Source organism: Oratosquilla oratoria, chromosome 5 (assembly GCF_046742065.1).
Source record: "Oratosquilla oratoria isolate Oo_2021 chromosome 5, ASM4674206v1, whole genome shotgun sequence".
Taxonomy (NCBI): Eukaryota; Metazoa; Arthropoda; class Malacostraca; order Stomatopoda; family Squillidae; genus Oratosquilla; species Oratosquilla oratoria.
Genome location: NC_134781.1, coordinates 58,914,915 through 58,987,003, shown reverse-complemented (window position 1 = coordinate 58,987,003; position 72,089 = coordinate 58,914,915). Strand labels below are relative to the sequence as shown.

The window sequence follows — 72,089 nt, the reverse complement described above, 5'->3', positions numbered from 1 at the left end:
ATGATTATATCTCAAATAGGATAAATACTTTTCAAAGTATTCACCAAAGAGTTAGGGAACATATGCAGGAGTATTCACAAGAGATGAAAAAGCAACAACACAAAATAGCACATAAACTAGAATTAAAAATAGGAGATTTAGTCATAGTCAAACTACATTCACCCTATAATAAAATTTCACCAAGGTACTCAGGTCCATATAGGGTAATTGATTTTGCAGGTGGAAATAAATTTAAATTATTCCATTTAGAAAAAAAGGGAAGAATTAATAGGCCATTTAGATGATATGAAGAAGGTAAAATTACAAATTTTTGAAGATGACTGTTGTGATGACCTATGTATCAATTTTAATGAACTAGAAGAGTATGGGGAATATTTTGATGAAATCTTAAATGAGTTGAATATCAATGACGAGTTAAACACCATATGAGGACGGAGCCTTTATTTGTACGACGTTTCGCTTATTACAGCTTTTTCAAGTACAAGTTGAGATACATATGCTTGAGATTAGATAAGGGGAAAGGAGGGAACGGGGAGAGAAAAGAAGAAGGGGGGGAGGAAGAGGAGGAGGAGGAGAAGGGGGGGTGGAACACTGGGAAAGGTTGAGAATGCTGGCCCAAACGTCCGTGGGCGAAATGTTCACAAAGGGTGGATTTAAATATTTAAAATTTTGCTGGCCATGGGTATTGGGGGAATTATGTGGGGCGAGATGTTAAACATGCCCCTATTTTGTTCAATAGTGTTCGTTCCTTGAATGATTGCTGCTTCTAAACACTTCCTGCGGATTTTGTCTGGTTCTCGTATCAGCAGCTCTGCATTCTTCCAGTCCATAAGATGGTTTTCCTTGTTTCTATGTGTCACACATGCATTGGTGGTGACATCATGCCTGACAAACTTTATCACATCCTGAACACGGAATACGATAAACACCGGCTTTGGTGCCCGGTGTCTGGTTGTTGTGTATTTTCGTTTTCATGATGTCTTTTATCGTTCTGCTTGTCTGGCACACTACTTCCAAGTTGGTGGTTCTTAAAAGATGTGTCAGGTTGGTGGCAACGTCGCTGGTTGGCAACACGAGACGTCTTGTTGTGCTGTCCTGCTGCCTACGGCTTTCCCGAATCTTAGCGGCCTGCTGTCTGCAATTATCTAAAAGAAATTCTGGAAATTTTAGTGTTAAGAAGGTCTCTTTAACAAACCTGCACTCTTCTTCTAAGTATTTTGCACTGCATATCCTAAATGCCCTAAGGAAAATGTCTATTACTACTCTCTTGGTCCTTATATCATGTTGGGAGTAGAAATAAATTAAATAATTTTTGTTGGTGGGCTTTCTATACACTTTGAATTCAAGCTGGTTACCGTATTTAAAGATATGTGTGTCCAGAAAAGGAAGAGAATTCTCTTTTTTTCTCTCCCCATTCCCTCCTTTCCCCTTATTTAATCTCAAGCATATGTATCTCAACTTGTACTTGAAAAAGCTGTAATAAGCGAAACGTCGTACAAATAAAGGCTCCGTCCTCATATGGTGTTTAACTCGTCAATCTTGTCGGCAACTGCCACTTTCTTGAATATTAATCTTGATGTATTTTACAGATAGTATTAATTTGACCATCTGTATGTACTTGGGATGGGAGACCTAAACTACTGGAACTTGGTGTCAAGCCGGGACATGAAGACCTTAGACCTGCTGTGGTCAGATTTGGAATCTTGCCAATACTTAAGGACAATACATATAAGTATATACAATATTATTTTGTGAAGCATTAAGAGTGTTTCTTTGAAAGAAAAAAAATTTGTTAACAAAAATAATTCAAATCCAAGAAGAGACACTTTACAGTACTTTTCTAATTCATATTGCATATTGCTAACATCTTTGAAAAGATGATGAAACCATTCTACATTGAAATCTAATGTTCTAAGTCAAAGTAGGGAGTTTTGCAAATTTGTTTGCAAATTATCTTATTCTGCAAGTTATTTTGGGATAGGCTTTATTATTTTGACATGTACGAGTATATTATTCACCATTATTCTGCTTGAATTATCATTATGCATTTGGAGGGTTGCTTACTTCTTTAATATGTATATGTTTGACATCTTTTACTGATACCATTTTACCAGTTTACGCAAGGGTAGATTAGCTTCTTATATATGATGATTTCCAAGTATATACTAGCGAGCCCTGTAAGAGGGTAGTAGATATCATTGGTCGGGACGACCAAGGGTAGCTGCCGAGCCCTGTAAGAGGCCGGTAGATAGAGGTAGACATTTAAGTAGATAGAGGGGTAGGTGAAAAGATATACAAAATTTATTACTTGGATGTTTTGAAACAATGGCCGATAGGAAGTGCAGAGTTGCATATTATAGGAAGTGCAGAGTTGCATATTCTCGCTTACCGCCTAAAGTTTGTAAACACAAGCTAGGGTATCGATAACAGTGATGATGTGACGAAATGTAAACATACAAGCCACGCTCAGCTTGCGACAGATTGCTTGAGTAAACAGTATTGCTTGAGACAGTATAAAAGTCTTTCTGTTTGAAGTAAAGGGTGGAGGAGGAGAAAAATTATTGGTGCTTGGAGGTAAAGTCACGCCCTTAAAAGGTGGCACTTATTTGTAACGTTCAAAGTTATTGGGTGAATTAAATAGTGACGTCAAAGCAGACTTGGCTTGGTGGGATGTACAAGGATCCCAGGTGGGAGTCCCTTGGTGTAGATAGTACAACCAAGTGTATTTACTAAGAAGAAAAAGAAGAAAACTTAATCTCATTTAATTCACCCATCAAGAAACTTTAACTAGTGACGCTTTGAAAGAAACATACTTAAGAGAAGGACAAGGCATGGGGCCTACAGAAGAATAAAAATTACTAAGTGTTTGAGCCAACGGACCTAACATGTATATATACATATAGATATATATATATGTATATATATATATATATATGTACATATATATATACATATATATATATATACATACATATATATACACATATATATACACATATATATACATATATATATATATATATATATATATATATTATATGATATATACATACATCTACAGCATAGAAACACGTACGAGAGACAAGAAGGAGAGTGAGGCAAGGAGCCAAGAGAGAGCAAATACACCTGTCTCTAATCAAGCCTTGTTTAACGAGGGAGGGCGTGGGCACTGGGCTCCGACCATCGGATTTATGATATTATATACACCTCTTCATTCTCGCCTGCGCGCGACATCATTATATTTCTTCTTCCTTCGCCTCGAGCACCTTCATCATTAGCTTCATTCCAGTGCACGACAGTTTCCTCCATTTTGTAAGAAAGTTTGCTTTTGAGTGGCAAGTTTGCTGACTCGAACGCGCGTACGAATTGGCTGGCAGGCCCGGGCAAGGTGAGAATGCTGGCGTCGCGTCCAGGCTATTTCATTCATCTGCACGTGATCCCTTTTCATGATAAAGGGATTATCAGATTACCTGAAGAATTGTCAACCCAGTATGTCACCCTGAAGAATCGTCAACCCAGGATAGCCCACCTCAAGAAATGTCACTCCAACCAATAATATCTGAAGAATCATCACCCCAGTTAGGTTAAGTTAGTTTAGGTTACTTTTGGTTAGGATAGGTTAGGTTAGGATAAGTTAGATTGGGTTAGGTACGATTAGTTAAGATTAGCTTAGGTTAAGACAGGTTAGACTAGGTTAGGTAAGGTTAGGCTGGCTTAGCTTAGGTTAAGACAGGTTAGGTTAGGTTAGACTAGGTTAGGAAAGGCTAGGCTAGGCTAGATTAGATTAGGTTAGGTTAGATTAGAAATCGTCAACCCAGGATAGCCCACCTGAAGAATTATCACTCTGTCGAAGTCTGGGGTGATAATTCTTCAGGTGATCAAGTCTATCTTTATCTACCCATTTGTAACCGTGCTGTACTTCAGATATTCTATTCTGGCTAGCGCTTGGTGATTTACTATAGTCGTTTTACATGGGTCTTCAATATTACCCTTATAGTGTTGATAACATTATGCAATACAAGGTATTGCGCCGCGCCAGTGTCGCTTAGGTATCTGTAGCCGTGGATTGTGCGCTCACCTCGCGTTATGAAACACTGTTCACTCACATGATATATTGTATTTGTTTACGGAAGAATGGAGGTAACTGCCGACATAAAATATCATCGAGACAGAAAAAAGAACATCAAATTCCCAGACTTGTTTTCATTTTCACTATGTTCTCTTTTTTTCCGAAAAATTTACACCAATCCGACAACCATCATATAGATGAGTACATACATATATACACCAAAGGCTTTTTCCCACTTACAAGGGAGGTAGCCAAAAAACAAAGGCATAAAAACCATTCCCACCCATTCCATCCCCAATACACTCCCCTCCCCTCCACCCTCTACCCTCCCTCTTATCTTGGCACCTCCTGAATGACGGGTCATCCCTGTATCTTGTCCACTGCCCTGGGTCAGAAGCAGTGTCGCAAGACATAGCACATCCACAGCAAGGCCGCTTCATTAAAACGGCGACCCCCCTTTTCCGTCCCCTCATGCAGAAAAGGAGAAGACGGGGAGAAATCCCTTCAGGCTGCGTCAAATTTTTCTCACACATATATCTCTGGATTCAGTCTTAATCGACTGGTAATTTATTTGTCATTTTTATATATATAATCACACCATCCATTACGAACCTATCCGTTTGGTGGATGTTGCTTTAGAAACGCGCACGCACACACACACGGCGCGGTGGTTGCGATCGCGGCTGCCACTACGGCGATCCGGGTTCAAATCCCGCCCAGGGCTGAAATAGTTTCAGTATCGCTGCGCTGCGAGTCGTTATTCCAACTCTCGTGGGAGGAAAGTTGTGTGTGTGTGTGCGTATAAGGTCAGCATTACCCATAGATCGGTTATATGAGCTCTGAATTCTCTTACGGGAGGGAAATAGCTGTCGATCACGAGTCCAACACATGATCCAAGACCATGATGAAACCATGGTGAACCACACACACACACACACGCTTCAACGAACGGACGGCTTAGAAGACGTTCTGAAGAAAATTGAAGTTTCATGGATCACAACGCAAAGAGAAGTGCCTATTGTATCTACAGGGTGGGGGAAATTGCTCGTGGGGTAGTAGGAAAGTAGGGAAAGAGGAGAAGGGGAGGGATTGCTGAGGGAAATGGAAGGAAATGAGGAAGGAGAGGACTTGGCCCAGGCAGACAGGCGAAAGGTAAACAAACGGCCCCCCGACCAGCTGAGCGACGATGAAATGTCTAATAAAAATGTAAAGATTAGAAGTATAGATAAGAGCAATACAGTAGAAAGTGATGAGAATATTTTCCAGGGATTTAAAGAGGGTGGGGGGGGACACAACCCCCCCCCCCCGACTGACAAGACTAGAAGAGAAGGTCGATAAGATGATCGAGGACTTGGAGCGTAGGTTCGGTCATGTTAACAACATTATACGGAGAGTTGAAAAATTGGAAGAACTAGAGAAGGCGAACAAAAACTTAACTAAGGAAATTGAAGAATTAAAAAAACAGTTAAAAGAAGTAAAAGAAGAGAATAAAGTCTTAAAGGAGAATAATAAGGAGAACAAGGAGGGTTGGAAAAAAAATCCAAGAAAATAGCAAAGTTGCATTCACTGACATAATCAGACAGCAAATGAATGAACAAACTGAAAACTCAGTTATTAAAGTGATGAGACAGAAGGAGAATATAGTAAGAGACTTAGCAGACAGAAAGAAATATATAATTATATTAGGAATGGAAGAGAAACATAACCCAGATAGAACCACAAGAATCAAAGAGGAAAATGAAAAAGTAAGAAATTTACTAGAATTAGTTCAGGAAGATGAACCAGAAATAATTAAACAAATCGAAGAGAAATTCAGGCTCGGGAAATATAGTACAGACAAGACCAGACCAATTAAGATTAAATTCAGGTCACAAACTACGGCTGAGAATGTCTTATCCAAAACAGGGAAACTAGCAACAAGTGAACAATATAAAAAGGTATGGATAAAAAGGGAAATGAATAAAGAGGAAAGAGAGGAAGAAAAACAGAAAAGACTTGAAGCTAAGGAAAAAAACGAGATAAGAACGGAGTCAGAAAAAGAGAGATTCTATTGGAGAGTAGTGAATATGAAACTAAAGAAAGTCGACATACAAGAGAAAAACAAAAGGGAAACAGAGAACACAATAGAAGTGGCAGAAAACTAAGAGCGTCTTACACATATATAGATGGATTAATAACAGGATTGAGTGAGCTGAATGATTATTTGAAAAAAAAGAACCGGACATAATGGGAATTGTAGAAACAAAATTAAAAGGTCCACTACCACCCAACAGTGTAGGACATGATGCATATAATTATTGGATTAGAAACAGAGTGAAAAAGGAAGGGGGTGGAGTTATGTTCCTGACTAAGAAGGATATAAACGTGAAGTGTGTCACATATGGAAAGAATACAGTAGAGATGATAATGATGGAAGTAGAAGACAGAGATAAGAAGAGCAGAAAGTTTGTGATAAATTATGTGCCCCCAAAAACAGCCTCATGGGAAGAGAGTGAACATAAAAGTATGTTAGAGGACACAAAGATAGCATTAAACAAGATAATGGAAGAGGGAGGAAAAATAGTTATGATGGGCGACTTTAATTGCAAAGAAATCTGCAGGGAAGAAATGACAATAAAGGGTGGAGACGGCTCATGGGGAAACGCTCTACTTGAGATGGTTACTGACCATACAATGACACAATGGATACAGGAGAACACTAGGTATAGAAATGAAGAAGAGCCATCGAGACTAGACCTAATAATTACATCCGAACCTAGAATAGTGGACAAAATTGAATATAAAACACCAATAAGTAAAAGTGACCACATATTGATTGAACTGGAACTTAATGAAGAAAAATATATGAAAAGAAATGAACAATATAGAAAAGGAAGAATGATGTATGAAAAAACAAACTTTGATAAAGTAAGAGAATTCTTTCAACAAGAAAACTGGGAAGAAATATACAAAGAAGAAACAACAGTAGAAGAGAAATGGAATATTTTGACAAAAAATTTACAAGAAATGAGTGGAAAAGTATGTCCCAAGACAAAAACAAGAAAAAGAATATGTAAAATGCTGGTACAACAAAAGTTGTAGGGAGTTAAAAGACAAAAGAGACAAAGCCTGGACCAGATGGAAAAAAGACAGAAGACCTGAAAAATGGAAAATATATACTGGTTATAGAAATGAATATGTACAAACGTGCAGAGAGGAAAAGAGAAAATATGAAAAAGATATCATAGAAAAGTGTAAAGATCAACCAAAACTATTCTACAGATTTGTAAACAATAAACTGAAAAACAAACAAGACTTGGAGAAATTAAGACAAGAGGGAGTTGAATACACTGAGGAAATGGAAATGGCGGAAATTATGAACAAACATTTTAAATCAGTGTTTACAAGGGAGAACATACAACCTGAAGAGAACGAATGGAAAGAGAAAGTCCCCCCTATGGAAGAAATAGAAGTAACAAAGAATGAAATATTGACAGACTTGAGTAATCTTGATGTCAGAAAATCGCATGGACCAGATGAAATAGCAAACTGGATACTGAAAGAATGCAGGAATGAACTGGCAGACAAAATACATAGCATACTAAATAGTTCCTTGAAAGAAGGAAAAGTTCCAGAAGATTGGAAAAAAGCAAATATAGTACCTATATATAAAGGAGGAAATAAAGAAGACCCTAACAACTATAGACCAGTCTCTCTAACAAGTACAATAGCAAAAATTTGTGAAAGAATTATCAAAAGTAGATGGGTAAAATATTTAGAAAAAAACAAAGTGTTAAATCCAAGGCAATTTGGATTCAGGCAAGGACGATCATGCGTCACCAATTTAATATGTTTCTATTCAAGGCTAATAGATATAATACAAGAAAGAGATGGATGGGCGGACTGTGCATTTTTAGACCTAAAGAAAGCTTTTGACAAAGTACCACATAAGAAGTTGCTTAAGAAATTAGAAACTGAAGGAGGAATACAGGGAAAACTACTAAATTGGATGGAAGACTTTTTGCAAGAAAGAAAAATGAGAGTAGTGATAAGAAACCAGCACTCAAAATGGGATGAAGTAATAAGCGGTGTTCCGCAGGGAACAGTTCTGGCCCCAATAATGTTTGCTATATATATTAATGATATGGATGAAGGAATTGAAAGCTATATGAGCTTCTTTGCAGATGATACAAAACTACTGAAAAGAGTGAAAACTGAAGAAGATTGTGAGTCACTACAGAGAAATCTAAATAAAGTACAGGAATGGAGTAGGAAGTGGGAGATGGAGTTCAATACAAAAAAGTGTAGTATAATGGAATTTGGAAAAAGCAAAAACAGAATAACAGGAGCATATAAATTGGGAGAAGAAGGAATAAAAAAAGTAGAAAATGAGGACCTGGGAGTCATTGTTATGAATAATATGTCACCTGAGAAACATATAAATAAGATTTTTGGAGAAACTTATAATTTAATAAGAACAATCAAAGTGGCATTTACATACCTGGATGAAGAAATGGTGAAGAAAATCCTAATCACCCTGATAAGACCAAGATTGGAATATGCAGCAACGATATGGTCACCAAGTACAAAAAAATGTATAAAAAAAAAATTGAAAGAATACAAAGAGCAATTACAAAATTGGCACCAACACTCTCAAAACTATCATATGAAGAGAGACTAGAAAAACTTGAACTACAGACACTAGAGCAAAGAAGAGAGAGAGGAGATTTGATAGCTATTTACAGAATCATGAAAGGCATAGAAATTACTGATAGAGAGAATCTGATAAAATGGGATGACAGAAATACAAGAGGACACGGAAAGAAAATAAAAAAGACAGCTATAGAAGAGATTTGAAAAAGAACAGCTTTCCTCACAGAGTAATAGACAGTTGGAACAAGTTAGATGAGAAAGTGGTGTGTGCAAAAACAATACATAGATTTAAAAATAGTTTAGATAAAATGAGATATGAAGACGGGACCCCACGAGCATAGCTCCCCTTCCCGTAAAATACAACTAGGTAAATACAACTAGGTAAATACACACACTTTTTGTACCAAGAAGCCAAATTGGAGAGATGATAAGAGGGATGGCGTTAAAGTTGCCAGGAGAGACGGGAAAACATATAACAATTTACAAAGGCAATTTGTTAGAACGACTGTGAGGTAGTTATTTGGGGGAAGTACTGTCTTTCCTCGTTATGGGGACAAGGAGAATGGTAGTTTCTCACATAGCGGTGGGGAAGGCGCCTTCCAGCTACACTTGATTGCATAAATTCAATATGAGGAATACTACGGTTAAGTGCTATGTTGCATCAAAGTGAACGTTACTTGGCCTGGTCTTATGGTCTTATGGGACCACAGAGTGAGCCTCTGCTTCTGTGAAAACTCGACTATAACCCAAAACAGCGTTTTCCAACCTTACTGTGGCGCCATCGGAAGCGTGTTGGTCTCGCATTCGCTTAGTTGTGAGTTCGAATCTTGCACTTCTTTCCGATTCCCATTAGTGACTGCTATCTGCCCCAACAGTCTAAGTGCACCTTGGGACAAAGGTGACGGCTTCGACCATAGCCACGTACCTCCTGACGTAAGCTCCTCACCACCCACGTTCTTCCAACCCTTCCAATGATATGGATGTCCCAAGGAGACCGACATAAAAAAATATTTTACGATTTTGATTTAACTATTTTTCTTTCACAAAAGAAGCATATTTTTCCTGGTTACCAATTTAAGCTAAAAGATATTTTCTCAAGTTTACTGACATTTTTTTCTAATAACTGCCTCTTTATCACTATATACCTCTTAAGGAACCTGGCTAGTTTTCAAGGAACCACAGAGAGGAGTTGGTCAGGAGCAGTGGTGGTTCCCATCCTATGGCTTAGGGAACCCCAGAGGTCCACGGGAGTTCACAAGTCAGGCAACCAAAAGTTACTAGCAGTTAGTCGATGCAAGACGATCAAATTTAGTGTTGAAGTCAACCGCAGGAAGTTAAAGAATAGCAAATCATGTGGAAATAAGAATAGAACGTCGGGTCTAGAGAGATGTCAGGCGTAAGGTCAGGTAGTCAAGGGGACTCGAGGGTAGTTTTCCCAAAGAGGAATTTGGGTCTGCGGTTTGTATGCTCAAAGGCGGGGGAGGATGTTAGCGTTCGTGTTTCGATCACTTGTGGGGCCAAGGAGGTCAGTTGGTAATTGACCCGAATGGTAGGGGGGAGAATAAGAGTGTTTCACCGGTGATTTCCCGTTGTTTTTTTTTTCAGTAGTTTGGAGATGGGAGTCCAAGAGGTGATTGATGATATGTAGGTTTGTTAAAAGGACTGGTGTGTTTGGTACATCACTTTGCGGATATGAGTTCATGTTACTTTTTTCCATTTATTCTTTTATTTATCATTTATTTATTTGCTTATATTTTATTTATTCCTTTATCTATGCATTATATTCATTTACTGTAATTTTCAAGAGGATGGAAATCTCTGGTTGGGATGTCATTCAATCTGTATCCCACCAGGAAACGGAGCGTTGGGACATGGATGATGAAGTCTTTGAGATAGAAAGAAGGTCGGTAGTTATACGCGTACAGAAGTTGAAGGTTGCATGGGTTCACTGTGAAATTGGGTATTACAAATACTTAAGGGAATGACCTTTGTTATACAGACTTAAATCCCACAACTAAGAACCCGTTTGATTTGGGTTTACCTTTAGCCATGTTCCCCACATGAAGAGACAAAGTTTCTATTTACTTTAAAGACACAATGGAAAGCAAGGGATGGTCCACTGGTAGCGTTGAGAACTAATCATCTCGGGTAATCCAGGTCAGTGTCTACTTGGTCACGGAAAGACTCGAGACGGGGACTCGAAAGGAGGGGAAAACAAGATTGTGGCCAAGGCGGCTGGTGGCTATAGCCATGGCTTTGTGGTCATTCTAGTGCGGCATTGGAGACTATTACTACTCCACCCGTTGGAAGAGGAAGACAATTACTGGACGCTCATCCCCCGTGTTGCGGTAGAGGGAAGGTTAACAGGGTGGGGGTGGGGCAGGGCGGCATTAGATGTAGATTTCATGGTTCTGAGGGGGACTGCTGCTCCCTTTCTTCACCAGTTCTTTGAATCCTATTGGTTAGAAATGAGGGTGACCCCCTCCCCAATGAGAGCCAGGTGTCTAGTCGGGGAGCTGTGAGGTGAAATCTGTTCAAGACACCTTTCCTAACTCCTTCTTCATGTGAGGTGTGTAGAGTGGATCCTAAAATGGGCTGCTCAGTGGTATGGGTTACTGCCGAACCGCGATGCCATCTTTGGTCCAGCTCAGGGCAGCTTTCCACTCCATATCACCTGTGTGTGTTTTATGACCAGAAGCATGCAGGAATCACAGCCTCCTGCTTTCATCACTAGCGCGTCTGAAAGTGCCAAATCAACAGCAGCTACAAGTAATGAATAATTTTTTGCCAACCCCATCATCATGTATTGGGGCATACGCCGGGGAGCGCGTTGCTTCACTCTCAAGCCGGCGCCAGTCACCACGGTTTCTCCGAGCAAGCTCCCATGCACACACCCGATCACCTTACCCCGACCATCAATTCTGTGGGCGTTTCCTCGTCTCCTCCTTGTGGAGATAACCCTGTGAGTAGGATCAACATCAGGGAAACGTGCCAGCTTACAACTTAACCTGGCTCAAACAACCGCGACTATAAAAGCGAGGTGATAAAAGGAGCCGGACGAAATTCGCCAACACAAAGGATAACCTGTATAACAAATGTAAAAATGAAAATGGTCTACATAAGTTTCCATCGATTTCTTAATGATGTACTCATTTCCATTCAGTACCCTCTGTGATGAATATAAAATGTAGTAATGTCAAAACAAATTGTAGTTGGGACACACATTTTCATTCACTAACATATATAGTTCGGGAGGGGGGTACAGTATTAATGTGTGTATGTGTATATATATCTATCTATATCTCTATATATATATATATATATATATATATATATATATATATATATATATATATTATGGGAAAGGTGGAGGGGGAAACACGGGTCTTTATCTGAATATCGAGTTTATTCCTGACCGGTTTCGCTTACAATAGCTTCTTCAGAGGAGTGTTACTCTGGGTCGAAGTTGGCGGTATATATAGTGAGTCAGGCTCACGTTCCCTCCTTGCGGAGTGGTTGGTGGCTGGTTCCAGTACATGTCAAACAGCATCGGTACAATATATATATAATATAATACAATAATAGTAATATAATAATAATACAACATAACACGATCTATGACACAATACACAATATAATATATAATATAATATACCATATATTACACCATACCAAATCATATCATGGTATATCACATAACAACACAACATAATAATTAGCATCGATACATAATCAATAAAATTATAATAAGAATAAATATACGAGTTTTGAAAAATGGAAATATATATATATGAAAATAAATGTCACCGTGATGTTTTGACACCGTGTTATGTCGGAGTTGTCCTGGGCGTCTTTAGCTGCATACTCCGCCGTGCATTCCGTCCACTCATAATTCTGTAAAGCTATCAAATTTCCTCTCTCTTCTTTGCTCTAGTGTCTGTAGCTCAAGTTTTGCTAGTCTCTCTTCATATGATACTTCTGTGAGTGTTGGTGCCAATTTTGTAATTGCTCTTTGTATTCTTTCAAGTTTTTTTTATACATTTTCTTATACTTGGTAACCACATCGTTGCTGCATATTCCAATCTTGGTTTTATCAGAGTGATTAGTATTTTCTTCACCATTTCTTCATCCAGATATGTAAATGCCACTTTGATTGTTCTTAATAAATTATAAGTTTATCAAAAAATCTTATTTATATGTTTCTCAGGTGACATATTATTCATAATAATGATTCCCAGGTCCTTCTCATTTTCTATTTTTTTTTTTATTCCTTCTTCTCCCAATTTATATTATCCTATTATTCTTTTTTTGCTTTTCTAAAATTCTATTATACTACACTTCTTAGTATTGAACTCCATCTCCCACTTCCTACTCCATTCCCAGACTTTATTGAGATCACTCTGTAGTGACTCACAATCTTCTTCAGTGTTTACTTTTTTCAACAGTTTTGCGTCATCTGCAAAGAAGCTCATACAACTTTCAATTTCTTTATCCATATCATTAATATAAATAGCAAACATTATTGGGGCCAGAACTGTTCCTTGTGGAACACCACTTATTACTTCATCCCAATTTGAGTGTCTCTTATCACTACTCTCATTTTCTTTCTTGCAAAAAGTCTTCCATCCATTTAAGCAGTTTGCCCTGTATTCCTCCTTCAGTTTCTAATTTCTTAAGCAACTTCTTATGTGGTACTTTGTCAAAAGCTCTTTTTAGGTCTAGAAATGCACAATCAGCCCATCCATCTCTTTCTTGTATAATATCTATTAGCCTTGAATAGAAACATTAAATTGGTGACGCATGATCGTCCTTGTCTGAATACAAATTGCCTTGGAAATTTAGCACGTTGTTTTTTCCAAATACTTTACCCATCTACTTTTGACAATTCTTTCACAAAAATTTTCTATTGTACTTGTTAGAGAGACTGGTCTATAGTTGTTAGGGTCTTTTTTATTTCCCCCTTTATATATAGGTACTATATTTGCTTTTTTCCAATCTTCTGGAACTTTTCCTTCTTTCAAGGAACTGTTTATCATGCTATGTATTTTGTTTGCCAGTTCATTCCTGCATTCTTTCAAAGTCCAGTTTGCTATTTCATCTGGTCCATGCGATTTTCTGACATCAAGATTACTCAAGTGTTTCATTATTTCATTCCTTGTTACTTCTATTTCTTTCGTAGGGGGACTTTCTCTCCCCATTCGATCTCTCCAGGTTGTATGTTCTCCCTTGTAAACGCCGATTTAAAATGCTTGTTCATAATTTCCGCCATTTCTATTTCCTCTGTGTATTCAACTCCTCCTTGTCTTAATTTCTCTAAATCTTGTTTGTTTTTCAGTTTGTTGTTTACAAATCTGTAGAATAGTTTTCGTTGATCTTTACATTTTTCAATTACATCTTTTTCATATTTTCTCTTTTTCTCTCTGCACACTTGTACATATTCATTTCTATAACTAGTATATATTTTCCATTTTTTCAGGTCTTTTGTATTCCTTCCATTTGGTCTAGGCTTTATCTCTTTTGTCTTTTAACTCCCCACAAATTTTGTTATACCAGCACTTTATATATTCTTTTTCTTGTTTTTGTCTTGGGACATATTTTTCCACTCCTTTTTTATAATTTTTTGTCAAAATATTCCATTTCTCTTCCACTGTTGTTTCTTCTTTATATATTCTTTCCCAGTTTTCTTTTTGAAAGAATTCTCTTATTTCATAAAAGAAAAAATTCATACATTATTCTTCCTTTTCTATATTGTTCATTTCTTTTCATGAATTTTTCCTCTTTTAGTTCCAGTTCAATCAATATGTGGTCACTTTTACTTATTGGTGTCTTATATTCAATCTTTTCCACTATTTTAGGTTCAGATGTGATTATTAGGTCTAGTCTCGATGGTTCTTCTTCATTTCTATACCTAATGTTCTCTTATATCCATTGTGTCATTGTATGGTCAATAATCATCTCGAGTAGAACATTTCCCCATGAGTCGTCTCCACCCTTTACTGTCACCTCTTCCCAGTAGACTTCTTTGCAATTAAAGTCGCCCATCATAACTATTCTTCCTCCATCTTCCATGATCTTATTTAATGTTATCCTTGTGTCTTCTAACATACTTTTATGTGCACTCTCTTCCCACGAGGCTGTTTTTGGAGGCACATAATTTATCACAAACTTTCTGCTCTTCTTATCTCTGTCTTCCACTTCGATCATAATCATCTCTACTGTATTCTTTCTATATGTGACACTCCTCACATTTATATCCTTCTTAGTCAGGAACATAACTCCATCCCCATGTTTTGTCTCTCTGTTTCTAATCCAATAATTATATGCATCATGTCCTACACTGTTGGGTGGTAGTGGACCTTTTAATTTTGTCTCTTCAATTCCCATTATGCCCGGTTGTTTTTTTTTCAGATAATCATTCAGTTCATTCAATCCTGTTATTAATCCATCTATATATGTGTAAGACACTTTTAGTTTTCTGCTACTTCCATTGTATTTTCTGTTTCCCTTTTGTTTTTCTCTGGTATGGTCCATCTCCTCTCTTTCATATTCACTACTCTCCAATAGAATTTCTCTTTTTCTGTCTCTGTTCTGTTCTCGTTTTTTTCCTTAGCTTCTTGCCTTTTCATTTTTTCCTCTTCTCTTTCCTCTCTACTCATTTCTCTTTTTATCCATACCTTTTTATATTATTCACTGTTTGCTAGTTTCCCTGTTTTTGCTAAGATATTCTCTGCTGTCGTTTGTGACCTGAATTTAACCTTAATTGGTCTGGTGTTATCTGTACTATATTTCCCGAGCCTATACATCTCTTCAATTTGTTTCATGATTTCAGGTTCATCTTCCTGAACTAATTCTAGTAAACTGCTTAATTTTTCTTTTTCCTCTTTGATTCTTGTGGTTCTATTAAGATCATACTTCTCTTCCATTCCTAATATAATTATACATTTCTTTTTATCTGCTAAGTCTCTTACTATTTCTCCTTCTGTCTCATCGCTTTAATAACTGAGTCTTCAGTTTGTTCTTTCATTTGCTGTTTAATTATGTTAGTAAATGCAACTTTACTGTTCTCTTGTATTTTGTCCAACCCTGTGCTTCTTTTGCTATGGACTCTTTATTCTCTTTGTTCTTCTTTAATTCCTCATTCTCATATTTTACTTCTTTTAACTGTCTTTTTAATTCTTCTATTTATTTAGTTACGTTTTTGTTCACCTTCTCTAATTCTTCCAATTTGTCAACTCTCTGCGCAATCTCTGCCATTTTACCGAACCTACTCTCCCAATGTTCGGTCATTTTCTCAAGTTTTTCTTCTAGTCTCGCTAATCGAGGGAGGTTGGTATCCCCCCCCCCTCATTAAATCCCTGGAAATTATTATCCTCACCTTCCATTGTGCTGTTCTTACCTATATTTCTAATCTTTACATTTTTGTTAGTCCCTTCATCGTCACTAAATTGACGTTTGTTTATATGGCGTCTGCCTACCTGGACCAAGTCCTCTCCTTCCTCATTTCCTTCCATTTCCCTCAGTAATCCCTCCCCTTCTCCTTTTCCCTCACCTTCCCACTACACCACGAGCTTTCCCCTTCCCTGTAAATACAATAAGGTGCTTCCTTGATATTGAGATCCACGAAAATTTCACTTTTTCTTCGGAGCTCCAATCTTCGCCGTCCATCCGACGAATGTGTGTGTGTGTGATTTACCTAGTATTTTACGGGAAGGGGAGCTATGCTCGTAGTGTCCCGTCTTCATATCTCGTTTTATCTGGACTGTTTTTAAATTCGTGTATCGTTTTTGCACACACCATATTTTCATCTAACTTGTTCCAAACGTTTATTACCCTGTGGGGAAAGCTGTTCTTTTTCAGGTCTCTTCTATAACTGTCTTTCTTGATTTTCTTTCCGTGTCCTCTTGTATCTCTACTATCCCATTTTAGATGCTAAAGTTGGACTTCAAGCTTCTCGTTGACTAGTGTAACCCTACTTTTACTGTGTAGAGAAATTCTCACCAATCACACAAAAGGAACTACAGCAAGCTCCACCCTTTCCAGAATGAGGAATTCTCATTGGCAGAACTAATGCCAATGCCACTTTCTCAAATACTTTATCCCCAAAACTTTTAACGATTCGCGACCTCTCAAAAATGCATATTTAACCATCTTTGTCTATCTTGTACACACACGCATGCACACGCGCGCACACACACTATAGAATTATGAAGGGAATGGAAATCTCAGATAAGAATGACTTATTGAAATGGGACAATGGAAAAACAAGAGGACACGAAAAGAAACTAAAAAAAAAAGATAATTACAGAAGAGATCTGAAAAAATAGCTTCCCACACACAGTGATAGATACTTGGAACAAATTGGACAAAAACTGTGTGCAAACACTATATACTAAGAAAAAATTTGATGCTGAGAGATACAAAGATGGGTCACTACGAGCATAGCTCCCTTCCCGTATAATACAACTAGGTAAATATTTGAACACACAACCTCGTGGCGCAGTGATTAGAGTTATCGCCTGCCACTACGGCGGTCCGCGTTCGGATCCCGCCCAGGGCTGAAATAATATCAGTATCGCTGCGCTACGGGTTGTTACTCTCCAACGTGTAAGGTCACAGTATTACCCATAGATCGGTCATACGAGCTCTGAGCTCTCATTCGGGAGGTTAATATTTGTCGATCACGAGTCCAACACGTGATCTAAGACCATGGTGAATCACATAGATTATCAAGCACTAGGCATTAGATATTTGTCATCCATAGAAAATGTTAATTGAAGGGCTGACTCAGTGAGAGAAAGAGAGATTATATTTTCATTATTTCTTAATATAGTCGGGATGCATCACATCTCAAAGCACCTCTTGTGGTCGTATCTTCTCTATTAGAGCATGGATAACTTCAGTATTCTGCTCTATCACGGCGAAAAGTGTAGATATCATCATATCAAGCGAATGGTGGGAAGAGTTTCTGCGCGTAAGAAAAATTACCAATGTCTACAAACAACTGTATTCAAACGTTTGTTTGATTATTGCCACAATATACAATCCATAAGAGTTATTTTCTATTTCAAGATCATTTTATACTATCAAATAATTGTTCTCTTATTACTGAATAAGTTGTATATATGTTTTTTCAAATTGTATGAATACTATTAACGTATAATCTTCAGTCTCTTTCCCTCGGATTCCAACCCAAATCCTCCAGCGTTGGACGAAATCCATCCCTAGGTTCGGAATCCAACCCATCCGTTGACTAGTATAACCATACCATTAGATGGGAAACAAGGAACTAGGCACCGTGACGGTACGAATAGCCAGTGCGTTCTACAATCAGCTGTTTAATGTTTACAATAGTGTACCGAACGACCTTTTCAGCGAGTGCTGCTATATCTAGCAGCGTTAGTATTTTATTATTTTATTGTGTTGTTTAGACTTCATACTCGCAACATGTAATGATATGTAACCCCGTTGTAGTGAACTTAAAGATACAGTATTACGTAAGTGAGGCAAATAGCCCATGCCCAGGGAAATAGATGTGACTCGACCGGTGATTAGTGTAATCTTAACATTTGTTATTTTGTTTAAACGATTAAGTGTGTAATGTATGTGTGTTTTGGAGGAAGTGACTGTATGATCAGTTCATATGTTGGTTCATGTATATATTTTGTTACCTCTTGAAGGTGGTTCAGTGTACATTACTTTGCTAATGAAAACACTTCTGAATATTTCCTTATGAATTACAATAGCAAATAGTTGTTTCAGTTAAAATGGTCATGATGATGTATCAGAAATGCATAGGTGTTAGTGGGGACTGCATGATATAATATTGGGATAGTAACAGTTTATGTTAGTCCAAATCGTCATCAGTTAACAAAAGATAGATATTAGTTCCTTGTTGGATTTGGCAGTGAATAAACATTATATAATCACTATACAGCCTGTGTGTAGCAGTACATAACATTCCAGACATGGATGTAGTAAATCTGGGTGTGACCCCAGATTTGACTTGGAGTGACACCAAAATAGAATACATATGACCAAAAGTCCTTCAAGACTGTCAGAGAGAGTGATGTCTGCCATCCACGTTCAAGACCTATCAAAATCCTCATCTCCATTTAGAGTGTGTTTCATCTCCAGTAACCAATACTTCTATCCTATGGGACAGTATTACCACACAGAAGTGGAGTTATGGGGTTTTAGGCCAAGTGAGATATTTAAGGAGGTCCGAGAAGAGGATAGTTGAAGTTGGAAGTGATCAGCATTCTTTTTAGAGAGATTAGGTTTCCATCTACAGGTTAAACACTAAGGGGCTGCCACTTGATCTCTGGACCAGACCCAAGCTATCTTTTTAATTTTACTATTTCTTCCAATTTTTCACATATGGAAAGCTGACAACTAGTAAGTTCCCTCCTCATAGAATCTAGTAACAAAAACAGTCCCACACCAACTTTGAAAATTGAAAGAGAAAGAGGTGATATGATAACTGTATTCAGATTGTTAAAGGGGATAAGTAACATTTACAGAAGAAATCTTTTGATTGGGGATATGAAGGCTTTTAGAATTCATGAGAACACATTAAGAAAGCCTCCATGTCAATGGGATATGAAGAAATAGTTTTCCATATAGAAGCATAAATACTTGGAATAGATATTAGAACAATGCTTGAATTCAAATATGATAATTGGAAATGAAGGTTATAAACCAAGTTGGAACTGTGCATGGATTTGAGGCTAGGTATGATAGATTGAAGAGCAGGAGAGAGGACCCAATGAGCATTGCTCCTTTCCTATATAGTACACTTAGGTAAATACTGGTACAACACAGACAGTAGTCTAGTGTTTCTTCCCAAAGAGCAGTGGGAGCACCTAGAGATCATTGACAGCCACTCAGGTACTGTGGGTTTTCATTTAGTGAAACATATGGTAACCATTATTATTTATTGATCTACAGTCAGTACTAGGTGTTGTCCAGACTGCACTAAAGACTCCTCAGTCCTACTTGACAGCGATATACATATAGGTTCTTCAGATTAGTCCAAAAGCAATGTGGATGAGCTAATTACATTTATAGCCATAGTCACTCCATTACACCCATACATACATAAATATACCAAGGCTTTTTCCCCCTTACAAGGGAGGTAGCCAAAAAGAAAAATGCATAAAATCCTTCCCACCCATTCCATCCCTAAATACACTCCACTCCCCTCCACCCTCCCTCCCATCTTAGCGTCTCCTGGATGACAGGTCATCCCTTACTTTGTCCACTGCCCTGGGTCAGAGGCAGTGTCGCAAGTCACAACACATCCACAGCAAGGCTGCTTCATTAAATCGGCGACCCCCCCTCTCTGTCTCCCCATGCATAAAAGGAGAAGACAGGGAGAAATCCCTTCGGGCTGCATCAAATTTTGCTCACACATACTACCTCACCCTGCATTCCCCCACCCATTCTACCTCATGCATCACAACATCATCCATACACAACCATTCTCCATTCACCCCTGTCTTCTGTCATCTCCCGTCCTTCACCCCATCCATCCATCTCATCCTAGGACGTCCCTTCATGTTCACTCCCTCCACATCTGCCCTCCATACCTCTTTTACCAGTCTTTCTTCACTCATTCTTTCCATATGTCCAAACCATCCTAATACTCTTTCATCAACCCTATCTCCCAACTCCCTGTTCTCCTCCTCACCTCCTCATTTCTCACTCTATCTAGCCTAGTAATCCCCATCATACTTCTCAAACACCTTATCTCAAATACATTCAAACTCCTTCTCTCTTCCTCTCTTATGTTCCATGTTTCTGCTCCATACAGTGCTGTTGGCACAATCACACCTTCATACAATCTCCTCTTAGCATCCATTCCCAAATGTCTATTCCTCAATACACTTTTTAATCCACCAAGGCATTTACTCGCTTCTCTCAATCTACATTCTACCTCCACTGCCACTCCACCAAATATGTCTTTCTATAAATATAACCTTATGAAGACAGAATGAGCCATTTCTGATTCCATTCAGGCCTGAATCATATAGCAAACTTACTTTCATCATACAGACATGTACCATTTACAGGGATGCAACAACAAACAGTGCACATCTCCTTTTTGACCCTTTCATTATGGTGTCTCCTCAAGTAGATGAAATCCTTTGGCAACAACCAGAATAAAATCTGAGAAGTGCATCACCATGCACAAAGGATTGGTTGAGTCTTCACTTCTTAATTATGATTGTGATCTCATTGTCTGGATGAAGTAATACCTCTATTAGCCAGAATACCTCTACAAAGTATATCACCATGCAGAAATGGTCAGACATAATTTCACAACTTCTCAGTGAAAATAATTGTTGCCTTGAATGTCACTTACTGATAACTCAGCTCCAGTAGCTCCAGTGACTGTAGATGGTCTTCAGGCTCTCCCATAGAACTCTGAAAAGAAACTTTGGACTGCTGTCTGTGTTGTATTAGTGCAGAACTGTAGTTGGAGAGAAGCAATTGCTGTTTGTCAGCTCTCTTCAGGTTTAAAGGTCGAAGAAAAACAGTTGAAGTTCGTAGACCTTAGGCCTGATCCAGAGACTGAATGTCAGCCCTAGATGGAGAGGAGGAGATGGGGTGATGGATTTTGAAAATGGGCATCAGAGAGATGATTGGGTTTTGAAAATGGGCATCAGAGAGATAATTGGGTTTTGAAAATGGGCATCAGAGAGATAATTAGGTTTTGAAAATGGGCATCACAGAGATGATTCTGATGTCTATTGAGTAGTTACCCATCATTAACCATACTGCTCTTCACTCAGTCATTCAGTCAATCCATCCATTGCTGTGATTCTCTCGTGCAGAGTACCTGCAGCCTCCAGGAAACTAGCCATAACCACAGGTTCCCCTTCACCCCATAAATCACTCAGTGAAAATATTTTGTCACTGTCTGAAGTGAGTGAATGTGGGAGAGTATATTATTAGGTGCTCTTTGTCTTCTGTGTGTTGATTACATGTAGGGTAATTGGTGCCTTGCCATACTGATTCTGTGTTGTTGTTTTAATGCAGGGTGGTTGATTTCTGGGTGAGTTTGATGAAGCATATGTATGGTTTACATATGGTACTTTACCTCCTAAAATGACATATGGGTACACAAAATGCCTCAAATTGAATATATATGTGTAGTACCTCAATACCCAAAGTACACCATAAACAGTAAGGGCACCCAAACTATATGTTGTAATTTAGACAGTTTAGACCATTTGATATGGTATGTTTTTCTATCTTCTTTGTAAAAATGACAATTTTAGCACAGAATATGGAGCCTTTGAAGAATAGGGGTTCATTTGATTTGGGGTCCCTATTCTTCAAAGGACAAAAATGGGACCCCTTATTGTTCACAAGGTCTTATTTACCCAGTAATAACTAACCTAATCTAAATTTAAGTTAGGTCTGTTTTTTTTTTTTTTTTTTTTTCTCTCTCTCTCTCTCTCTCTCTCTCTCTCTCTCTCTCTCTCTCTCTCTCTCTCTCTCTCTCTCTCTCTCTCCTCTTACATGGGACCATTGCTCTTCAAATGGGGCAAAACTGGAACTGCTATTATTCAAAAGGGGTTACTGGAGCCCCTATTCTTCAAAAGCTCTCAGTATGTATTTACCTAGTTGTATTTTACAGAAAGGGAGCTATGCTTGTAGTTACCTGTCTTTGTATCTTTCAGCATCTAGTTTGTTCTTAAATTCTTGTATAGTTTTTGCACATACTGTGTGGGAAACTTTTTTTTTCTCAGATCTCTTCTATAACTATACTTTTTGAGTTTCTTTTCATGTCCACTTTTTTTTTCTTTTGTCCCACTTTAATAAATCTTCTCTGTCAAGAACTTCCATGCCTTTCATGATTCTGTAAATGGCCAGTAGATCTCTTTTTCTTCTTTGTTCCAGAGTTGGTAGTTCCAGTTTGGACAATTTTTTTTCATATGTCAATTTTGAAAGTGTTGGTGCCATCTTTGTCATTGTTCTTTGGATTGTTCTTTGGATTCTTTCTAATTTCTTTATATTCTTTTTTTTTTTATGTTGGGTGTCCATAGTGTTGCAGCATACTCCAGTCTTGGTCTTATCAGTGTGACTAATATTTTCTTACCATTACCTCATATAAGTAGTTAAAGGCCACCTTTATTGATATTAGTAAATTGTAGGTTTCTCTGACTATTTTGTTAATATGTTTGTCTGGTGTTTTTGTTAATAATTACTCCTAGGTCCTTTTCCAAGCTAACATTTTTACTTCCTTTGTACCAATTTTATATTGCCCTGATATTCTATTTTTACTTTTTCCAAACTCCATTATACTACATTTCTTGATGTTGAAGTTCACTTCCCACTTTTGGCTCCATTCCCAGACTTTGTCCAGGTCTCTCTGTAGTGATTCACAGTCTTTTTCTGTACTTACTTTCTTTAGTAGTTTTGCATCATCTGCAAAGAAGTTCATATAACATTCTACACCTTCATCCATGTCATTTATATATATGGCAAACATTATTGGAGCTAATACAGAACCTTGTGGGACTCCACTTATCATTTCTTCCCAGGTTGAGTTTTTGTCTCTAAGTACCACCCTCATTTTTCTCCCATTCAAGAAATCTTCCATCCATTTCAATAACTTTCCTTGTACACCTATTATTTCAAGTTTTCTTAGTAGCTTTTTGTGTGGTACTTTATCAAATGCCTTTTGTAAATCTAGGAAAGCACAATCAGCCCATCCATCCCTTTCTTGCATTATGTCTATTAGCCTTGAGTAAAAACAAATCAAGTTAGTGGCACATGATCTTCCTTGTCTAAAGCCAAATTGTTTTGGATTCAGTATATTATTTTCTTCCAGATGTTTAATCCATCTACTTTTGATAATTTTTTCACATATTTTAGCTATTGTGCTTGTAAGGGAGACCGGTCTATAGTTTGTTGGGTCTTCCTTATCTCCCCCTTTATATATTGGTACAATATTTGCATTTTTCCAATCTTGTGGTACCTTTCCTTCTTTGAGTGAACAATCTATTATCTTATATATTTCTTCCATTAGTTCATCTATACATTCTTTTAGTATCCAATTTGCAATTCCATCCAGACCATGTGATTTTCTGACATCAAGGTTTATTATTTAGTTCCTTATTTCTTTCTGTGTCACAATTATTTCTTTCATTGGGGAGATCTTTCTGTTCTTCATCCCAGTTTTGTGTATTTTCAATTGTGAATACAAATTTAAAATGTTTGTTCATAATTTCAACCATTTGTACATCTATATATTCTTCATTCCCTTGATGCAGTTTCACTATTCCTTGTTTATTTTTTAATTTACCATTTACATACGTGTAGGATAATTTAGGTTGGTCCTTACATTTGTCTATTATGTCTTTTTGATAGTTCCTTTTTTCTTCTCTGCATATTTTACATATTCATTTCTTAGTTTGATATATATTTGCCACTTACATAGTTTTTTTCCATCTATTCCAAGCTTTGTCTCTTCTATCTTTCACCTCACTGCATTTTTTTTTTTTTTTTTTTTGTACCAGCACTTAATGTGCACCCTTTCCTGTTTCTGCTTTGGTACATATTTATCTATTCCTCCTTTATAAATATCTTTTAATATATTTCATTTCTCTTCCATCTTTGTTTCTTCATTTAAGAAGTTTTCCCAATTTACTTTTTGAATTTTCTGAGTTTCTCAAAAACCATTTTGTTATACATTAGTCTTCCCTTTCTATGTTTCTCATTTCTTTCCAATTTAGTTTCTTCTTTTAGTTATAATTCTATTAGTATGTGGTCACTCTTCCCAATTGGTGTCTTGTATTCCATTTTATCCACAATTTCAGGCTCTGACATAGATATTAAGTCTAATCTCGACATTTTTCACTGTTTCTATATCTGGTATTTTCCTTTACCCATTGAATCATTGTGTATTCAATGGTCATATCCAGAAGTGTATTTCCCCAAAGGTCCTCTCCACCTTTCACTGTCATCTCTTCCCAACATGTTTCTTTAGAGTTAAAGTCACCCATAATTTCTATGTTTCCTCCTTTTAGTAGTTCATTTAATGCATACTTTGTGTCGTCCAACACTTTCGAATGGTCACCCTCTGTCCAAGAGTATGTTTTTGGGGACACATATATTACTACAAATTTTCTACTTTTCATGTCACTCTTTTTAACTTTTATCATAATCAGTTCCACATTATTTTTTCCCTCTGTTATCTATATCACATTTAAGCCTTTCTTAGTCAAAAACATGACTCCACCCTGTTTCTCCTTTCTATTTTTATCCAATGGTTATATAAACCTTGTCCCACAGTATTTGATGGTAGTGGACCTTTTAATTTCGTCTCCACAATTCCCATTATATCTGGTTTCTCTTTTGCTAGATAGTCATTTAATTAGTTTAGTCCTGAAATCATACCATCTATATCGGTATACGTTATTTTTAATTTATTTTTCTTACTCCTTTTTTGTTTATTGTTTCCTTTTATATATATATGTATATATATATATATATATATATATATATGTATATGTATATATACAGTAAGTCCTTGTTATATGGTACATATGTGTTCCTGAAAACCTTACCATAAATTGAAATTACCGTATACCAAACCCATTATAACATGTAATAATAGGATATGGCCTGCTCTTTCCTCTTCAAAATATCTAGCGGATACCGTATCTGTGAATTTTTTCTTACCATAAGTAGGATCGAGGATAGTAATTACCAAATACCGTAACTGTGAATTTACCAGATAAAGAATTACCATATTAGGACTCACTGTATATAAATATATATATATATATATATATATATATATATATATATATATATATATATATATATATACATACATATATATACCATTTGAATGAGAATGAGACATTTTGCTACTCATAAGAACAGTCATGATTAGATAATACTAATCCCTTCACAAACATCAGAGAAAATAAATTTTGATATTTGCAGTAAATGTCCAGAATACTGTTTGATATATGCAACTTCCATTCCATGAACATAGGGACCATGTAGACTTCCATTGTCTAGGAAAGAATTCTACTTGCCTTGGCTATCTAAACATGTTGTTCATAGGATAGTTTATTGGTGGAACTCTGTTATTTAAGTAGAACAAAATTGTCTGCAAAGATAGAAGTGCTGGTAAATAACACACAATAAGTATTATTTAATCATTTCTTTGCTCAGTGACAAAGTACTTTTGACACTTGCTTATTATTTTTGTGAATTTGGAGGCATTTTAATTGATAAGCAGTTTTTGTTGACATGAGATTTAAATTAATATTCATTACAATAAATTTTGACGTGTATTTTGTTTCTAATGGTTTCTATATGAATAGATTTTGCAGATTGGTTAAGATTAGCAGTGATGAAAACACTATCACTAAGAATTGCAAAATATTCCCTGTCAGCCTTAACACAACAGAGCAGAAATGCATGTAGAACAAATATTACTAAAAAATTTAGTACCACATCAAGAAGTTGGTAAGTTTATATACATATTTTTTTGTTGTAACTATAATGGAAATACTGGTAATCTTGCTTTTTCATAAGTCTAGTGGCATACATATAAATTTTGCTACAGTATACATTTCTGTAGTCCATATATATACGCTTAGATAAATCACTAGTTGTTTTTTGCTAATATTGCTAAGTAGTTGTTTCATAATTTTCAGGTCTTGATCATTTTTTGTTTCTCCTAATACATCCAATTGCATTTTATTAAGAACAGTATTTCCTTTTCTCTTGATGATTTCTTTTCCGCCAGAATTTTATATTTCATGAATTCCAGTTTTTTATTATGAGTTATCAATATTCATATTCTAATCAACAATCAACATCCCCTGACATAACAATGTGCTCACCCTCCCTACAAACATAAACAACATAGGAAACCCTGCAAGGTCTTGTATATCACCACTTCCCATTAGAGTACCATAGAACTAAAAGCAAAGATACCACTCACTTACAAGAGAACATTTATAAACTACCAAAGAGCAAACTAGCAGGAGTATTCAGAAGATACAGAGGGAGTTAGAATCCCATGAAATAGACCAGTACCCATCCATATGTAAAACAATGAACAAAATAATAACTATCATCCAGAACACAAGCAAGAAACACATTCCCAAAGGCTACAGTAAAAATTCAACCCCAACTACACACATGAGATGGGCACCTTAAAGAAAAATGTTTACAAAGGAAGAGCATACCAACAGGAGACCTTTTGGTCCATCACTAGATAGGATACTAAGAGTACATAGTCAAACAAAGAAATTAAGAAACAAGCAAACCAAACCATTGGCAGGCATTACAGCATATTGTTTAGGCATTTAGCTAAATAAATTTTAAAATTTCAGACCATACAACATCGCACTGCCTCTAGGAAGTTTATTCCATTCATTGACTACATGGTTGGTAAACTTGTTTCTACCCACATCCAATTAACTCTACTGTGTAGATCAGTGTACAAGTCAATCCAGTGCTTAAATCAGCCCCAAAAATTCTGAGGTGTAATTCAAGTTTAAGACTATATTCCCCAGATAAGACCACCCCTAAAATTGAGGTAGTACCACTTTCCCAGCACTATTGTATGGGAAGAAAACACTGTATCAGAGATATACACTAACTTAATGAATATTTACTGCATATTTACAGGTTTATATGTAAAGATATCAGCAATTATTGTTATGGTAGTTATTGCATCTTCAGTAACATCTGATGGAAGAGACAATCTGTACAACAGTTTTGGAATACCTATGGTTTGGTAGCTCCCCACTGATAGTACTCCTCACAGATTGTGATTTTATTAACCAGAAAGTCATGCTGGTTTGATTATACACATTTTTTTCTTTCTTCTTTCAAAAAATAGTCTTTCATTTTCCAGGTGTGCAATCAGTATGGCTTACAACTCATTTCAGTCAACAAGACCGGAACAGATAAGTGACAAACCACCAATTGTGATAATGCATGGATTGCTTGGTTCAAAGACAAACTGGAAGGGGCTTGGAAAAGCACTAAACGAAAAGACAGGAAGACATGTGAGTCAGCTGTTCATTGTTTTAACAGATTGTACATGTAAGCATAGATTTATTCTGTTGAATGAACTGTACAATGATGTTTGAAAATTAACTCCTTCAGTATAAGCACTGACCATTAGTTGTATAGTCATTTGTTATTACCAAAAGCAAAGTCAGTAAACTGTAAGATAATACAATTTGGGAGGGGTTCCTCCAAATATTTGTAGTAATTTCAGCATCACTAATTCAAAGGGTTGATACTCCTTTCAGTACAATAAGCAAAGTAAAACTGCTTCCATTATGCAGAAAAAACTATGAATTATGCTACTCTTTAGAAGTGTTGAAAGGAATAATATATATATAATATATATATATATATATATATATAATATATATATATATATATATATATATATATATATATATACACATGTTATAAAACTTAAACCCACTTACATTACTTGATTTGATTTTATGCCTACGATGGAACTCTCTTCACCTTTGCATATTCTCCTCCAACATCAGGGACTTGAGCAAGCCTTTCGTCAGTTTGAAAATTCTTTCACCATCAGCAAGAAGAAGAAGAATCAACACCAGTTTCTTGTGAATTGTCTGGAAGAACAAGTGTGCCCTAAATCCTTTGGCTTTAGAAAACACAGCCAACTAGGATATAGTTTCCTGTCTTATGTCAGTGCTTTTCTGAAAGAACGAATTAAGATTGCTTCCTTGGAGTGTGACTCAGCCTTTCACCGTGTGAGATTATCTAACAGGAATCTTAAATTCGTTAGTCCAAATGTTCACATTCACAAACACCTCTCAAAGTTAGCACTTGGAAAAGCCTTTTACATCAGTGTCCAACACAAGGAGAACCTCAACAAAAAACTGACTAGATTGTGCAACAACAGTGTGTGGTCTAAGTTTTCTCTAACAGAAAATATTACTAAATTATCAAGTGTCACACTCACTAAATATGAGCATGAGGTATTTACCTAGGTAAATTTTATGGGAAGGGGAGCTATGCTCATGGTGTCCCGTCTTCATATCTCATTTTATCTGAACTGTTTTTTTAATAAATTCATGTATTGTTTTTCAGTTTGTTGTTTACAAATCTGTAAAATAGTTTTCATTGATCTTTACATTTTTTCTATGACATCGTTTTCATATTTTCTCTTTTCCTCTCTGCACACTTGTACATATTCATTTCTATAACAAGTATATATTTTCCATTTTTCATTTTTTTTATATTTTTCCATTTGGTCCAAGCTTCATCTGTTTTGTCTTTTAACTCGCTACAACTTTTATTGTACCAGCACTTTACATATTCTTTTTCTTGCTTTTGTCTTGGGACATACTTTTCCACTCCTTTTTTTTATAAATTTTTGTCAAAATATTCCATTTCTCTTCCACTGTTGTTTCCTCTATGTATATTCTTTCCCAGTTTTCTTTTTGAAAGAATTCTCTTATTTTATAAAAATTTGTTTTTTCATACATCATTCTTTCTTTTCTATATTGTTCATTTCTTTTCATGTATTTCTCCTCGTTTAGTTCCAGTTCAATCAATATGTGGTCACTTTTACTTATTGGTGTCTTATATTCAATCTTTTCCACTATTTCAGGTTCTGATGTGATTATTAGGTCTAGTCTCGATGGTTCTTCTTCATTTCTATACCTAATGTTCTCTTGAATCCATTGTGTCATTGTATGGCCAATAATCATCTCAAGTAGAACATTTCCCCATGAGTCATCACCCCCTTAACTGTCATCTCTTCCCAGCAGACTTCTTTGCAATTAAAGTCGCCCATCATAACTATTCTTCCTCCATCTTCCATTATCTTATTTAACCACTTCACTCCGTGCCAAAATCTCGCGACCACTTATTCTGTGTGAAGCTAATTTAGTAAGTAGTCTTTCATGGGGGACAATATCAAAAGCTTTTGCAGAATCTAGATATATTAAATCTATATTGTTTCTTTTGTCATAATTCACAATAACTGTGTTGTAGAATTCGAGTAAGTCACGCAAGAACGTTTCCGTCTGAAATCATGCTAGCTATCATTTATCAAACGGATACTTTCTAAATGATGTTCAATAGCATCTCTGATGATAGTTTCCATCATTTTTCCCATGATTTAAGTCAAACTTATAGGCCCGTAGTTATTTGGTTTCTCTTTGTCACCTTTTTTGAATATGGGAGTAACGTTAGCTAGCTTCCATTCTCTTGGGACATCTCTGGATATATATATATATATATATATATATATATATATATATAATATATATATATATACATTATATATATATATATTTAGTATGATTCTTTTTCATTTCTTTCTCTTCATGTGTGATAAGTGTTCTTATGTCATATTTCAGGTGTACACAGTTGATGCAAGAAACCATGGAGACAGCCCACATGCTGATGAGCAGAACTATTTAGCTTTGGGAGATGACCTGTTGCATTTTTTGGAAGAGCACAGCATACCAAAAGCAGTTTTGATTGGTCATAGCATGGGTGGAAGAGCAGTTATGGTAGCTGCTCTGAAACAGGTGGGTGTGTATTGATTTGGTTAGTTTAGATAGGTATGACCCTGTTGTTCAGTGTTTATTAATCTATTTTACTTGTTATTGCAGTATATAGAAAATTATAAGAATTTCGGTACTAGTCTCCTTTTTCCGTAGGATAAGTGTTGTTGTAAGAAGATTTTGTTGTATTTACCTACCTAGTTGTAATATACGGGAGGGGAGCTATGCTCGTGGTGACCCGTCTTTGTATCTCTCCGCATCAAGTTTTATCTTAAAATCTTGTATAGTGTTAGCACATACTGTTTTGTTGTCTAATTTGTTCCATGTATTTATCGCTCTGTGTGGGAAACTGTTCCTTTTCAAGTTTTTTCTATAACTATCCTTTTTCAAGTTTTTTCCGTGTCTTGTTTTACCGTTGTCCCACATTAATAGGTCGTTCCTGTCTAAAACTTCCATTCCTTTCATTATTCTGTAGATAGTTAGCAAATCTCCTCTTTCTCTTCTTTGTTCCAGAGTTGGTAGGTTCAATTTGGATAGTCTTTGCTCATATGTTAGTTCGGCGAGTGTCGGTGCTAGTTTTGTTGTCGCTCTTTGTAATCTTTCTAGTTTCTTAATATTCTTTTTGGTACTGGGTGTCCAAAGTGATGCTGCGTACTCGAGTTTTGGTCTTATTAGTGTAGTAAGTATTTTCCTTATCATTTCTTCGTCCATATAGGTAAATGCCACTTTGATTGCTCTCAATAAGTTGTAGGTTTCTCCGAACATCTTGTTTATATGCTTATCTGGTTTCATGTCCTTTCCAATCATCACTCCAAGATCTTTTTCATAGTTTGTTTTATTTATTTTTTCTTCCCCAATTCTGTAATCTTTTGATATTCTATTTTTACTCTTTCCAAATTCCATTATGCTGCATTTCTTAATATTGAATTTTACTTCCCATTTTTGAGTCCAATTCCATATTGTGTCCAGATCTTGTTGCAATGAGTTGCAGTCCTCTTCCGTTTTTACCTTCTTAAGTAATTTTGCATCATCTGCAAAAAAATTTATATAGCACTCCACGCCTTCATGGATGGATTTAGTTATGTTCAAAGTCACGATTCAGAAGCACTTTTATTTTTTAACTTTAAAGTACTTTGGCCACAACTTTATAAGGCCTGTTGTTATATGTATGTGTATACATAGTGTATTTACCAAATATTATAAAGGATAATAGTTACATATTCCCAGTAGAGAGGGATGACCCTTCATCCATGAATAACTAAGATAAGAGGGAAACAAGGGTTGCAGATGGGTGTGAGTGGGTGCATGTCTTGACTTGGCTACCTCCTTTGTAAAAGGGAAGAAGCCCTTAGTATATAGATAGAACATGAATGGGCTTGGTTTGGGTTCTATGTCTCCAACTAGAATTAGAAGGTGAAGGAGGGCAAGTGCTAGAGTACTGTCCTCATTATGTGGGAAAAACAGAAGTAGAAGTGGAGTGAAATGGGTGAGAGTGGGTACTTCCCATTTCACTTGGCTATCTCCTTTGTACATACATCAAAGGCTTTTTCCCTTTACAAGCGAGGTGGCCAAAAAATAAAGGCATAAAAACCACTCCCACCCATTCCATCCCCAACATATTCCACTTCCCTCCACCCTCTTCCCTCCCCTCCACCCTCTTCCCTTCCTCTTATCCTGGCACCTCCTGGATGACAGGTCATCCCTGCATTTGCCCACTGTCCTGGGTCAGAAGCAATGTCACAAGACATAGCACATCCACAACAAGGCTGTTTCATCAAATCGGCGACCTCCCCCTCTCTGTCCCTTCATGTAGAAAAGGAAAAGACAGGGAGAAACCCCTTCGGGCTGCGTCAAACTTATTTTTCACGCATACTCCCTCACCCCCATCCCCCACCCACTCCTCCTCATGCATCACAGCATCATCCATACACAACCATTCTCCATTTACCCCTGTCTTCTGTCTTCTCCCATCCTTCCTCAACAGTCATTCACCTCTTTCCCAATGCCCCTTTTACCCCATCCAACCATCTCATCCTAGGTCACTCCTTCATGTTCACTCCTTCCACCCCTGCTGTCCACACCTCTTTTACTACTCTTTCTTCACATATTCTTTCCATGTGTCCAAACCATCCCAATAATCTTTCATCAACCCTACCTCCCAACTCCCTTTCCAACCCTGTTCTCCTCCTCACCTCCTCATGTCTCACTCTGTCCAGCCTAGTAATCCCTATCATACTTCTCAGGGACCTCATCTCAATCACACTAGTAAATCTAGAGGAGAAACTAAAAAAAATGAACAAAGCATGGGAGGTTAGGTTTAACCAATTAACATTAGTTACACAAAGAGTTGATAAACTGGAAGAACTAAAGAAGGAGAATCAAAACCTAACTAAAGAAATAGAAGAATTAAAAAGACAGTTAAGAGAAGTAAAGGATGAGAATGAGGAATTAAAGAGGAATAATAAAGAGAATAAAGAGTCCATAGCTAAAGAGGTAAGTGGTTGGAAAAAAGTACAAGAGAACAACAAAATTGAATTTAGAAATATAGTGAAACAACAGATGAAAGAACAAATTAAGGACACATTTATTAAAGTGACAAGAGAGAAGGAGAATATAGTAAGAGACTTAGCGGACAAAAAGAAATGTATAATTATATTAGGGATGGAAGAAAAGCATAATCCAAATAGGACTACAAGAGTAAAAGAGGAGAAGGAAAAGGTTAACAAGATATTAGTAGTTCAAGAGGATGAACAAGAAAGAGGGAAAGAAATTGAAGACATATATAGACTAGGGAAATACAATAGAGATAAGACCAGACCAATTAAGGTTAAATTCAGGTCACAAATTACAGCAAAGAATATCTTAGCAAAAACAGGAAAGAGAGGATGAGAAAACAAAAAAACTAGCTAAGGAAAAAAAATGAGAAAAGATCAGTCAGACAGAGAAATTCTATTGGAGAGTAGTGGATATGAAAGTAAGGAAATGGTTCATAGCAGAGAAAAATGGAAGGGAAACAGAAAACACAATGGAAGTAGCAGAAAATTAGAAGTGTCTTACACAAATATAGATGGCTTAATAACAGGCTTCAACGAAGTGAATGATTACCTGAAGGAAAAAGAACCAGACATAATGGGAATTGTGGAGACAAAATTGAAAGGTCCACTACCACCCAACAGTGTAGGACATAGTGCATATAATTATTGGATTAGAAACAGAGAGGTAAACGAAGGGGGTGGAGTTATGTTCCTGACTAGGAAGGATATAAATGTGAGGAATGTCACATATGGAAAGAATAGAGTAGAGATGATTATGATGGAAGTGGAAGACAAGGATGGGAAGAGCAGGAAGTTTGTGGTAAATTATGTGCCTCCTAAAATGGTTTCATGGAAAGAGAGAGGACATAAAAATATGTTAGAAGACTCAAGGATAACACTAGATAAGATAATGGAAGATGGAGGAAGAATAGTTATATTGTGTGACTTTAATTGTAAAGAAATCTGTGGGAAGAGATGACAGTGAAGGGTGGAGACAACCTATGAGGAAATGTACTACTTGATATGATTATAGAACATACAATGACGCAATGGATACAAGAGAATACTAGGTATAGAAATGAGGAAGAACCATCGAGACTAGACCAAATAATCACATCAGAACCTGAAATAGTGGACAAGATTGAATATAAGACATTAATAATTAAAAGTGACCATATATTGGTTGAATTGGAACTAAATGAGGAAAAATACATGGGAAAAATGAGCAATATAGAAAGGTAGATTGATGTATGGAAAAACAAATTTTGATAAAATAAGAGAATTCTTTCAAAAAGCAGACTGGGAAAGGATACACAAGGAGGAAACAACAATAGAAGAGAAATGGAATATTTTGACAAAAATTTATAAAGGAGTGGAAAAGTATGTTCCAAGACAAAAACAAGAAAAAGGATAAGTAAAGTGTTGGTACAACAAAAGATGTAGGGAGTTAAAAGACAAAAGGGATAAAGCTTGGATAAAATGGAAAAAAGACAAAAGACCTGAAAAATAGAAAATATATACTAGTTATAGAAATGAATATGTACAAGTGTGCATAGAAGAAAAGAGAAAATACGAAAAAATGTCAGAAAAATGTAAAGATCAACCAAAACTATTTTACAGATTTGTAAACAACAAAATGAAAAACAAACAAGAATTAGAGAAACTACAACAAGGAGTTGAATAGACAGAGGAAATAGAAATGGCAGAAATTATGAACAAGCATTTTAAATCAGTGTTTACGAGGGAGAACATACAACTATGAAAGAGATAGAAGTAACAAGGAATGAAATAATGAATCACTTGAATAATCTCAATGTCAGAAAATCGCATGGACCAGATGAAACTGCAAATTGGATTTTGAGAGAATGCAGGAATGAACTAACAGACAAAATACATAGTCTAATAAACAGTTCATTGAAAGAAGGAAAAGTTCCAAAAGATTGGAAAAGAGCAAATATAGTACCAATATATAAAGGGGGAACAAGGAAGACCCTGCTATCTATAGACCGGTGTCTCTTACAAATACAATAGCTAAAATTTGTAAAAGAATTATCAAAATTAGATGGGTAAGGCATTTGGAAAAAAACAATATACTAAATTCAAGGCAATTTTGATTTAGACAAGGACGATCATGCATCTCAAACTTAATGTGTTTCTATTCAGGGCTAATAGATGTAATACAAGAAAGAGATGGATGAGCTGATTGTTCATTTCTAGACCTGAAAAAAGCTTTTGATAAGGTGCCACATAAGAAATTACTAAATAAACTAGAAACTGAAGGAGGAATACAGGGCAAACTGCTGAATTGGATGGAAGACTGCTTGCATGAAAGAAAAATGAGAGTGGTGATAAGAGACAAACACTCTAATTGGGATGAAGTGCTTAGTGGAGTTCCCCAAGGAACAGTTCTGGCCCCAATAATGTTTGCTATATATATTAATGATATGGATAAAGGAATTGAAAGTTACATGGGAATGGAGTAGAAAGTGAGAGATGGAATTCAATATTAAGTGTAGTATAATGGAATTTGGAAGAAGCAAAAAAAGAATAGTGGGACCATATAAATTGGGAGAGGAAGAAATTAAAAAAGTAGAAAACGAGAAGGACTTGGGAGTCATTATTATGAATAATATGTCCCCTGAGAAACATATAAACAAAATTTTTGGAGAAACTTATGATTTGATAAGAACAATCAAAGTGGCATCTACATACTTGGACGAAGAAATGGTGAAGAAAATACTAATCACTTTGATAAGACCAAGATTGGAGTATGCAGCGATGACGTGGTCACCAAGTACAAAAAATGTATAGCAAAACTTGAAAGAATACAAAGAGCAATTGCAAAATTGGCACCAACACTCTCAGAACTATCATATGAGGAGAGACTAGCAAAACTTGAGCTACAGACATTAGAACAAAGAAGAGAGAGAGGAGACTTGATAACTAGAATCATGAAAGGCATAGAAACTATTGATAGCGAGGATCTAATAAAATGGGATAATAGAGATACAAGAGGACACAGAAAGAAAATCAAGAAAGACAGTTATAGAAGAGACCTGAAAAAGAACAGCTTTCCCCACAGGGTAATAGACATTTGGAACAAGTTAGATGAAAATGTGGTGTGTGCAAAAACGATACACGAATTTAAAAACAGTCTAGATAAAATGAGATATGAAGACAGGACACCATGAGCATAGCTCCCCTTCCCGTAAAATACAACTAGGTAAATACATTCAAACTCCTCTCTTCCTCTCTTTATGTTCTATGTTTCTGCCCCATACAGTGCTGTCAGCACAATCCCTCCTTCATACAATGTCCTCTAAGCATCCATTCCCAAATGTCTATTTCTCATAATATATCCCTGACAAAGTCCCACCTTTACCTCAAACCACTTACTCTCTCCATTTCTAATCCTAACACAAGCTCTACTACTCTCGTAAAAACTCTTGACTGCTCCTAAAAGCTTTCCTTCTATCTCATATATCTGCAATACCTTCCACAGAGCCTTCCTGTCTACCCTGTCATAAGCCTTTTCCAAATCAATAAAAGCCCAAAATACATCCTTACCTTTTTTATATAGCTTTCTCACATATCTGTCTTACCACAAAAATTTGATCTACGCAACCCCTATCTGTCCTAAACCTACACTGTTCCTCATCAATTACTCCATCTGTTCCTCTCTTAATCTTCTCAATCAAGACTCTCCCATAAGTCTTCCCAACTACACTTAACAAGCTAATCCCTCTAAAACTACTACACTCATACTTGTCCCCTTTTCCCTTGGAAAGTGGAACTATGCAGGCACTCCTTCAATCCTCTGGCACTCTACACTCTCTTAAACAAACATTAAATAACCTCAGTAGCCAGTCCACCATCACTGTACCTCCTTTTTTCAGACATTCTGCATGGCATCTATCCAACCCAGGTGCCTTACCTGCTTTCATCATCTTAACAACTGCCTTCACTTCATTTTTCCTTATTTCTCCTCCATTTTCCTCACTCATCAATGTCATTTTCTTAGCGCTTCCCACTGCAACTACCTTTCCCTCCCTAACATCGTTTGCATTTAGCAACTCCCCAAAGTATTTCCTTTGTAAGGGAGGAAAAGCCCTGGTATATAGGTAGATAGAAGTGGAGATAGGTTAATAGGAAGTCTATTTTTATACCAAGGGCTTGTTCCCCCTTATAAGGGAAGTAACCAAGTCAAGGCCCACACTCACTCCAATACATTTCACTTCCATTCACCACCCTTATTTCCTTTTCATCTTGGCTCCTCTTGGATGAAAAGTCACTAACTGCCTTAATCCCCCCCCCCCGACCCTGCCACAAGTGCAGTGTCATTTGCAAACAACAACTGGTTCACCTTCCACTTCTCTCCATTATCTTTGTAATGGTTACCTTATACTGATAGGAAGTAAAATAGATAGTAGAATAAGTTTCTTGGCCCAATCTAGAAACCAGCCACCAGCCTCTCAGAATTGCACTTCCTTGTGGAGGTGAGGAGTGTTACAACACTTTGTGACTAGATGGCATGTAGCAGTAGCATGTAAGTAAACATTCCCATAATATCTATGCTGGTAGTTTTATGGCTTTCAGTTTCCTAATATTTTTTATCTTATTTTGCAGCCAACATCAGTGGAAAGGTTAATGGTTTTAGATATTTCTCCATTTGGTACATCAAACAGTATATCTACAGTACCAAGATTTGTAGAAATCATGAAACGAGTGTCAATTCCCCCAGAATTGAGTTTACATGAAGGAAAGAAGTATGTAGATGAATTGTTGCAACCAATAGTTTCCGTGAGTTATTTTTCCAATTTTTGTAAAACTTGAAGAAAAAAACCAGACATTTTTTGTAATGATCACAGATACATATTTGCCAGAATTGGGTTTGATGTCCTTATTTTTTGTGTTTTAATTTTACAAACTTATGATGTAATTTCTTCACAGGAACTTGGAATTCGCCAGTTTTTGTTGATGAATCTCATGAAGGGGGATGCAGGTTTTTATTGGCGAGTCAATTTAGATGCCATAGCAAATAACTTTAATCCACACATGTCAGTATTTCCATTGGCAAACAGTGATCTTCATTATATGTCAAAGACTGCTTTCGTAGGTGGTGCTCTGTCAGATTATATAAGGTATGTTTCCAGTAATTGTAATTTTTTTTGTATTAAAACCCCAATAGATATATATATTTTCTAGATTTAAAATCTATCTTCCCATCCTTCAGTATACACCCATCCCTCAGTTTAGCAGACAAAAAGGGGGTAAACATCAGTCCAATATATATAATAAATTTAACATATTGGAATTTTATATCAGGCTTACCAGTGAGAAAAATGAGAGATAATCCAGTTGTTGTTTGTTGATGACGCTATGCTTCTAGCAGGATTAGAGGAAGGATTAAGGAAGTTAGTGACAGAGTTAGGGAGCGCGTACAAAAGAAGGAAGTTGAAGATAAATGTTGGTAAAAGTTAAGATGATGAGATGTACAAGGGGAGAGGATGGGAGCAAATTGGAAGTGAATATTAAGGGAGACAGACTGGAGGAAGTGGATAGCTTTAAATATTTGGGGGCAAATGTGACAGGAAAGAGAGGCTTGCAGGTGGAGGTAGAATGTAGACTGAGAGAAGCAAGTAAATACCTTGGTTGAAAAGTGTAATGAGATATAGGCATTTGGGAATGAAAGCTAAGAGAAGATTGTATTTACCTAGTTGTATTATACGGAAGGGAGCTATGCTCATAGTGATCAGTCTTTGTATCTCTCAGCATCTAGGTTGTTCTTAAATTCTTGTATGGTTTTTGCACATACTATTTTTTCATCCAATTTGTTCCAGACTATCACTGTGTGGAAAACTATATTTTTTTCAGATCTCTTCTATAACTACCCTTGTTGAGTTTCTTTCTATGTCCTCTTGTTTTTCTTCTGTCCCACTTTAATAAATCTTCTCTATCAAGGACTTCCATACCTTTTATGATTCTGTAAATGGCCAGTAGATCTCCTCTTTCTTCTCTTTGTTCCAGGGTTGTTAGTTCCAGTTTGGACAATCTTTGTTCATAAGTCAATTTTGAAAATGTTGGTGCCATCTTTGTCGTTGCTCTTTGGATTCTTTCTAATTTCTTTATATTCTTATTTGTGTTATGTTTCATAGTGTCGCAGCATGCAAGAGTCCCTCAAATAACGCGGGGGTTAGGTTCCTGAAATTACCGTGTATGACCAAATCCACATATGCTGACATTCTATATTAAATACCCCAGGTAGTTTTGCAGCTAATATCCACTGTACAAGTTCATTTATAACATCATACAAATTAATTAAAAAAAATAATAATGCAAACACAATTGTACAAATATAATATTTATTATGTATCCTATGTAATATACAAAACAATGTGAATATACTGTAGTCTGCACCTGAGAGGCACTGCGAGTTGATCAGCTACACCCCTGCCACCTCTTGGTCCCCTCCTGTCTTCCCTCCCTTGTCCCGTTAGCTGGCTTGTCCTGACGCCTGTTTGTGTCACTAGCCACCACCACCATCACTCGAATTCTATGAAATATACACCCAAACAACTCTTAGAATTCAACACTCATGGGCTACTAAGCATAAATAAAAATAAAAATTACGTATATGACAACATCTTAGAATGTGCCAATATAGTGATGCTCAAAGCTTACCTACACGGTAAAAATTTCAAGAAACACTAAACACGTTAACGCTGTAAAATTCCGATAATGCAGTGCGAGTGGTGGAAGCAAAGCCCCTCAACAGGCTAAGGCGGTAAAATGTCACGATAGCACGGCGCGGGTGGTGGAAGTAACAAGCTAAAGCTTGTTGGCTACCCCCCTACTCTCCCTCTCCTCCCCTCCCTCCCTCCTGCGTCAGTACCCGGAGGTTGACACATGACCGCAGGCAGCCACCCACGGCTATCCCCTTGCCCCACACCCTTGTTTGAGCAGTTCCCAGTACATAATGACCGCGTTATCTGAGGATCGACTGTATATGGTAAAATAGAAAGCAATCACCACAAATGTGTGCGATGTTGCCGTGTGTGTGAGTATGCATGCCCAACTCGGCGTGAATTTTAAAACGGTTCTCTACATTTGAGATGGTTTTGAAATAAAATCCGTGTGTGATTGAATCCATGTTATTTGAATCCGTGTTAATTAAGGGATTTCTGTACTCCAATCTTGGTCTTATCAGTGTGACTTATATTTTCTTTACCACTTCTTCATCCATGTAGTTAAAGGCCACCTTTATTGTTCTTAGTAAATTGTAGGTTTCTCTGACTAGTTTGTTTATATGCTTGTCTGGTGACATGTCTTTGCTAATAATTACTCCTAGGTTCTTTTCCAAACTAACTTTTTTTTTTACTTCTTTAGTACCAACCTTATATTGTACTCTTACTTTTACCAAACTCTATTATACTGCATTTCTTGATGTTGAAGTTCACTTCCCACTTTTGGCTCCATTTCCAGACATTGTCCAGATCTCTCTGAAGTGATTTAGTCTTTCTCTGTACTTATTTTCTTTAACCTCTTCTATACGGTGCCGCCTACGTAGGCGGCATGAGGAGCAAGTGGATACACAAGGCTGCCATATCAGCGTCTTGATTATATTTATTGTAGTTGTCCCTGCATAACTGACATACTCTGTAAACTGGCTTCATCACATTTTCTATGGTTATCAAAATTCACGGGTGAAAGAGAGAACAATCAATATAAGCGGTGACTATTTTTTATGATGCGAGTATTATGACGCAACATCGTACATCTGGCAGCTAATGCTGCCTGCGAGATTTTGGCCCAGAGGGAAGTGGTTAATAGTTTTGCATCATCTGCAAAGAAGTTCATATAACATTCAACACCTTCATCCATGTCATTTATATAATTGGCAAACATTATCGGAGCTAGTACTAAACCTTGTAAGACTCCACTTATCATTTTTTCCCAGGTTGAGTTTTTGTCTCTAACTACCACCCTCATTTTTCTCCCATTCAAGAAATCTTCCATCCATCTAATTAATTTTCCTACCTCCTGTTGTTTCAAGTTTTCTTATTAGTTTTTTGTGTGGTACCTTATCAAATGGCTTTTGTAAATCTAGAAAAGCACAATCTGTCCATCCATCTCTTTCTTGTATTATGTCTATTAACCTTGAATAAAAACAAATCAAGTTGGTGGCACAAGATCTTCCTTGTCTGAAGCCAAATTGTTTTGGATTCAGTATCTTATCTACTTCCAGATGTTTAATCCATCTACTTTTGATAACTTTTTTGCATATTTTAGCTATTGTGCTTGTAAGGGAGACCCTTTGTTGGGTCTTTATATATTGGTACAATATTTGCAAGTCTCCAATCTAGTGGTACCTTTCCTTCCTTGAGTGAGCAACCCATTATTTTATATATCTTGTCCTCTAGCTCATCTATACATTCTTTTAGTATCCAATTTGCAATTCTGTCCGGACCATGTGATTTTCTGATATCAAGGTTTATTATTTTATCTCTTATTTCTTTTTGTGTTACATTTATTTCTTTCATTGGGGGGATCTTTCTAACTTTACTTTTTCCCAGTTATGTGCATTTTCTATTATGAATATAGACTAAAATGTTTGTTCATAACCTCCATTTCTACATCTTCTATATATTCCTCATTTCTTTGACGCAGTTTTGCTATTTCTAGTTTATTTTTCAATTTACCATTCACATATCTGTAGAATAATCTAGGTTGATCCTTAAAATGATCTATTATATCTTTTTCATAGTTTTTTTTTTTTTCCTTGCATATTTTTACATATTCATTTCTCAGTTTGATATATATTTGCCACTTACCTGGTTTTTTTTTTTTTCTCTCCAAGCTTGATCTCTTATCTTTTCCCCCACTACATTTTTTGTTATACCAGCACTTAATGTACATCCTTTCCTGCTTCTGCTTTGGTACATATTTCTCTATTCCTTCTATATAAATTTCCTTTAATATATTCCATTTCTCTTCCATCTTTGTTTCTTCATGAAAGAATTTTTCCCAATTCACTTTTTGAAAGAAATTTCTGAGTTTCTCAAAATCAATCTTGTTGTACATTAGTCTTCGTTTTCTGTTTCTCATTTCTTCCCAAATAAAATTTCTCTATTAGTTCGAACTCAATTAATATGTGGTCATTCTTCCAATTTGGTGTCTTGTGTTCCATCTTATACACAATTTCAGGCTCTGTTGTAAATATCAAGTCTAGTCTTGACGGTTCTTCATTGTTTCTATATCAAAGGATTACAAAGGCAGAGCATGCCAACAGGAGACCTTTTGGTCCATATCTAGGTCGGATGCAAAAAAATCATCATAATGATGAATAAATAAATTGATGAATAAAAAATATAATAATATAAATAATAGATCAAATACATAAATGAATGTATAGGTATAGTTGAATAATAAACAAACAGATAAATAGTAATTAATTGGCATATAACTAATAATAAATGAGAATCAAGTAAATAATGATAAACACAAATGATAACAAAACAAATAAACAAATAATATTAAATAGATGATAATCATTACAGCATCTTGCTTAGGTGTTTATCTAAATGATTCTTAAAGCTTCGAACTGAACTACATTGCACTGCCTCTGCAGGAAGTTTATTCCATTCATTAACTACACGGTTGGCAAAGTTGTTTCTACCCACTTCCAAATTAAATCTATTTCCTCACAGTTTGAGACCATTGTTTCTTGTCTGATTCTCATTCAGTGTGAAAATTTTGTCACTTTTGATGTTGTCAATTCCCTTTAAAACCTTAAAGACCTGTATCAAGTCACCTGTGAGTCTACACTTTTTTAGGGAAAACAGATTCATGTGTTTTAGTCGATTTTTGTATGATTTATTTTTTATATTTGGAATCAGTTTTGTGGCTCGCCGTTGTACATTTTCCAATCTGTCAATGTCTTTAATGAGATTCGGTGACCATACGGAAACAGCATATTCCAAATGTGGACGAACTAACGATTTATATAGCTTCTTAATGAGCGATGGACTTTTGAAGTAAAAAAATTTTGCAATCAGTCCTAGAATCTTATTTGCTTTCTCAGAGGCTGAAATACACTGCTTGGATGATTTGAGATCATTACTGATAATTACGCCGATATCTTCTACACTATCCACTTTTGTTAACAAATTTCCAAATAGCTTGTTATCATACTTAATGTTATTTTTACCTATGTGCATTACCTTGCATTTACTTGTGTTAAATTTCATTAGCCACTTTTCAGACCAATGCTGTAATTTATCTAAATCTTCTTGAATATCTAATTGGTTTAAGTGATCATTTGCCATTCCGCAAAGTTTTGTTTCATCAGCAAACTTAGAAACAGTAGATTTTAATCCATGGTCTATAACATTTATACTATGAATAGAAGTGGCCCAAGAATGGAACCCTGAGGAACTCCATTCATAACATTTTTCCATCCAGAAGTTTTCCATTTAAAACAACTCTTTGCCTTCGATCATTCAACCAATTACTAGTCCAACTTAATAGGCTATCACTTATTCTATGTGAAACTAATTTAGTAAGTAGTCTTTCGTGGGGGACGGTATCAAAAGCTTTTGCAAAGTCTAGATATGTTAAATCTATATTGTTTCTTTTGTCATAATTCGAGATAACTGTGTTGTAGAATTCGAGTAAGTTAGTCACACAATGTTTCCATCTGAAACCATGCTAGCTATCATTTATCAAAGAGTTACTTTCTAAATGATATTCGATATCATCTCTGATGATAGTTTCCATCATTTTTCCTACGATTAAAGTCAAACTTATAGGCCTGTAGTTATTTGGTTTCTTTTTGTCACCACTGTGTCATTGTATATTCAATGGTCATATCCAGTAGTATATTTCCCCAAAGGTTCTCTCCACTTTTCACTGTCATCTCTTCCCAACATATTTCTTTGGAGTTAAAGTCACCCATGATTACTATATTTCCTCCTTTTGCTATTCATTTAATGCATGTTTTGTGTCTTCCAGCATTTTGGAGTGGTCACTCTATCCAAGAATTCATTTTTGGGGGCACATGTATTACTACAAATTTTCTACTTTTCATGTTGCTGTAGAGAAGAAAAGGTAAAAGGTGCAGATGGAGAGATGATAATGGAAGAGAAGGCAGTGAGGGGAAGATGGGCAGAATATTTTAGGGAGTTGCTAAATGTGAAGGAGGATAGGGAGGGAAAGATAGTTGCAGTGGGAAATGCTAAGAAAATGACCATGATGAGTGAGGAAACTGGAGGAGAAACAAGGAAGGATGAAGTGAAGGCAGTTGTTAAGATGATGAAAGCAGGTAAGGCACCTGGTCTCGAAGGATGCCATGCAGAATGTTTAAAAAAAAAGGAGGTACAATGATGGTGGACTGGATGGTGAGGTTATTTAATGTTTGCTGGAGAGAGGGTAGAGTGCTGGAGGACTGGAGGAGTGCCTGTATAGTTCCTCTTTACAAGGCAAAAGGGGACAAGTGTTAATGTAGTAGTTTCAGAGGGATTAGCTTGTTAAGTGTAGTTGGGAAGGCTTACGGGAGGATCTTGATTGAGAGGATTAGGAGAGGAACAGAGGGAGTGATTGGTGAGGAACAGTGTGGATTTAGGACGGGTAGAGGTTGTGTAGATCAGATCTTTGTGGTAAGACAGATATGTGAGAAAGCTATAGGAAAGGGGAAGGATGTTTTTTTGGCTTTTATGGATCTGGAAAAGGCTTATGATAGGGTAGACAGAAAGGCACTGTGGGAGGTTATGTAGATATACGGGATAGGAGGAAAGCTTCTAGGAGCTGTCAAGAGTTTTTATGAGAGTAGTAGAGCTTGTGTCAGGATTAGAAATGGAGAGAGTGAGTGGTTCGAGGTAAAGGTGGGACTTCGTTAGGGATGCGTTATGTCGCCCTGGCTGTTCAATTTATACATGGATGGGGTGGTGCGAGAGGTAAATGCAAGGGTAGTGGGTCAGGGATTGGAGATGATTAAAGAAAATGGAGAAAAGTGGGAGATGAGCCAGCTGTTGTTTGCGGACGACACTGCGCTTGTGGCAGGATCGGAGGAGGGATTGAGAAAGTTGGTGACAGAGTTTGGGAGAGTATGTGATAGAAGAAAGCTAAAGATAAATGTGGGTAAAAGTAAGGTGATGAGATGTACAAGGGGTGAAGGTGGCAGTAGACTGGAAATGAGCATTAAGGGAGAGCGACTGGAGGAAGTTGATAGTTTTAGATACTTGGGTGCAAATGTGGCAGGAAAAGGTGGAGTGAAGGTGGAGGTAGAATGTAGATTGAGAGAAGCGAGTAAATGCCTTGGTGGATTAAAGAGTGTAATGAGGAATAGACATTTGGGAATGGATGCTAAGAGGAGATTGTATGAAGAAGTGATTGTGCCAACAGCACTGTATGGGGCAGAAACATGGAACATAAGAGAGGAAGAGAGGAGCTTGCATGTATTTGAGATGAGGTGTCTGAGAAGTATGATGGGGGTTACTAGGCTAGATAGAGTGAGAAATGAGGAGGTGAGGAGGAGAACAGGCATGGAAAGGGAGCTGGGAGATAGGGTTGATGAAAAAGTATTGGGATGGTTTGGACACATGGAAAGAATGAGTGAAGAAAGACTAGTAAAAGAGGTATGGAAGGCAGATGTGGAGGGAGTGAACATGAGGGGACGTCCTAGAATGAGGTGGATGGATGGGGTGAAGGGGGCTTTAGGGAAGTGGGGAATGTCTGTTGAGGAAGGACGGGAGAGGACAGAAGACAGGGGTGAATGGAGAATGGTTGTATATGGATGATGTTGTGATGCATGAGGTGGAATGGGCGGGGGGATGGGGGGTGAGGCAGTATGTGTGAGCAAAATTTGATGCAGCCCGAAGGGATTTTTCCCCATCTCCTTTTATGCAATGGGGGGGACAGAGAGGGGGGTCGACGATTTAATGAAGCGGCCTTGCTGTGTCTTGCGACACTGCTTCTGACCCAGGGCAGTGGACAAGGTGCAGGGATGACCCGTCATCCAGGAGGTGCTAAGATAAGAGGCAGGGTGGAGGGGTGTGGAGTATATTCAGGTGATGGAATAGGTGGGAATGATTTTATGCCTTTTCCTTTTTTGCTACCTCCCTTGTAAGGGGGAAAAAGCCTTGGTATATGTATGTATGTATGTTGCTGTTTTCAACTTTTATCATAATCAATTCCATATTATTATTTCCTTCTGTTATCTGTCACCTTTAAGCCTTTTTAGGTCAAAAACATGACCCCTCCACCCTGTTTTTCCTCTATATTTTATCCAGTAATTATATAGACCTTGTCTTACAGTATTAGGTGCTAGTGGGCCTTTTAATTTAGTTTCTACAATTCCTGTTATATCCAGTTTCTCTTCTTCCAGACAGTCTATGTTAGTGTACATTATTTTTAATTTTTCCTTTCACTTTTTTTTTTCTTTCTTTCTTTCTTTGTTTCTCAGCCTCAGGTCCAGTACTCTCCAAAAACAAACTCGTTCGTTTTAGTTTGTTCTTTTATAATTTTTTTCATTTGCTTCAATTCTCAGTGTCTTTTCCTTCTCTTTTTCCTCATCACTCATTTCTTTCTTTATGCATACATTTTTGTGATCTTCGTTTTTCACCAACTTTGCTGTTTAAGATAGTACTTCCGCTATCATTTGAGATCTTAGTTTAATTTTTAGTGGCCTATTTTTTTCTTTTGGCCCCATCTGGGGTTTTGGCTGCATGTTATTGTGGTAAAATAGCATGCAATTGATACTTTAGGGTCTATATGGGGTGCCCCTACAGACCAGAGCCACACATCATTTTGTCTCTGATAGAGGAGGACTCTGTTCACAGAGAATGACACTTTTATTATACAGCGTCTGTCCCTCCATTATGCTGTCCCCCAGCCCCTTGTTACTGTCTTGTACCACTTCTCTGAATATTCATTTCCTTTTTTTGCCTACCCTGTGGTGGGGAATAGAATGCTGCCACCAAGTATTCCCACTTGAATCATAAGAGGCAAGAAAAATGGGATGGGGATTAGGATTAGGCATCCTTCTTCCTGTAACCCCACAGGGGACATTCCTAAAAAAAAGTAAAGGCATAAGAGGGTCTAGGAGTTTTCCAACCAGTGCCCTAAGGTTTGGGTCTTTTAATGTGTGTGGATGTGGTACAGATGAGAGTAAAAGGGAAGAGATAGGCAGTATGTTTGTGAGAAGAAAGATGGATGTGTTGGCATTGAGTGAAACTTAAGTTGAGAGGGAGTGGCGAGTGTGAGTTTGGGAGTGTAAGTGGGAGGTTCTCAAGAGTGAAAAGAGGATGAGGGAGAGAAGGAGTGGCTATACTAGTAAGTGAAGAGATAGGTAAATGTGTAGTAGAGTGGAAGGAGGTTTCTTCAAGGTTAATGTGGATAAAGGGGAAACTGAGAAAGGAGATGTGGGTTTTTATAAGTGCATATGGGCCTGGTAGTGAGAAGAGTGTAGAAAGGGAGGCTTTTTGGATAGATTTAAATGAGTGCATAGAGGGATTAGGGAGAAACATCAATGTAGAAGTATTGGGAGACCTTAGGGTAGGAAATGAACCAATAGATGGAGTGGTTGGGAAGTGTAGAGTTCCAGGAAAGAATTGTAGTGGAGAGTTGATGGTGGAGATGTGTCTAGAAAGAGAGTTGATGATAGCAAATACAGTGTTTAGGAAGAAAGTTAAGCATAAGTACACATGGGAGAGGGTGGTGGATGGAAGGGTGATAGAGCATTAATGGACTATGTAGTGGTAGATAGGAGTATAATAGGAAGAGTTAAGGATGTACATGTTCTAAGGGGAGAGAGTGGGGGGATATCAGATCATTTTTTTGGTGGGAGGTAAGTTGAGAGTGGAGGATAGATGGAGAAAGAGGAAAAGGACAAAAGGTAGGGAGGTACTTAGAGTAAACTGCTTAAATGAGAAAGAAAAGGAGAAGGAGTATAAGAAGAACCAGAGAGAGGAGTGGGAGGGAGTGAAGGATAGAGTAGAACTAGGAGTGGAGGAGGAAGAGGGATGGTCCAAGGAGGGAGTCTCAAGGTGTGCAGAGATGGTGTGTGGAACAAGGAGGACAGGAGGAAATAGAGGGACGGGTAGTGAGTGGTGGGATGAGGAAGCGAAGAAGGTTGTAGAAGAGAAGAAGCGAGCTTTCACAGATTGGTTACAAAGAAAAGAGAATAAAGCATAAGATAAAGGAGGCAAAGAGGAGAGCAGATGTGAAATGGGGTAAGAGTATGACAGAAAATTTTGAAAGTAATAGATGTTTTGGAAAGAAATTAAGAGAGGAAGAGGTGAATCAAGTAGAGAAGAAAAGGTAAAAAGTGCAGATGGAGAGATGATAATGGAAGAGAAGGCAATAAGAGGAAGATGGACAGAGTATTTTAGGGAGTTGCTAAATGTGAAGGAGGATAGGGAGGGAAAGATTGTTGCAGTGGGAATTGCTAAGAAAATGACCGTGATGAGTGAGGAAAATGGAGGAGAAATAAGGAAGGATGAAGTGAAGGTAGTTGTTAAGATGATGAAAGCAGGTAAGGCACCTGGTTTGGATGGATGCCATGCAGAATGTCTAAAAAATGGAGGTACAGTGATGGTGGACTGGCTGGTGAGGCTATTTAATGTTTGCTAGAGAGAGGGTAGAGTGCCAGAGGACTGGAGGAGTGCCTGTATAGTTCCACTTTACAAGGGAAAAGGGGACAAATGTGAGTGTAGTAGTTTCAGAGGGATTAGCTTGTTAAGTGTAGTTGGGAAGGCTTATGGGAGGATCTTGATTGAGAAGATTAGGAGAGGAACAGAGGGAGTAATTGGTGAAGAACAGTGTGGGTTTGGGACAGGTAGAGGTTGCATAAATCAGATTTTTGTGGTGAGACAGATATGTGAGAGAGATATGGGAAAGGGTAAGGATGTTTTATGGGCTTTTTGGATTTGAAAGGGGCTTGTGATAGGGTAGACAGGAGGCCACTGTGGGAGGTTTTGCAGATGTGCAGGATGGGATGAGGGCTTTTGGGAGCTGTCAAGAGTTTTTACAAGAGTAGTAGAGCATGTGTCAGAATTGGAAATGGAGAGAGTGGTTTGAGGTGGGGGGAGGGACTTCATCAGGGAGGTGTTATGTCACCCTGGCTGTTCAATTTATACATTGATGGGGTGGTGCAAGAGGTAAGTGCAAGGGCAGTGGGTCAGGGATTGGAGATGGTTAAAGAAAATGGAGAAAAGTGGAAGATGGGCCGGTTGTTGTTTGCGGACGACACTGCACTTGTGGCGGGATCAGAGGAGGGATTGAGGAGGTTGGTGACGGAGTTTGGGAAGGTGTGTGAGGGAAGGAATTTGAAGATAAATGTGGGTAAAAGTAAGGTGATGAGATGTTCAAGGGGTGGGGGTGGCAGTGGATGGGGGGTGAGTGCTGAGGAAGAGAGACTGGAAGAAGTAGATAGTTTTGGATGCTTGGATGCGAACGTGGTGGGAGGGGGAGGAGTGGAAGGGGGGGTGGAATGTGGATTGAGAGAGATGAGTGGATGCCTTGGTGGACTGAAAAGTGTAATGAGAGGTGGACGTTTGGGAATGGATGCTAAGAGGAGATTATATGAAGGAGTGATTGTGCCGATGGCACTGAGTGGGGCGGGAGCATGGAACATAAGAGAGAAGGAGTTTGAATGTATTTACCTAGTTGTATTTTACGAGACGAGAGCTATGCTCATAGTGACCCGTTTTCATATCTCTTCGCATCCAGTTTATTTTTAAAATCTTGTATAGCTTTGGCACTCACTGTTCCCCATTTAGTTTGTTCCAGACATCAATCACTCTATGTGGGAAGCTATTCTTTTTCAAATCTCTTCTGTAACTGTCCTTTAGCTTCTCATGTCCTCTTGTTTCTCTTCTGTCACATTTTAATAAGTCGTCTCTATCAAGAACTTCCATCCCTTTCATAATTCAGTAAACGGTCTTTGTATCTCTCATCATCAAGTTTTTTCTTGAATGGTGTTTGCACACACTGTTTCTTTGTCATATTTGTTCCAAGTATCTATCACTCTGTGTGGGAAGCTTTTTTTTTTTCTTCAGATCTCTTCTGTAATTATCTTTTTTTTAGTTTCTTTTCGTGTCCTCTTGTTTTTCCATTGTCCCATTTCAATAAGTCATTCTTATCTAAGATTTCCATTCCCTTCATAATTCTATAGATAGTAAGTCTCCTCTTTCCCTTTTATGTTCCAGAGTTGGTAATTCTAATTTGGACAGTCTTTTCTCATATGTCATTTTGGAAAGAGTTGGTGCCAGCTTTGTTGTTGCTCTTTGTATTCTTTCTAACTTCTTTATATTCTTTTTGGTACTGGGTGTCCATAGTGTTGCTGTGTACTCAAGTTTTGGTCTTATTAGTGTAGTTAGAAAAAAGAAATGATCATTTCCTCATCCAAATAGGCAAATGCCACTTTTATTGACCTCAATGTATGTCTTTGCTGATCTTCCCTCCAAGATCTTTTTCCGTGTTTACTTTTTTGACCTCTTCTTCACAAATTTTATAATCTCTTGATATTCTGTTTTTACTTTTTCCAAATTCCATTATACTACATTTCTTGATATTGAATTTCATTTCCCACTTTTGAGTCCATTTCCAGATCTTGTCCAAGTCTTGTTATAATGAGTTGCACTCCTCCACCATTTTTACTTTCTTTAGTAATTTTGTGTCGTCTGCAAAGAAATTCATATAACACTCTACTCCTTCGTCCATGTCATTTATGTATATAGCAAACATGATCAGGGCCAGTACTGATCCCTGTGGGACACCACTTATCATTTCTTCCCAATTACTACTCTCATTTTCCTCCCAGTCAGGAAGTCTTTCATTCATTCCAATAATTTTCCTCTGATGCCACCTATTGATTCTATCTTCCTTATTAGTTTATTGTGTGGTACCTTATCAAATGCCTTTTGTAGGTCCAGAAAGGCACAGTCTGCCCAACCATCTCTCTTGTATTATGTCTATTAATCTTGAGTAGAAGCACATCAAGTTTGTTGTACATGTTCTTCCTTGTCTGAATCCAAATTGATTTGGATTCAGTATAGTTTTTTCTTACAAATGTTTAACCCATATATTTTTGACGACCTTTTCGCAAATTTTTGCTACTGTGCTTGTCAGGGAGACCGGTCTGTAATTTGATGGGTCTTCTTTGTTTCCTCCCTTATAAATTGGTACAATGTTTGCCTTCTTCCAGTCCTGTGGCACTTTTCCTTCTTTAAGTGAGAATTTAATTATATTATATATTTTGTCTGTTAATTCTTCCATACATTCTTTCAGTATCCAATTTGCAATACCATCTGGACCATGTGATTTTCTTTGGTCACTGATTTGGTTGCTGATTTCCTTTTGTGTTACAATTATTTCTTTTATTGAGGGGGATCTCTCTCTATTTCCTCACAGTTAGGTGAGTTTTCTATTATGAATTCTGATTTGAAGTGGTTGTTCATAATTTCAGCCATTTCCAGTTCTTCTGTATATTCATGTTTGCCTTGATGCAGCTATTCTATTTCTTGTTTGTTCTTCAGTTTGCCATTTACATACCCGTAAAATAGTTTGGGTTCTTCCTTGCATTTTTTTTTTTTTTCTTCATAGTTTCTCTTTTCATCTGCGTATTTTTACATACTCATCTCTTAGTTTGATGTACATTTGCCATTTGCTTGTTTTCTTGTCTCTTTTCCATTTCTTCCAAGCTTTGTCTCTTTTATCCTTAGCCTCACTACACCTTTTGTTGTACCAGCTTTTTATGTATGTTCTTTCCATTTTATTTTTGTGGTACGTATTTATTTACTCCCTCATTGTAAATTTCTTTTAGTATATTCCATTTCTCTTCCATCCCTGTTTCCTCATTTAGAAATTTTTCCCAGTTTGTGTTGTAAAAGAATTTTTTAAGTTTCTCAAATTTTTTGTTGTTGTACATTAGTCTTCCTATTCTATGTTTATCATTTCTGCTTTGATCCATTTGCTCTTTCAACTCAAATTCTATTAGTACATGGTCACTCTTTCTTATCAGAGTTTTGTAGTAAATTTTATCAACAATTTCAGGCTCTGTTGTAAGTATTAAATCCAGCCTTGATGGTTCCTCACTACCTCTGTATGTGGTATTTTCCCTTATCCACTGAGTCATTGTGTATTCAATGTGTCGAGTAGGATATTGCCCCAGAGTTCCTTTACACCCTTCACTGTCATTTCCTCCCAACATATTTCTTTTGAATTAAAGTCACCCATAATTTCTGTATTTCCTCTGTCCTTCAGTATATTAGTTAATTCATATTTTGTATCTTCTAATATTTTGGAATGATCACTTTCTGTCCAGGACTGTGTTTTGGAGGGCACGTACACCACTACAAATTTTCTACTCTTCATATATTTGCTTTCAACTTGTATAATAATGATTCTACATTATTTTTTCCTTCAGTTATTTTTGTTACATTTAAATCTTTATTAGTCGAAATTAATACTCTGCCACCCTGTTTATCCTTTCTGTTCTTTGTCCAGCAGTTGTATAAACCTTGTCCCACAGTGTTGGGTGGTGGAGTATACTTTAATTTAGTTTTCACTATTCCCATTATATCTGCTTTTTCTAAGGCCAGGTAATCATTTAATTCATTCATTCTTGAAGTTATTCCATCTATATTGGTATAACCTATTTTTTATTTCCTTTCTCCTCGTCTTTTTCTGTCTTCTTTGTTTCCTTTTTCCTTATATACCATTTTCTCAGCCTCAGGTCCACCACTCTCCAATTTTTTTTTTTTTTTTTTTTTTTTTTCCAGTTTCAGTTCTCATTTTGTTTCTTTCATTCGCTTCGTTTCTAAATTCTTTTTCTTTTTCTTCCTTACTCATTTCTTTTTTTTATCTATATATTTTTGTAATGTTCACTAATTGCTAATTTCGTTGTTCTGGATAGTACTTCCTCTGCAATTGTTTGAGATCTAAGCTTTACTTTCAGTGGCCTCTATTGTTTTTCTTTAGAGCATCTGCCCATCCTATAGGTCTCCTTGATTTCCCTATCCAAGCCTTGTCCTTCCGCTTGTAATTCTTTCAGAATTTCCTTAGCGATCTCTTTCTCCTCCTTTTCCCTCTGATATGTAGGTACATCATGCTTCTCTTTAATGCCATAGATTACAATGCATATTTTTTATCCACTGTATCCCTAACTAAGTTGCCTTTCTCTTTAATTACTTGGATCACCATTTCCTTGGTATTTTCCTTGACCTGTTGCTCAATTATTTCTTTAAGGGATACTTTTTGACATTCCTGTTCAACTTTCCACTGTTTTGTTATTACCTGTAAGTCATTTTCTTTTATTTTTTCTTCCACCTTTTCAGTCACTTCTTGCATTTGATCTTTTATCTCCTTTTTTAATGCCTCATTCCTATTTATGTCTTCACTTTTCAACCTTTCATTTTCTGCCTTTAATTTATTTAATTCCTTTTTTAAGTCATCTATCTCCCTATTATTCTCCTCATTGTCTTTCCTTAGCATAGATACTTCTTTGTACATTGTTTTGTACTCACTTTTGAGCTCTATTAAATCATCCAAAATGTCATTAATATCTCTATTTCTCATTATATTTCTATACCTGGGTTCTCTATCCATTTCTAATCCTCTGCATATTTCCTTCCCCCTCAAACCCCGAAAAAAAAAACTCTTTCAAACCTTTGGTATTCCTTTGGTGTTTGAGAAAGACATGTCTTCTTTCGAAGGACACCAAGTGGAGTCTCAATTCTACTTTCTTCTAAGCATCTCTTTGCTGGTTCTTTGTCTCTCAGAGTTTCTTCACTTCTTTCAATTTTTTTTTTAATAACAATGAAAAATAATAATGATAAAAAAAAAAAAGATAAAATGGAGATACAAAAATGTTTACATTTTGGTCCCAATGAGCTTTCGCTTTCACGACACCATATCTATGTAAACAACTAGGTAGGCCCGCTTTCAAATCGTTCGTTCGTGAATCGCTAGCTAGTGGCTCAGAGCATTCATTCTGGCACATCCTGCTTTGACTGTGTCTGCTTTGTGTGCGCACACACATGTGCATGCTAGACATCTAAAGGATTGAATATTCCCTTCAGTCATCTTGCAACAGAAGGCAGAGGTGGATGGAGTGAACATGGAGTGACCAAGTCTGAGATGGATGGATGGGAGTAAAAGGAATATTGGGATAGAGGGGTATGTCTGTTGAGGAAGGAAGGGAAAAGACAGAAGATAGGGATGAATGGAGAATGGTTGTGTATGGATGATGCTGTTATGCATGGAAGATAGTGGGTGGGGGATGGGAGGGTTAGAGAGTATGTGTAAATGATATTTTGATGCAGCCCAAAAAGATTTCTCCCCATCTCTTTTTCTGCATGAAACAGTGGAGAAGGGAGGGGTTGCTGATTAAATGAAGTGGCCTTACTGTGGATGTCCTGTGTCTTCCTGCATTGCTTCTGACCCAGGGTAGTGGGTGAGATGCAGGGATGACCCATCATCCTGAAGGAGCCAAAAAAAAGAGGGAGGGAGGGGCAGTGAGTGGGAGTGGAGTATGTGGAGATGAAATGGGTGGGAGTGGATTTATGCCTTTAAATTTGGCTACCTCCCTTGTAAGGGGGAAAAACCCCTTGGTATATATATATATACATATATATATGTATATGTAGCAATGATTGTGAAGATGAGCTCTTGATATGCTCTGATCATATAGTAGGGGACTCCAAAAGTTATTGTATGTCACTGGATTTCAGCCATTGCATCCAAAATCTGTTAAATGGGCTCCATTAAACTGAAAGCTCTATTTCCCATACTTTTTTAAAAGCTGGGAAATGCACGTCTCAATAGATGGCCTGTGTACATGTACAAAGACCTCATACTTCCATGCAAGAGGAGTGGCTGAGGTAGAGCATATTTTTACTATTCTATTTTATATACCAAGGGCTTCTTCCCCCTTATTAGGGAGGTAGCCAAGCCAAGGCACACACCCATTCCCATCCACCACCGTTCACCCTTGTTTCCCTCTATCTTCTCATGGATGAAGGGTCATCCCTGTCTCCTGCCGCCCACTACCAGGGTCAAAAGCAATGCAGCAAGACACAGCAGGACAGCTTCACTTGTATGGCAACCCTCCTTCCTTGTCCCCTCTTTTGGAAAATATGTATATATATATATATATATATATATATATATATATATATATATATATATATATTTTATATATATATATATATTTTTTTTTTTTTTTTTTTTTTTTTTTTTTTTTTTTTTTTGAAGAGGGGCAGTCAAATAAAGATTTATAACTACCCAACATTCATCCAGAATCCATTCATTGTCCCTCCCATCTTAGCACTTAATGGATGAAGGGCCATCCCTGACACCTGCTACACTGCACAGGTCAAAGGCAATCCAGCAAGACCTAAGTTCTTTTACACTAGGGCCTGACAAGTGGAGCTGATTTACCTTCATTACTTCAATCAGTTGGTCCATTGCCCCTGGTCCCACTACATTCATGTAATTCCCCTGGTTTCTCCCTTTTTAGAGGGATCAGCTTGTAGAGAGTAGTTGGAGAGGCATATGGGAGCGTGTAAACTATTAAGAGGATTAAGAGAGAAACATAGAAAGTAATTGGTGAGTAGTAGTGTGGGTTTAGGAAAGGTAGTGGGTGCAAAGATATAATTTTTGTGGTAAGGCTGATTTGTGATAAGTTTTTGGCAAAAAGTAAGGAAGTTTTTTTTTTTGTGGATTTAGAGAAGATTTATGAAAGTAAAGACAGGAAAGTGCTGTGAGAGGTATTGCAGATGTATGGGATAGGGGTAAAGCTGTTAAAAGCAGTCATGTGTTTTTACATAAGTAGTAGAGCTTGTGTTAGGGTTGGGAATGATGAAAGTGAGTAGTTTGATGTGAAAGTGGAGCTGCACCAGGGTTATGTTGCCATGACTACAATATATACATTGATGGGGTGGAATAGGAGGTAGATGCAAAGGTTATGGGGAGATGAGTGGAGGTTGGTTAGAGACTGGAAGGAAGTGGGAGGTGAGCCAGTTGTTGTTTGCTGATGACGCTGCACTTGTGGCTGGGTCAGAAGAGGGTCTGAGGCAGTTAATGACAGAGTTTGGGAAATATGTTACAGGAAGAAGTTGAAGTTAAATAAGGGTAAAAGCAAAATTATGAGATGTACAAGAGGTGAGGGTGACAGTAAGCTGGAGGTAAGTCTTAAATGAGAGAGGTTAGAGGAAGTGGATAGTTTTAAATATTCGGGGTTACATGTAGCAGGAAATGGAGGAGTGATGGTGGAGGTAAACTGTAGAGTGAGGGAAGCAAGTAAATGTCTTTGGGAATGAAAAGTGTCAAGGGAAAATAGGTATCTGGGAATGGATGTGAAAAGAAGACAGTAGGGTGTGATTGTGCCCACAACACTGTATAGGACAGAAACTTGTAAATGAAGTAAGGCAGAAAGAAGACATTTTGAATGTATTTACCTGATTTAAGTATACAGGAAAGGAGCAACAGTTGTTGGGTCCCATCTCCTACTCTCCAATTTATTATACCTAGCCTCAAATTCATGTATAGTTCCAACTTATTCTGTATCCTTGATTTCCAGGGCAGTGGGCAAGATGCAGGGATGACCAATCATCCAGGAGGAGCCAAGAAAAGAGGGAGGGAGGGAGGGGTAGTGAATGGGAGTGGAGTATGTGTGGATGAAATGGGTGGGAGAGGATTTATGCTTTTGACTTTGGCTACTTCCCTAGTAAGGTGGAAACGGCTCTTGTTATATGTATGTATAATATGTAGCTTTCAATTCATGTATTATTCCAGCTTGGGCTACATCACATTCCAAGCTACTCCAAGTATTTATGCATCTGTAAGGAAAACTATATTTTTTCACATCCATTAGACATGTAGCCTTCCTTGATTTGTTGTCACGACCTCTTGAAGCCCTCCTATCTTTAATCAATTTATCTCTTTTGTCAGTGTAATCTATCACCTTTAGCAACCTGAATACTGTAATTACATCACCTATTTCTCTTTGATCTTTCAAAGCTGGCAGACCTAGTGATTTTAGTCATTCCTCATATGGTTTATGGTGACCAGTTTGGTTGCTGTCCTTTGTATTCTCTCAATCTTGCTTATATCTTTCACTCTGTGTGGGGACCATACCACTGATACATATTCCATTCTTGGATGGATCAGGATTTCAGTGAGTTTTCTCATCACCTCTTCATATATTGCAAAAATCTCTTTAATCTTCTACAGTAGTCCATAGGCATGTGCCAAGACAGAAGCTAGAGAAAGTGTACATTCAATGCTGGTTCAACAAAAGATGCAGTGAGGCAAAAGATAGAAGGGACAGAGCTTGGAAAAGATGGAGAAAAGATAAAAAACCTGGAAAAAGACAAGTTTATATAAACTATGGAAATGAGTATGTTAAAGTGAGAAGAGAGGAAAAAAAGGAACCATGAAAAGGATATTATAGATAAATGCAAAGAGCAACACAAGCTATTCCATCGGTACATGAATGGTAAACTTAAAAACAAACAGGAAATGGTGAAACTACACCTAGGGAATATAGAATACACAGAAGAATTAGAAATGGCCTAAGTCATGAATAATCACTTCAAATCTGTCTTCACTAGAGAGAAAGCACAATATTGGGACAAAGGAAATGAAAGGTGATCTCCCCCCATGAGCGAGATAACAATAACACAAAAAGAAATAATGGAACATCTATCAAACCTTGACGTCAGGAAATCACATGGCCCAGATGGAATTGCAAATTGGATTCTAAAAGAATGCAAAGAAGAACTAACAGACAAAAAATGTAACATAATAAGTTGCTCATTTAAAGAAAGAAAAATACCAAAAGACTGGAAAAATGCTAACATTGTACCAATATATAAAAGAGGAAACAAGGAGGAACCAACTAACTACAGGTCAGTCTCACTAACAAGCACTATAACCAAAATTTGTGAGAAAATCATCAAGAATAGATGGGTAAAATACCTGGAAGACAACAATATAATAAACCCAAGACAATTTGGGTTCAAACAAGGAAGATCATGTACCACAAACTTAATATGTTTCTACTCAAGATTAATAGACATAGTGCAAGAAAGGAATGGATGGAATGATTGTGCCTTCCTGGACTTACAAAAAAGCTTTTGACAAAGTATCACACAAAAAATTATTAAAAAAAAAACTGGAACATATAGGAGGGATACAAGGGAACCTACTAAAATGGATGGAGGACTTCCTGATTGGTAGAAAGATGAGAGTAGTACTCAGAGAAAAATATTCAAATAGGAAAGAGGTGGTCAGTGGAGTACCGCAAGGATCTGTATTGGCTCCAATAATGTTTGCTATTTATGTGAATGACATGGATGATGATGTGAACTGTTACATGAGCTTCTTTGCAGACAACACCAAACTGTTAAGGAAAGTAAAAACTGAAAAGGATTGTGAATCACTGCAGGAAGACCTGAATAAGGTATTGAACTGGAGCAAGAAATGGGAAGTGAACTTCAATATTAAAGTGTAGCATAATGGAGTTTGGAAAAAGCAAAAATAGAATATCAGGACAATATAAAATTGGAACCAAGGAGGTAAAGAAGGAGAGATCCGAAAAAGATTTGGGTGTAATTATCTCAAACAACTTGTCCTATGATAAACAGATAAACAAAATTGTCGGAGAATCCTACAACTTGCTAAGATCAATAAAAGTGGCATTTACATATTTGGATGAAGAAATGATTAAAAAAATATTGGTCACACTGATAAGGCCTAGACAAGAATATTTAGCAACATTGTGATCACCCAGTACCAAAAAGAATATAAAGAAAATAGAAAGAATCCAGAGAGCAGCCACAAAAATGGCACCTGCACTTGCAAACTTGTCATATGAGGAGAGATTGGCTAAACTGGAGTTACCGACTCTGGAGCAAAGAAGAGAGAGAGGTGACCTACTGACCATCTACAGAATCATGAAGGGCACAGAAATACTTGATAGAGAGGACTTGTTAAACTGGGACAAGAGAAGCACAAGAGGACATGGAAAGAAAATAAAAAAACATAGCTATAGAAGAGATCTGAAGAAAAACAGTTTTCCACATAGAGTGGTAGACACTTGGAACAAACTGGACAATGAAATAGTGTATGCAAAAACCATTCATGAGTTTAAGAGCAAACTAGACACTGCGAGATACAAAGGCGGGACACCACGAGCGTAGCTCCCCTTCCCGCAAAATACAACTAGGTAAATATGTAAGGGGGAAGAAACATATTGGTGTATAGATAGGTATTATGATCCTTATATACCATATTCACACCTTAAGTGAAATTGGTTTCAGATTTGATTTATTGAAGTTTTACTGTAATATTTTTATGTTAAGCACTTGTTTAAATATTGTGGTCTTTATTCTTATTCTTATTGTATATTTCATTGTGCAGGAACTAATTATCATATATTTTACAGACAAGAAGATCATGAAAGAATAAGAGACATGTTCCCTCTTGCCACGTTCCAGTACATTGAAGGAGCTGGACATTGGCTACATGCTGATAAACCCAAGGAATTTCTCGAAATAGCAAGCAGATTTATAGACAGTTGAATTATTTTATATTAGTCACAAAATTGAGATACTTGGCTCAGACTACCTATGTTGAAGAAGCACTAGCTATTAATATAATTTACTTGTGTTCTCAATAGTATGAAATGTTTATGATAACTGTATATAGATTGTGTTTTGTTAAATCCCAAGAAGCCAGAGGTTTCCACAGCTGAATAAAGTTGTTTGGCAGCAGCCATAAGAAATGATACAGTAGGTCAACAGGCTCTTGACAATTGAATCTATCTACCAAGAGCTTTTTCCCCCTTATAAGGGAGGTAGCAAAGTCAAAGACCAAAGGCACATACTTTTTCCCACCTGTTCCACTCCCCTCCACCACCATTTCCACCCTCCAACTGCCCTGGGTCAAATGGAATGCAGCAAGACACAGTACATCCACAGCAAGGCCGCCTCACTTAATCAGTGAACCCCCCCTCCATCTCCTTGTGCAGAAAAAGAGAGGATGGGAAGAAATCCCTTCGGGCAGCGTCAATGTATCATTCACACATAAGCACCCCGTACCTTCCATCCCTCCCTTGCATAACAGTATCATCTATATACAGTCATTCTCCACACATCCCTATCTTCTGCCTTCTCCCTTCCTTGCACAGCAAACATTCTCCTCTTGCTTAACGCCTCCTTCACCCCATCCATCCATCTCATCCTTGGTCATCCCCTTAAGTTCACTCCACTCACCTCTGCCTTACATACCTCTTTTACTAATCTTTCATCACTCATTCTTTCCATGTGTCCAAACCATCCCAATAATCTTTCATCAGCCCTATCTGCCATCTTTTCCACTCCCACTCTCCTCCTCACCTCGTTTCTCATTCTATCCAACCTAGTAACCCCTCCCCCACTCTTCACACGTTTCATCTCAAACACATTTAAACTTTTCATCTATGCCTCTCTTAAATTCCAAGTCGTTGCCCTACAATGTAGGCTTCAGCAGCCAGGAAAATATAAAAGACAGCTGGTTTGAATGGGTTAACTTTAACACTAAACTTCATAGTTCATTTCTAGTATCTGGAAATTGATATACCTCAGAACTGGTCTTAATGATTCAAGTAAGGAATCTCAGGAAGTCTTTATGTTGTATTATAAATAACACTTTAGGAGGGATCAATAATGGGTACCTGCAAGTGTCCTATGAGACAGATGTCAGAGAGAATCATTTCCCTGTCACCTGTCTTCAGAACCTTGCAACACATTTGCCTCTATGTGGAGCTGCAGCATCAATGGTTTGACACCCATCAACTCTCCTCTTCAACTACTACAAGCTGATGACATAAAAACAGTTCCACACTAATATAACACAAGTCCAATATTTCCTCCCAATATCTGTGGGAAGGCCTGTGGACTGTCACCATCTGCTGCAAGTCTGGGTTTTCAGTCAGTGAAACTCAAGGCAATAATTGTGGTTCTTAACACTTCAGAAACATGGATATCTTATGTACAATATTCAACAAAAATGTGCACACTCTTGAAACAAATTCTATGCATACACAGGAAAATATTGCAATAAAGTACAAAAACAATTTCTTTTAATTAATTTATACATCATAGTATTTCCTTTACATCTCTTCACTTTGTGGAGATGAGGTGAAAGGGCAAGAATCTTGAGTATGCATTTGCCCAAGACTTGGTATGTGATGTTGCTGATATTTTTGTTCTTTGTATCTTTATTGTTATGATTGCTATTGATATAAACAAGGTCCCCACACATACTGTCCAAAAAGATCAGTAAGATATATTCTTAACAATGACAAGAAGTAGTAAACCAACTTTATAGAGGGAAGACAAGGCTTTGGATAAGGTCCCCATACATACTGTCCAAAAAGATCATTAAGATAACTTAACAACGACAAGAAGTAGTAAACCAACTTTATAGAGGGAAGACAATGCAGAATAACCTAAAATAACCACACCTAAGGTACGAAAAGATTATACAATGGAGTCCCACAAGGTGCAATACTTTTACCCTTACTGTTCAACCTCTTCATGAGTGATCCACCAACTCTTGAACCAAAACCAAACATTAATGTTCTCTCACATGCAGATGACAGTAATAAGCCTGTGCAGTAAATACAAAATAGCAGCAAAGAACACCCAAGTCTACTAGTACAAACTGGAACAAAGGCTCAGAAATAGAAGAATGGAAGCTTCACCCTAGAAATCGACAGTGACATTGCTCACTCCAGACAACCATGAGAAGAAGAAGAAAATACTTCATAGTAAAATTAAGTGGCCAAACCCTTCCTTTAGAAAGGAACCCAAAAATACTGGTCATCATACCACTTGAAGGTACTTATTAGTAAAGTCACCGCAGTTTTGTTTATGTGTAGCTGAAAGAATAGGCTATTTTACATGCTTGTGACTTGTGTATCCAAGGTCATGAATGCAGCAGCTAACCATTTGCACAGAGCACTCCCTCAACACTCCAGACAAGGATTAGATTCTAAGGCTCTATTTATCACTGCAGAATACTTGCTTCCACCCCACCCCTTTTTTTGTGGGGGGGAGGGGAATGCCAACACTCTTTGAAATGATTGGATCATTTGAATAGTGAGCAGCAAGATACACAGTTTTACAAGATTTTCTAAACCCAGTTATCAGTGCAATGGTCTATGATTTCAATTGGTCATTTTTGGCCATAATAAAAAAGAAGGCCACCAAATGAGAATAAGTGACACCAATGAGGGAGTTTGAGGACAAGCAACCATCCCTCATCACAGCTATGTGGGTACTGTGACTTGTACTACCCTTATCAGAGTTGCCAAATGCTGGATTGCTTTTCTGTCAAATGACGGAGGTCCAGACTCTTCTGACAAAAATTAAGTGTCAATCAAGGTTTTTCTTTCTCTCTCTCTAAGAGTGTGTACTTTTTTGTGGAGTACTGTAAGTGATAGAATTAGATTTTAATGAGCAATTTATCCATGAGGGGACTGAATCAAGGATCACATTATTTTTCATTCCTAACAAAGCAATTTTGGCCACTGTCATTCCACAAAAGAAATTTCATGGTGAACCTGATACTTCCTGGGTGCACTCTAATAATAGACAAAATATTGCACTCATTTCATTGACTCCAAGTTAGCCAACGTCATGTGTACACTTGAATTATTTCAGACTGAATGAGTGACTCTTAACCCCTTCAATATGATGACGCCTACGTAGGCGTCATGAGGAGCAAGTGGGTACGCGAGGATGCCAATGTCGGCGTCTTGATTATATATATTGTAGTTGTACCTGCGTGACCCCCCTACTCTGTAAACTGGCTTCATCATATTTTCTATGGTTATCAAAATTCATGGGTGAAAGAGAAGGAGCAATACAGCGGTAACTTTATTTTTTTTAATGTGAGTACAGTATTATGACGCAACATCGCATGTCTGGCAGCAAATGCTGCCCACGAGATTTTGGCCCGTATTGAAGGGGTTAAGAGGGAATTGAACTGAGGAGCACAATACTGTATTTCACAGCACCCAAGGTCTCTGCATCAGGGATTATAGGTACTACAGACCCCAGTTCAATTCCCTCATTAGAAACTTCTTTATTCAATCTGCATGAAACAAGTGCATACTTTAGACACAGAATTGGGTTATCAAAGCACACCAACTCTTTTTTAAATTTAGTGAACACATGAATGGCTCTAAAACTTGGTGAAAGAAGGTATTGAATTTATGGCTCTAATTATATCCTAAACACTTTCATATGTTTTCTTGCATGACATTACAGCTGGCTATTGTGAATTTAGCTGTAATTCCTAGTATTGAAATTTGAAGTATCTCAGAATTAATTCTTAATATTGTTATAAACAATCAAATTGTTTTTCTAGATATTTTAAAGGATATAATAAAGAATTACTGTACTTATTTTCCATTGACCAAAATTAGTGGCCATGATGTCAGTGGATTTGTTGTAAAAAAGTTTGGCAATAGATGGTTTGAAATTAGATGACATAGACTTTAATTGTGCTCTCCCTAATATTAGGCTTTAACTGCAATGTGTTATGTGATATAACACTGGTATGAGACTGATGACATAAATCCAGGAAGTGCTAAGATGGGAGGGAGGGTGGAGGGGAGTGGAGTGTATTTAGGGATGGAATGGGTGGGAATGATTTTATGCCTTTTTCTTTTTGGCTACCTCCCTTGTAAGGGAGAAAAAGCCTTGGTATATGTATGTATGAGACTGATGACAGGTATTTGCACAAGGTGATCCTATGAGAAAAAAATCAGAGAAAATAATCTCTATTGCTTATCTGTAGACCCTGTCAACTTCCTTGGTTCCATAGGGAGGTGCAGCTACAAAGGGCTGGCACTCAAGTTTTTGAGTTAGGGCCAAGATCTCTATCAATTTTGTATTTCACCTTTAAATATAAGGAGAGCTGGCAACCAGTGACTGCTCCCCTGCTTTTATTACTTTCAGCCAATAACAGAAATAGTTCCACATTAATAAAATGCAGACATTGGTACAAAGTCTCTTCCCAGAAAGATGTGTAGGGTCCAGGGGTAATTGCCAACTGCTATGGGACTGCAGTGTCCAGACTTGGAATTTAAGGAACTTCAGTTTTCCTATGAGTATATTTAGTGGTTGCAATAGAGGACAGATGTTGAGATGGCTATTACAGAGGAAAGATTCATGCATTAGTCCAATGCAATGAAAGACTTGAGTTGGTGTAACTTGCTGTACGCTATAGACAGCTTTGATGGATATCCTGCAAGTTTCTTTAAGGTAATTATCTTCTGTGCGTGATTGTGGTTGGAATATTTCCTGTAGCCTTTGGGAACATGTTTCTTGCTTACCCTCTGGGTGGTAGTTACTGACAGCAAGAATCGACAAGAAAATTAACCTACTTAAAACCATTGCAAGCACTGACTTTGGGCAATTTTGGACAACTCTAATAACTATTTTTGAGCAGTTCGTAAGAAACATCTTCAACAATGCCTCCACAGCATGACTCAACAATTAACAAATAAAATACAAGCATTTATGTGTGAGTGGTCACTAGAGCCGACCATGATGTAATTGGTAAGCATGCCTTCCTGGACAGTGGAAGGATCCAAGTTTGATTCCCAGGCAGTGCCAGCTTTTCAGCGACACTCCCTATATTACACATGGCACAGTGAGTAGGATCCTTGCAGCGGATATTGCAAAAAGATCTAGATACTATTTTTGCATGGAGCCAAGAATGAGAAATGAAATTCAAATCCAAAAAAATGCAAGGTACTGGAAAGGGGCAATAGCAGCAAAGGGCCATCTTTAAACTATTCCTTGGGAAGTAAACACATCATAAAAGCAAAAGAGGAGAAAGACTTGGGAGTGTTGATAAAAGACAACCTGTCACCTGACAGACATATCAGCAAGATTGTGGGAGAAACATATGGACTACTGCAGAAGATTAAAGTGGCGTTCCATTATATGAACAAGAGATGACGAAAAAATCATCAAAACCCTGATATGTCCAAGACTGAAATATGCATCAGTAGTATGATCCCCACACAGAATGAAGGATATAAGCAAGATTGAGAGAATATAAAGGGCAGCAGCCAAACCAGTCCCCAGCCTGGCAGATAAACCGTATAAGGAAAAACAAAGTACTGGGTCTATCAACTTTGAAAGATCAAAGAGAAAAAGGTGACATGATTAGTTTTCAGGTCACTAAAGGGGATAGATTGCACTGATAGAAGAGATCTCATTAAAGATGGGAGGGTTTTAAGAGGTCATGGAAATAAATGAACAAAAACCACATGTCAGAAGGATGTGAAGAAATACAATTTTCCATATAGATGTATAAATATGTGGAATAGCTTAGAAGGTGATATAGCCCAAGATCAAACAATACATAAGTTCAAATCTAAATATGATAATTGGAAATCAAAGATATAGATTAAGTTGGAACTGTACATGAATTCGAGTCTAGTTATGTTAGAGAATGGGAGACAGGACCCAATGAGCATTGCTCTTTTCCTGTAAACTACAATAAGGTAAATACAGTATTAAAACAATGGCCATATACTTTTTACTGAAGCAACAGCCCCACTTATTTTTGTTATGAGCTGCCACAGGGTGTTAGCAAACATTTTCCTGATTGGTTAATTGAGAGCATGCTGACTGGGGTCACCTACTGCAGGTGCTGCTATTTTTCCTAGGAGGCAAAGGGTTTCAGTGTAAAGTAATTGAGAAGGAGTAATGTCACAGTTGATTTAAAAGGCGTTGCATAAGAAAAGAAGAACCAGAGGAAGGGTGTCCACTCAGCTGTGAGACGAATCTTGAGGTACTCTTTCAAGATGAGTCTTGAGGTACTCTTTCAATTAGTGGTGGAATCTTTTAACCACCCCATTGGCCAGTGTGTGGCATGCAGTAGTTCAATGATGTGCAATGCCAAGGAATATCAGTAGTCTGGCCCAGAGGTTGGACTCAAACCATGTGCCCCTGTTGATTATGATAGCAAGAGGGGCACCAAACCTTGAAATCTAGCCTGATAGGAATCCCCAGGCTGTTGTTTTGGCAGAAAAATCTGGAAGTGGAATCGCCTCTGGCTAACTTGTGTACCTGTCAATACAAGTGAAGAGTTAAAGCATTCCTCGAGAGGGAGGTAGAGACCCCACTTTATCCACATAGACGAGCTAGAATTGCTGGGTTGGTGAAGGGAAACAGTGAAGTGTAGCGTAGGTGTGGTGTGTAACTCAGAATGTCTGACAGTTGATGCAAGTACGAGTTCATTATCTGATCTTTCTGTTTATACTGGGCCTGACAACTTGACTTGTTAGATGTTGTGTTGCACATATTCTGGGATGATTGTTGTTGTGGAATGCTTCAAACATGTCTCTGCAATGGCATGCTGGAATATAGGGCAGATGTTTCCCATTAAACATGCCACACCACACGGGGATGGGTGTGTTGGGAAATTGATGGAGCTCTAAAGATGTTGATTCTTCTAAATGTAGGTGGCAGAATTCTGTGTCATTCTTTTGGGAAACGGTGATGATTGCATAGTGTGCTGGTGTTGAGGGATGATGTAGATGACTGGACAAGGTATATCTGTGATCTTGATAAACTTGATTTGGGTGTCAAACCAGGAAAGGAATGGTAGTTGCTATGATACACGGGGAGAATGATGATCGAACACTCAGTCAAGCACGTGAGTGAGGAGCTTATAGTTAGTGAAGGTGGTGATGGGCCCTCCTTTCAGGAAATAGAGGAAGTGGTTTACAGCTGAGTAAATGGGAAGAAATTCTCTGTCAAAGCCATTGTATCGCATTTGGGTGGGGTCTAGCCATTTAGAGAAAAATGCAATTGACTTGAGTTCTTCATCAATCTGCTTGAAGCCACACCTATGGCAATAGATGAGGCGTCAGTAGTAAATATAGTAGGGGTTTGAGTCACTGGGTAGTACAAAAGTACGAGTTTTGCCATATCAGACTTGATATCCTTGCATGCCTGGACTGCTTCAGGAGACCATTTAATGGGCTTAACCAAGTGCTTTGGATAATTATTGATGAGATAGCTGATATGTCCCAATTTGCCAGCTGCAGCAGGGATGAATCTGTGATAGTAGTTGATGATCCCCAGAAATTAGTGCAGCTTCTTGATGGACATGGGCTGGGGAAAGTCTATGATAGTGTCCATCTTCTGAGGAAGAGAAGAAATACTTTTTGTAGATATTCGATAGCCAATAAAATCTAGTCACGACATCCCAAGAAAGCATTTTGATGGGTGTATCTTGAGGCCATAATCATACAACCAGGAGAAGAGGAGGTGGAAATGATGGTGTTGGTTGTCATCAGAGGCAACTAATATGGCATCAAAATAAACAGTGATGAAGCTGAAGTCTCTGAGGATATGGTCCATGAATTGCTGGAATATTTGGGTAGCATTGCACAGGCTCATGGACATCACCTAATTGAAGAGTCCGAAAGGGGCAGCGATAGCTACTTTCGAGACATCTGGCGCGACCGGGATTTGATGGAATGCCCTGACGAGGTCGATCTTAGAAAAGATTTACTTCCCTTTGAGTTTAGAATGGGATGGGGCCATCGGCCTTGGTGATGTGGCTGAGTTCATTATAATTGCCACACAGTTGCCAACGGTTGGGTGGGGAGAGGTTTAAAGCCGCACTCACACTATGGAGACTTTAGGCTCTTACCGCGCCGACGTAGGCGATCCCGTGCGTCCTTTAGAAGCACTCACGCTATGGAGACTTCAGCCCCGTCTCGCGCAGACTTAGAGATCGTAGTGAGGTTTTTGTCTAAGATGCCGCGCTTCGGGAGAGGTAGCCGCTGGACGGGAATGGGACGGGAAAGTCGAGACAGGTCGTGGCGGATTTCAGGAAAAATTAAGCAAGCACGAAACTCAAAACATTGAGTCGGCGGCCGGTCATATCGGAAATTTGGACGGAACGGTTGTGGGATGCCTTTGCCGTCATGCGGCAACCATTATGCGCCGTCCGGTTGGCGTATTGCAACACCTGACGGCGTGCGGTGATGACCATTTGTGTTGTGGCTGTAATGCTAGGTCGCCATTTGACCCCGCCCAGTCGCCGTCAGACGCCAACTAGACGGCGACGGCGTCCAGACTACCCACCCCCTCGCGATTGTTGTTGGCCTCCAAGGACCCACGGGACCACCTACGTCGGCTTGGTAAAACCCTTAAATCTCCATAGTGTGAGTGCGGCTTTAGGCACCATATGGAGTGGATATATCCAAGCACTCTCAGAGGGCCGCATGACGCCTTCTTATAGAAGTTCATGAAACTCCTGGTCGGTTGTTACCAATTTCTTCAGGAAAAGGCATAGAAGGTTGCTGTGTACTGGCGGGCCGGTTGTTTAAATGTGATGCTCTATTTCGTGCGGGAAGGTAGTAGTAGCCTTGTAGGGAGACGTCACTGGGTGAAATTCTTGGAGGATTGTCGCATACTCTCCAGCAGGTTGAATGGAACACAGGGTGAACTGGTAGCGGTAGTATTCCCAAGTTTGCACCTTGAGTTATTGTATAAACAGTTGACCCTGGTGCTGACCGACACCATTTGAATGGAGGAAGTTATAACCTAAAATGGATTGGTTGTCGTCGGCAACGACGAGGGGCCATAGAAACTTGAGTTGTAGAGGCTAAAATGGTGTGGTGGGTGCCGTAAGTGGCAATGGGCCTACCACTGGCTCCGGGAAGGTCATATGGTGATTGTTTTTTCCTCGTTTGAAACCTGCAGCAGGAGTGTTAATACTGGCTGCTGAACCAGTGTCCACCAGGAATTTGAGCCCCGACTGTTCGTCGTGTAAGGTCAGAGAAGGAGCGTGGGAGTCGGGGATGGCTGTATTCACCAACACCTGCGTTTGGCGTTTCCCTACCAGTTGCAAGGTTGGGTACACTTGAGTGCTTTGTTGCCGAAACGTTCGTAATACTAGCATAGGCCATTAGTCCGGTCATTTCAACACGAGGTAATTCAAAATTATTCTCGCTTTTCTGTACCAATTGGTTCAATAAGTGCTATAATTTGTTAATTTATCTACGTAGTGGTAGAAGGCTGTCACTTCCCCGCCCCCTAGCATTGTTTAATGAACGAATGGTATTACTCATTGCACTGTTTAATGTTAGTTGTCGCCCTGCCTTGTTCACGGTGCTGGACACTGCACCGCTGTCTTGCGCTTTACTATCTATAGAACTGCGCACTGCACTATTGGCTGAGGAAGAGTTATTTAGCGAAGTATAATGGGAGTTTTCCTCATTGCATAGGCTATGATCGCTAGCATTGTCACTGCACGCATTATTCACAATTCTGTCACTACACACTTTGTCTACTGTTACACTCTTGCTCTTTTCAGTGAGCATGGCACAAGGGTTAGTAGAGTCGGCATTGGTTCATTCTTTTGGCGGTGGAGCAGTAGGCTGCGTCGTCTTTGTCTGCGGTGAGGACGTTCTGATTCAACTGCAGGTCAGGCGGCATCTTAAAGAGGTATAAAGACCGCAGGAGTTGCTTGGGCAGGTGCACCTTAGTGCGACTGTTAAGTGTGGTCATTTGCCTGTAGAATGTTGATGACTTGCTGTCTCCCAGAATCATTTAATGACTTTCCTTGTACATCTCATCTGGTTGTCACCAATTTTTTGTGTCTGTAAGTAAGGTTAATTGACAAGCAAAGAAGAGATCAAACTCCAGATTACAAAAATACCCTCTGTATTCTATAACTCACAATATCAAGGGTGAGTACATAGGCTGGCTGGAGAGGTGTGACAGCTGGAGCTGTAGGCTGAAGTATTAACGTTCTTGGTCAAGGAATCAGAGCGTACATATTTTTTCTAAGTTGAGTCCCAGATGCTCTCGCCGATTTAAGGTCTGGCTTGGAATTTTCAAGCATAGAAAATATATTTATTGTATAGGAGGAAAGTTACACATATGAGGTGGGAAGCTGGATAGGTGGGAGGTGATCAATGAGGTTAAGGGAAGGTGGGGTTCAGGTTGGCGTTGGTTTTATGGCAGGGATCCTACTGTGGAGGAGCAGACGACGTGGGCTGCGAAGACTAAGTGTCTTCGTCTGACGTCTGTGGTGGAACTTGCTCTAATGTCACATCTACACGGTCGAGCTGTGTCCGGCAAAGTTGTGCCCAAACCGGAGAGTTTCCAGACTATGCCCGCGAAGGTGTCCACATGGCTAACTATGGTGGCTGGTGGTTAGTCGGCCGTAAGCAGGGCTCGTGAGTGAGTGGTCTAGTGCAGTACGATCACCATGGTGTCACACCTTACATTCCATAAACATTTGTGTGCTCTATACAGGTAAATCAATTTTGCATAAACACGGCAAAGGAAACATGGACTGGAAGTGAAGCGTTTATTCCTGAAGTTTCGTCTATTGACTTTCTCATTCCTTTGAGAAAGTCAATAGACGAAACGTCAGGAATAAACGCTTCACTTCCAGTCCATGTTTCCTTTGCCGTGTTTATGCAACTTGTTCACATGGATTTTAGATTAATTTTACTGTGTCTTGTCGAGACCAGTATGTACTTGGTGTGAACATCATGTCCTACTAACTCGGTACTGTGTGGGTCTGCCTGCACCTTATCTTGTGCGTCTAGCAGTGACGTCAAGTTTCCACCCACTACCCTCTAATAGTGCCGGGAACGGGCAGTTTGGTAGTTTGCCCGCTAAAGGTACCCATAGATGGGTAAACCCCTTGTGCCCGACGGACAGTACTCGACCGTGTGGACGTGGCTTAAGACAATCTAAGGCTGTGTCAGGGTCACCAAGGAGATTCCTGAGGTAATTGAAGTGATGTTTCAGGTTGGGACAAAGGAAGACGCAGTGGCTGAAGGACATCAGCTCCATGCCACAGTAACAGGCGGCATGTGTGAACCGGGTACGCCGGTGGTTCACCCTCAGCCGAGATACCATGGCCGAGATGTGTCGGGGCAGTTAGGGGAGTCTGGAGTCGTTGGCCCCGAGGCAGGTCTTGATAGGTCATACCCGGGAGGCGGCAGTGGCGGTGCATTGAGATCCCCATGAATCCCGTTGTCTACTTTACGGTAAGCATTGTTTACCGTGAGTTAGACGGGCATTGTTTCTGTAATGGCTGGTATATTAAATTAGATTTCCTTTATTTTTAAAGTCTTTATTGGAACTTTTACATTATTTTTCTCATATGTATATATATGTGTATATATATATATATATATATATATATATATATATATATATATATATATATATATATATATATATATGAATACATATATTCCAATGGACACAAGATACTCGGACTGGAGTCCGATTGATTTATTACAATATGAACTTAGTAACGTGACTGAGGAACAAGGCACTTACAATACAATCACATTAACATCTAATACTGAGATTGGGTTGCTTACACTTTAGTGTCCACCGTCCGTTCATAAAGAAAAATTTTCTATATTGACATAGTGTCTACACAAACATATAACAACAAGCACTTTGTATTCTTAAATCCCTATCATACAGTGTGCGACGGAGGCCACATCGTACTTATAATACATCTCTTTTCGTTAACAAATCGTGTATTGTATTGTGGGGACGCTTAGCATACTCATTTCTGTATGAACGAAGTCCTCGTCATAAAATTCGAATCGAATCCAATTGTAGATATTGCTAAATTCACCATTTCCCCACCGACATTACTAAGGACTACTACGTTCCATTATCAACATGTTCCATTTTTACTCTGTGTGAGGAGCACAGAGAAATGACCGACCTGTATAAACGGAGTCGTCATAAATGACGCGCCGGTCCCTTCAACGACTATACCCTTTATCCTATCGGTCTCCCATTCCTTAATCCTGGTAATGACTCCACCCATCTAACCCCTTGTATGTAACTACCTTTCCTTACCGAGTGTTTCTAATGACCTATATTTCCGGTGTTATGGGACTATCCCACTCTCCCATTTTTTCTTCTTGAAAATGCGGATTTTTTTGTTAATAACCAATTAAAAATTCCGTCCTCACGGATTCGGACGAGCCGATACCCAAAGCTAGGGCCCGCTTTCTTTCCCGCTAAAACCTGGATGGTGTGGTAGGGGTAGAAAAGATAGTCTTGTTACTAAGGAGAAAAGTCACGTAGGCAGACAGGGAGAAAGAAAATAAAAGTGGGGGAGAGAACCTTACGGCCCACATCTACACTCCCTACTTGACATCACCACGAAACGAAATAATATATATATATATATTTTAGACAATTATCGCGTTTATAATTCTTCAGG

The 72,089-nt window shown here is 38.0% G+C and overlaps 1 protein-coding gene across 4 annotated transcripts; it reads left to right on the top strand.

Annotated features, from left to right (window-relative positions):
- Positions 1–17,901: 17,901 nt before the first annotated feature.
- Positions 17,902–63,325, top strand: LOC143025510 (sn-1-specific diacylglycerol lipase ABHD11). Of its 4 annotated transcripts, none has more exons than XM_076185286.1 (8): positions 17,902–18,002; positions 26,053–26,197; positions 27,600–27,753; positions 28,258–28,419; positions 30,103–30,276; positions 37,413–37,586; positions 37,737–37,927; positions 59,233–63,325. In XM_076185286.1, the coding sequence occupies exons 2-8, from the start codon at positions 26,082–26,084 to the stop codon at positions 59,366–59,368; spliced, it is 1,107 nt and encodes a 368-aa protein (XP_076041401.1). In that variant the 5' UTR covers positions 17,902–18,002; positions 26,053–26,081; the 3' UTR covers positions 59,369–63,325. The 4 variants fall into 4 exon arrangements, with proteins under 4 accessions (XP_076041401.1, XP_076041400.1, XP_076041398.1 ...); XM_076185285.1 differs by having other exon boundaries at positions 17,996–18,096; XM_076185283.1 differs by lacking the exon at positions 17,902–18,002 and adding an exon at positions 18,180–18,254.
- Positions 63,326–72,089: the final 8,764 nt, after the last annotated feature.

Excerpts from the sequence above, each read along its gene's own strand:
- LOC143025510 (XM_076185286.1), top strand. The coding sequence starts at position 26,082 with ATGAAAACACTATCACTAAGAATTGCAAAATATTCCCTGTCAGCCTTA. Across the intron at positions 27,754-28,257 it reads ACGAAAAGACAGGAAGACAT|GGACTTGAGCAAGCCTTTCG; the intron begins GTGAGTCAGCTG and ends CTCCAACATCAG. Across the intron at positions 28,420-30,102 it reads GATATAGTTTCCTGTCTTAT|GTGTACACAGTTGATGCAAG; the intron begins GTCAGTGCTTTT and ends GTCATATTTCAG.